This window comes from Miscanthus floridulus, chromosome 11 (genome assembly GCF_019320115.1).
Source record: "Miscanthus floridulus cultivar M001 chromosome 11, ASM1932011v1, whole genome shotgun sequence".
Taxonomy (NCBI): Eukaryota; Viridiplantae; Streptophyta; class Magnoliopsida; order Poales; family Poaceae; genus Miscanthus; species Miscanthus floridulus.
The window spans coordinates 90203803-90275389 of NC_089590.1; the positions used below are offsets into that span (position 1 = coordinate 90203803).

Consider the following 71587-nt stretch of genomic DNA (forward strand, 5'->3'; position numbering starts at 1 on the left):
CTTTCTGCAGTTTAAATTACATTTGTGCATTAAGTTTTAAGGAGTTGAATGAAACCCACTTGCATATATATATATATATCTTTATCCTATGAGTCTTACTAGTATGACAGGATCGTGTAGACTGCTATGCTACAGGACTCCGGTAGAAGTCGAGTGATTGCCTGTCACTCGCGAGATATAGGAAATATGTTACTATATGATTATCACTTGGAATATATAAAATGGTGGAAAGGAAAATGGTGACCAGGCAGGGATGTGGTTTGGGTTTTGATGGGTGTAAGAAGTTGTGTCGCCGTGGAGGCGGGTCATAGCTTGGTTACACCGTTTTTCCTTGTCTGGTCGGTTCAGGACCAATCGTTGCATATGACTCTAGGCAGGTCACAGACTTATTATCCCGAGCACATACTTGTGTATGGGCACTTGGAAGGCTTGTTGCTCTCTTATCGTGGATCCGGCTCTTTTTGGACCGACTGTCAGGGTTTGTTTTTGGTGGAGGAGGTCCTTGCACTGCACTGAGTCTGGGACTCAGGGGCGGGGGCTTGGAGTCCTAGTTTGGATGGGGACCTAGACACCCAGGACAGGAGAGTGACGGGTTGGTCCGGCTTGTGCCTGGGGTTCAAGCGGGGCGTGTGTTTTCGGGGTACCCAGCTGGGGGCATTGATTCGCGAATCGTCGGGCTATCCGGTACGGCTTGTCTGCGATTTAGCATCGTAGTAAGAACTAAAAGATGAAAGATGGACAAAGGAAATCTGATTGCTTACCACCTGCTTGAAAGTAGCACAGGTGCTTACATAGAATGGTTAGTTAATGAACCAATGCGGCTATTAATAAAAATCAAATATAAGGACGCACGCTTAGTAATGCTTCCTGCAAATGCAACCCGCAAACCAGATAGCCATGCATATCCTTGGAGTCTTTTCTTTTCTCCTATCCGGTAAGTCTTGCTGAGTACAATTGAGTACTCAGAGTTTTATTTCCCCCTGTTGCAGGTAACAGGTGGACGCTAAAGCTAACTCTTATGTGTGGATTCCTCCTAGTGGGCTCAGAGAGGATTTCCTTTACGCTGCGATCGTAGTTTTTATTTACAACTCTCACCGAATGCTTTTATAAATGAAAGTTTCATAATCTATTGTCGTAGTCTATATATCAATATTTCATTATGTCATTAATAGATGTTTATTTCTGCTGTAACTCTGTTCACATGTTTCTATTCCGCTGTTCAATTAAATTGTTTATAACTCTGATAACATGATTTTATTCCGTTGTTATATTAATAAATATTATACTTTGATGTTGTATTAAAAGTGATGTAAGAAATGGTTACGAATAATGTAAGCTTTATTCTCTCATTTGTGATCCTGATGGCAAAAATGTGGATTTTTGGGTTCTCCCCTGGGGTGTGCCCGATGGAATCGAGTAATTTAGTGTTCTCACTCGAGTGCTTAGTGTCTAATGAAAGACAAGCACTCCTGTGAGGCATTAAATTAGGCGGTTCTGCCACAGGTGGTATCAGAGCACAAATGAGTAAATAAGGCTTCAAAAACCTTTTCTAAACTAAAATTTGACAACCCATTGTTGCAAAAAAAAGTTGGGACGTTTATATGCGAAGTTATATAATTAGCCCTATTACTATGGTTATATATCCAGGATAGATGGCACTCTGCTGACTTAGATAGGATTGATCAAGTTTCTGTAGGTACACTGACTCGAGCATAGTTCGATAGTATCGACTAGTTACAGGGAGAGAACGATGTGCCAAAACTCTGAGAACGGTTGCCCTATATGTGGCAACAGTGCAAGGACATATAGGCCGTGCATTCATGCATATCCTGATTGTGCATTTTAGTGCCGTATTGCTACTAGATATGCCATCCCTAGGTGTCACGCATGTCGTATTGTGCACGACTTCCTCGTTCCTATTCCCGAAGTAGGTTTGCACTATGGCTTCGTGTTTCACGTTCGCCCATGGTTCACGCCGGTCGTGACCCACGTCTCCCCATACCCCTTTTCTATGCTCTTGTCGGACCCTTGCCCTGCAGTTGTACTAGTCAGTAATGGCATCGCACGTCGCTCACCTCGAACGCGTAGAATTTGGCCGATTCATCGTAGTGATCTCGCGCGGGAACCCTAGTGAACCATGCCAGGACCACTGAACGCTCCGCCTTTATAAGTAGAGCCTGGCTTAGCCATTGGTACCACCACTCGGTGCACTTTAGCTCGCTTAGCTTTTCCTTTTAGCAAGCTTTTCGCTCAGCCTTCCTTGCAACCACCGCCGGTGATGGCAGGAGCCTAGGTTAGTACCTACTACCTGAACGTTGAGGGTTTGCCCAAAATCCTACATGCCACCCTGCAAAAGCTCGGAATCAAAGATCGCCCCGAGTATGAGGGCCGTGAGTATGAGGAACATGGCACCGAGCGATGTGAGGTTACCGTCTACATCGGGAAGAGTGAAGAGTTCCCCGACATCACTGAAGCCTGGAGTGTGACCGCAACTAGGTTTCGCTTCGTCGACACCTACCAGGTTGTGGCCCGCAAAGCTTTGCGGTACCTCTACCAGATCTATGAGGAGCCCATTGCCCGAACCCCCATGCGGTTCTTTCCTCCTTTGGACAAGAATCAGCGGGCATGGAGGGCCCGCATGGAGGCTTTGCAAGGACGGGAGGTGCAAGAGGACAGTCCCACCGTGGTGCACTTGACCACGTACCTGCTCGCTCTGGATGAGCAGTACGACCATCAAGCCTTGGAGCTGAGGGCGTGCCTTCGGAGGAAGCCGAGATCTTCAACCGGATGCTCTAGGTGCAGCTCGCCGAAGCGCATGCCAGCGCTGCAGCTGCTGAGAGCTGAGAGCTGAGAGGCTGCCATGGAGGAAGCTCTAAAAGAGACTAAAGATCAGCATGTTCATCAGCTGCGGGTGGCCTATCTTGTCACCAGGGCCGAATGGAGGACGTTGGCTGCTGAAAGGCAGGATGCCCCGATCTTGGAAGGGATCCCTATCCACTCGCCCGAGAGAAGAAGAACTGGTGTTGCAGCACTGCCCGCACCTCCACCCTCGGAAGTGTCAGAAGAGGAACCCTTGCTTCCTCTCGCTCAGCCGTTGCCCCATGAGGATGTAGACTAGTTGCCTTGGGACGTTGTACCGGTAGTAGTAGTGTTTTTCGTTGTTGTCCTCTGGTAGTGTATTCTTGCCGTTGTTGTTCGTCCATAGTGATTGAACTCGTTCGACCGTAGGTGAATGCTGTGTTGTGAATGGGAGCTGAATGCCTATATGATGTACCTGTATAAGACCGTTGGAACATGCATTTAATTTATTTCGCTGTGTTTATTGCGTTCATCTACCTTAAGTTCGTTAGGTGTGCTTAAGAGTTGGGTGATATCAAGTGAGTTACAAGAGAAGTTGCCATTCCGATACCAGCAGATCAGTCATGATTGGGTGTTATTGGACACTGTATCGACTAATTGTGGATGTCCCAACAGAACACTTGAATCTTTTTAAAACAAATCCGTCATTGGATTTAAATTCCTTGTCCCTTGTTGTGGAGGGAAACCTTTGTTGTTGAATTTTTCCCTTACGATACCCCTTACTCTGTCGTCTATGACCCCACTGCCTTCATGGCATGTAAGTTGGTAGTAGTTGCCTGGTTAATAGCTTACGGTGCTGCGACAAAACCGAGGGCTCCCTGTGGAATAGCTGCCACATGGTGATGCTGCTCGTCATGCGCTGGTATCGAGGTTGTTGACCAAGTACCTTGCCGAGTTACACCGCCGTACCATTTGTTTTAAAAAATTTCTCCTTGGAAATGTTCAGGTGTTCAAACGGGAAATCCACAACGGGGTGATGCAGAAGTGTTCTCTCAAGGTAAACAAGAGATGGTTTGGAGAAAGAAAGGATGACATGATCTGGGTTTACAGAAGAGACGGATGTGGTCAAGGAAGGAAAGCAAAAGAAGAGTAGTAACGGAAGGTTAGCCGTGGATAGTCGTAAAAGTCTGAGTGGACATCTTGTCCAAAGCCCTGTGCTTAGTTGACCACTATGCATGTTGGGTCATTTCGTTGCGTGCCCTGCGAATGCCGTCGGTGTCGGGTCCATTATCGTCCCGTTTTCGTGTGGCCGCGGCATCGTGCAGTGCTCATCGTCTTTGTGCACGGTGCATTGCTCCTTTTCCCCAGCATCCGGTCGGCTCTCGACTCTCCCGCCTCGTCTCTCGTACCGGACCCCTCTTCCCTCTCTTTTCCTTCTTCTTTTGGTGACACGACCACCCGCACGCCTGCCTCGTCGAGCGGACCCCCTCTCCTCTCCTTTATTTTCCCCTCTGCCGCTCACGCAGGAAGCGCACCATGTCCCCGACCTTATCTCCATAGCATGCACCGTCTATGTATCACATCCCCGCCGCATCCACTTCCTGGGTGTTGCGTCTCCCCACCGTTCATCACTATAAAATACCCTTGGTCCTTGCTCTTCTTCTCCATCCCCATTCCCCTCACATCCAGAGTAGAGCTACAAAATCCAGTCGACAGTGTGAAGCTAGGTTTGTCCGTCTGAGGTGATGGTGTAATCGGAGAAGAAGAAAGGATCCGGTTCGTCGAAGAAGTTCAAGTTCCCTTGGTTAGTTGGCCTTAGGATTCACGATGTTTTACTTCTCAGTCGACTGTTTCTGGATTTGTTGGTGCTACGCTATGATTTGGATAATCATTATCTTATTGTTTCTCCATTGTCCTCGTCTATCTCGACTTCTGGATTAAGTCTCGGTTGTATCAAGTTGCTCTTAACCATGTATCCCTAGATCCCTGTGTGGGTTTAGTATTCGAAGTTGTGTAATATTTTGTGTAATCCCTGATCTACGTAATGTGATCGCGTTTCCCCTTTTTTGGTTCCAGTTTCGAATCTCGGGATGAGATTCTTTTTAAGGGGGGTTGGTTGTAACACCCCTAGTGTTACGAGCTTAATTAGCACCGCGATTTAGGCCTAAGTAAAAATTTCGAATCAAGTTTTCTCGGGTTTTGATATAAAACGTACTTGAAGCGATAAGCAAATCCTGTATGACTTAGTTTCATGGACTCAAATACATGCTCAAGTTAAATTACGCCATACATAGGGATATTCAGGACTGTCCAATAACGATGCTATCGAACGATTTGATTTTTAAGATTCGTCATGACGAGTAACTGTGATAATAGAATAAAAATCCGTAGTAAATAGAATGAGATATATATACATATATAGACTCACGGGTCTAGCTTTATATGCATGAATGGTGAGGAGAGTTTCCCAATTGGTGGTGGAAATCTGTCCTCGGTACAAGTTGACCTCGCTCTCCCTCACGCGTCTGTCTTCCGTATCTCCTTGGCTTGGCCTCTGCCTACCCCCTATCTGCTCCTGTCTTCTCCGGTCATGTCTGTCTCTGATTTATTTTGCCACGCCGCGCTATCCCTGAGTAATGAAAGTGCCAACCATCGCGTTGTCTTCTTTCTCTGTTGGCCATGTCGTGACTCACGACACATCGCGCGAATGCCACGCCACTGGCCTTGCCTCGTCCTTTCTTGTCTCCGTTGTCCTCGGGCCTGCGTTGTACATTCCCCTCCCCCTCTGCTTGCGTGTGCTGTCTTCGCAGCTGCAAGGTTCTTCTTCCCCGTGGACGCGTTGGATGCCGTCCTAGCGCTGCTCCTCCCTCCTTTTCCCCCGCTTAGCGCGCGCGCCCCTCGGCTCTACATAGCCGAGCTGGCCGAACCACGACCGCCCGAGCCCCTTGGTCCTGCTACGCGCCCATGGTCCTGTAGCCACCGCGCGGTCCTCTCAGTGTTGCACGAGCACGCTCCTTCGCCTCGCTCCACGCCGGAGCCACCGTGCCGCAGTCCGCGGATGCCGCCGGCACGCTCCAACGCCATGGCCACACCCGCCAGGCCCAAGCACGGCACCCCTCCTTTTCCTTCGCTGTTGCGGTCGCGTGCGACCGCCGCACCCGTCCTGATCCGTGCGGGGCTAGCTGCTCTTTGGCCGCCGTGCCTCCTCCTGTCCCCCCCATGGGCCGGTACTGCAATCACTCCCCTGTGTTGCCCAGCAGCACCCGCCTAAGCACGCGAGTGCGAGTCCCCACGCTCTCGCTCGCTGTGGCCTTGTGCCACCGCGCTGAGCCAGTCTCCCCGTTGTTCTGTCCCGCCGTCGTAGCTCAACGACGCCGCACGTGCCTCCACTTCCGTGCCTCGCACCCTCACCTCGCCATGGCCCGCGCTCCACTTGGGAATGCCGTCGCGCCCGGCTGCGACCGCAGAGCCCCGTCGTAGTCCGCTGCCGCCAGACGCCTCCTCAGCCAACCGCAATGCTCGTGGCTAGACCACCTCGATCCCTGCTGGGGGCAAGTGAGCTGGTCGTAGCTACGTACCTCTCTACGCGGGCGCCCGTGCCGCTCGCCGGTGGGCCTTCTGCCGTCGCCATGACCTTCCTGGTCGGGATTGGTCGCCGACCGGAACTCGTGGCTCCGCTGTGCTCTGTTTTGTGGAGGAGCTGAGGTGAGAAGTCCAAGAAAAACTTTGTACAGGGTCTTATTTGCACAATACGTGACTCTCATAAATAGTGTTTGTGGATCTCCGAGCGAATAGGGAAAAACTCAGGGGCCTCTTCGCATAGTTGTCATCGATGAATCGCGTGGGCCACGCTCGTCCAGCACTAGGCCGGTCTACCTTGGCCGCATGGGCTGGTTGGTGGGCCGTTGCCCGTGCCCCTTGCCCCTAGGCCTGGCACCGCGCTGCTAGGCCATGAGCGTTGTGCCCCGCCTGGGCCGCGTGAGCGCCTGTGGGCCTATCCGGTTATCCGGTCATGGGCAGTGTTTGGGGCTGCCGTTGCTGGGCCACCGCCTGCCCGCCGCTGGGCCTGGCCGAACGGGCCACTAGGCCGGTTGTTGTCTGTTGGCCCTTTTGTTGTAAGCAATTGCTAATTTAGTCTCGGGAATAAAATTGTAAAATCAATATAAAATAGTATAGGGATCCAAAAATTGTGAAACTAGTTTTGTTAAGTCCCTAAAATCGTGATCTACCTGTTAGTATAGTTGGTTCACATAGTGTGATATTATTCTTGGAAGCTATATAATTAATTTAAGATACTTAATGTTGTAAAATATAAACTTGTAGGGATTTTCCGTGGTAAATTGGTAATAGCGTTGGATCAAAAAATTCTACAGTAGATCCCTAGCAATATTAGTTACTCACCATAATTTTGTAGCTCCGGAATAACTAATTGCTAATTATATAATAATGATTAAATCGATAGAATGGGATAAAGAAACAACTTGGGTTATGTAACGAAAAAGTATTATTGGGAAATAACGCCTTATCTGACAACATGTATATGTAGCCTAAGTACGGTCGTCGTTAGAGCTAGCCCGTTAACTCGAGAGGCGTGCGTCGTATTTTACAAGTCACGATTGCAGTTATTTAATTACATCTTTGCATTGCATCGCATGCATATCATATAGGTACGATGATGGGTCAACGGATCGATCGCAGGATGCTTGGGAGTCCGAAGATGACGCAATGGACCTTCTATCCAGTTGATGGTGGATGATCTAAAGATGCAGATACTAACTGTTAATATATCTTATCCAGGCAAGCCCCGGTGTATAACCCCTACTTTCTGTAGTTTAAATTACATTTGTGCATTAAGTTTTAAGGAGTTGAATGAAACCCACTTGCATATATATATATATATATATATATATATCTTTATCCTATGAGTCTTACTAGTATGACAGGATCGTGTAGACTGCTATGCTATAGGACTCCGGTAGAAGTCGAGTGATTGCCTGTCACTCGCGAGATATAGGAAATATGTTACTATATGATTATCACTTGGAATATATAAAATGGTGGAAAGGAAAATGGTGACTAGGCAGGGATGTGGTTTGGGTATTGATGGGTGTAAGAAGTTGTATCGCCGCGGAGGCGGGTCATAGCTTGGTTACACTGTTTTTCCCTGTCTGGTCGGTTAAGGACCGATCGCTGCATATGACTCTGGGCAGGTCACAGACTTATTATCCCGAGCACATACTTGTGTATGGGCGCTTGGAAGGCTTGTTGCTCTCTTATCGCGGATCTGGCTCTTTTCGGACCGACTGTCAGGGTTTGTTTTTGGTGGAGGAGGTCCTTGCACTGCACTGAGTCCGGGACTCAGGGGCGGGGGCTTGGAGTCCTAGTTTGGATGGGGACCTGGACACCCGGGACAGGAGAGTGACGGGTTGGTCCGGCTTGTGCCTGGGGTACAAGCGGGGCGTGTGTTTTCGGGGTACCCAGCTGGGGGCATTGATTCGCGAATCGCCGGGCTATCCGGTACGGCTTGTCTGCGGTTTAGCATCGTAGTAAGAACTAAAAGATGAAAGATGGAAGATGGACAAAGGAAATCTGATTGCTTACCACCTGCTTGAAAGTAGCACAGGTGCTTACATAGAATGGTTAGTTAATGAACCAATGCGGCTATTAATAAAAATCGAATATAAGGACGCACGCTTAGTAATGCTTCCTGCAAATGCAACCCACAAACCAGATAGCCATGCATATCCTTGGAGTCTTTTCTTTTCTCCTGTCGGGTAAGTCTTGCTTAGTACAATTGAGTACTCAGGGTTTTATTTCCCCCTGTTGTAGGTAACAGGTGGACGCTAAAGCTGACTCTTGTGTGTGGATTCCTCCTAGTGGGCTCAGAGATGATTTCCTTTACGCTGCGATCGTAGTTTTTATTTACAACTCTCACCGAATGCTTTTATAAATGAAAGTTTCATAATCTGTTGTCGTAGTCTATATATCAATATTTCATTATGTCATTAATAGATGTTTATTTCTGCTGTAACTCTGTTCACATGTTTCTATTCCGCTGTTCAATTAAATTGTTTATAACTCTGATAACATGATTTCATTCTGCTGTTATATTAATAAATATTATACTCTGATGTTGTATTAAAAGTGATGTAAGAAATGGTTACGAATGATGTAAGCTTTATTCTCTCATTTGTGATCCTGATGGCAAAAATATGGATTTTCGGGTTCTCCCCTGGGGTGTGCCCGACGGAAACGAGTAATTTAGTATTCTCCTCGAGTGCTTAGTGTCTAATGGAAGACAAGCACTCCTGTGAGGCATTAAATTAGGCGGTTCTGCCACAACTTGCTCCGTCCATTTCCTGGTCCTCACCGAGCGGGCGTCCCCTGTCGGTTGGTTCCAGTCAGCTCTGACTACGCTAGTCGGAGAAGAGCTGTAAGCAGGGGTTCGGTGCATCCCCAGTCGGAGACGCGGGTCGGATTTGGAGGCGGTGTTTGGCCAGGCCTTTCGGTCGGAGAGGCAGGCTAGAGTCGGAAGCGAGCGTTGTTCCTTCTTGGTTAGGCCTTTCGGTCGGAGATTGGATCGCCCTTCTGGCCTGTCGTTTAGGTATTTGGGTCGGCCCAGGATTTACGCGACGTTCGCAACGTCGTCTGCTGGGCCGAGCCTTTGCTGAGATACCGGTCCATAAGGGACCCTGGGTTTATGAACCCGACAATAAATTTGTCCAATGGGATTGAATTTGAGGGGCCCTTTGGAACGCATGAAAGATCAAACACGGGAATAGGAGAAACATAGGATTTTCATAGGAATGCATACACAAAACAGAGGATTGAGAAACACAGATAAGGGCATGTTTGGAACAGAGGAATGTAAAACGTAGGAATTGGAGAAAACACAGGAATAGGAAAGGAATAGAGGTGTAAAACAGAGGATTCAAAAATACAGGATTTTTATAGGAATTGGTGTTTGGAACACAGGAATGCTAATAACGTAGGAATTTATTGGTTTACAGTAAGTATAGTTGTGATAAGCATTGATCTCTCTTAAATATACTATAGTTTAGACATCCACCATGACACAAACGTGATAAGCTTTCGGCCAGCCTTAGATTCATCTCGTACTTCGTGAAGGAAACACAAACAAGAGATTGCGGTGGATTTTTGTTTTCCTCCAAAACGTGCGGGTGCAGAAAACTTTCCTATGGAAAGGAACGAAGCAATCCTGTGTTCCAAACGCTGCTACAGGACGCAGAAGTATAGGAAAGCTGATTCCTTTGATATTCCTTTGAAAATCCTATGATCCCTAAGGAGTAAACCGTTTGGATGGAGCACAGGAAAGGAATCGGAAAGATTGATAAATTATTGTAGTCATACAATATTGATCTTCAAATGCTCCACTTGCATGCCACTTTTTAGAGCTTTGCATCAGCGTCAACTGGCACATTTGCCTCGATCCTACGCGAAGGGGTGAGAAAAATGAGGTTCAGGTAGATGTTTCTTTTCCTACGATCTTCCTATGAAATGAGTGGGATAGGAAATTTTCCTTCAGTTTTCCTATGGTCCAATCCTCCATCCAAAGGCATAAACAGTTCTCAATCCTATAGGAAATGAAATCCTCCATCTTTCCTATGAAAAATCCTCCAATCCAAAGGAGGCCTCTGAATGGGCAATGCAGGGAAGTTTGTTCGATCTATTGGACACTTCTTTTTTGTTTCCAGAGAGTTATAAACAAAAGGGCTTGATAAGATTACAACTTACAAATTCTTAATATTCCCTCCTCTTGTTAATTCACGTTTTTCGTAAGGATTTAGCCAATAAATTCAAACTTTGACCGCCAAAAGCTTTCAATGTTCAATTTTAAATCATTATATCATACATACTATGTGTAAATTATATGTCTTCAAAATTACTTTCACAATCTCAGTATAGAATGTTATAAGGGAACAGTAGTATAACAAAATTTGTATAAATGTTCTCGCAAAAAGAAATTCTACAAATGCATTTCTTTTTGCTATTTTTCTAAAAAAATACCGATCAAAATTGAACAAAAAAAAATCCTACAGGAGATAATAAAAGGCAAAGCATGCCAAATTACGTTTGACCGGATTGGAGCCCGTATGTTCCGGATGCATGCATGCATTCCTGTAGTCCTCGAAACCAGTCTAGCTGAACTCGGTTGCCAAGCTCATGCATGCAGCCTAGCTGCTAGTCCTCGTTTCCTAGTGGTTGCATCGGATGTCTAACAGAACAAGATCTGGCCAGAACAATCACGAAAACTTTCCATGCATAGATGGTAGATCTCGGTCGGGTAACTGTTCCCTGATGCCTGCATTATATCATATCATACGTTGATCGTAAGAGCATCTTCAAGAGTTTTCTAAATCCTCTCCTAATCCTTGGTTTTTAGAAAGATTAGAAAAAAAAACATCTCCAACAACTTCTAATACGTCTTCCTAAAATTTACGCACTTGGAAAATCTTTCCCCGTTCCGTCCCCCGTTCCGCGTAACTTTATGCGGACGCGACCTCGTGCGGATACGGCTTCCCGCGCGGCGTCCTTCTTCCAGCGATTTCTTTTGCCGCGAGTCTCTCCTTCCCGCCGCCGCCGTCGCGGAGCCTCGTGAAGTACACGAACGTCTTGCACTCTTGCGCACGTCGCGGAGGCTCGTGAGGTACACCACCACCTTCCGCCCGCCTCCCGGCGGCCATAGGGGCGACAACTTGGCGTCGCGGCCCTTGATTCGCGTCCATTGGATCTTCTCTTGGAACGCGATGATGCGGGCACGGACAAGGTCGGAAAGCTCCGGAATGTCGCCAGTGGCATGTCACATGCATCCGCATCCTCCCGCAGCTGCTGCCTGGGTGTCTCGTTTTCGGCGGCGTGGTTGTTGTAGCTCTTCATCTACTCCACCGACAACGTCGCGTGCCTGCACGAGCCCGAGTGGCTGGCGTTGCCGGCGAGGCCGAGGGTGCCGAGAATAGATACGGTCCTCAGCCGCAGCCGCTGGCGGTCCAAGGAGGGCAGCGGGAAGCTCCGGCACGATACGAAACTATATTCAAGTACCATTCGCTCCTGTGTATATGTGTATATTCAAGTAATGCTCTTGGTGGGCTACACGCCTGCTTGCATGCTCGTGTTTGCATGGCACTATTTGCTGGCGCAAGGTGAAGCTGCTGCTTGCTTGGTGCCGTCTCTGCTTGCCTAGGCGGCAGCAAGCTGCTGGGGTGGCCCGGTGGCGGCGGCAGCGGCTGGGAGTTGGCGGCGGCGGCATGGAGGTTGCGGCGTAAGAAAGGGTTCGGCGCACCCCTTCTAGTCCCGTGACAAAAAAAAAGTTAGAAAAAATTGATGTGGAACTCAAATTTAATTTTTTAAAGTTATTTATTGGAAACAGTTAGAGGTGCTCTTCTTTTTTTCCTTCCAATATGTTTTTAGAAATTTGAAAACTACATGTTTTTTAGAAAAAAAAAAGAAACTCTCGGAGATGCTCTGGCATGCTAGCAGGGAAGTAGCCCCCTCCTGAGTCCTGAGTCCTGATCCTGACAAGCTCTACGAGCAACCCCTCTGCTGCATGTCATGTGACGGCGGCGTGCGTTACTGATCAAATAGACAGAATCCGGGCCAGTCGAGCGATGTGACATTTTGCCTGCTTTCTGACGACAAGATCCCCAAAATGATTCTAAGTTCTTGTTTAGATTGGGTTAGAAATTAGTATTTGGTATCGTAATATTTTCGTTTGTATTTGATAATTATTGTCAATCATGGTCTAACTAGGCTCAAAAGATTCGTCTCGTAATTTACAATCAAACTGTGTAATTAGTTATTTTTTTTATCTACATTTAATACTCCATACATGTATACAAAGATTTGATGCGATGAAGAGAGAGTGAAAAAACTTGCAATCTAAACCAGGCCCAAAGCATATACTACTGTACATTTTACAGCAAGCTGGCCACAAACACTTCGGAGGTCTTTTCGCGTATCATATTTACCGTCACGTAGGATGTTTGGATATTAAGGGGCTGTTTCCTCGTAAACTCCTAAAATTTCTGTCACATCAAATGTTTGATACATATATGGAGTATTAAATATAGACTAATTATAAAACTAATTACATAACTTACGACTAATTTGTGAGACAAATCTTTTAAGCCTAATTAGTCTATGATTTGACAACGTGGTGCTACAGTAAACGTGTTCTAATGACAGATTAATTAGACTTAAAAAATTCATCTCGAAAATTAGTCTCCATCTATGTAATTGGTTTTGTAATTAATCTATATTTAATGCTCCTTATTAGTATCTAAACATTCGATGTGACATGAATTTTAGGAGCGACTAAAGAACCAAACACCCCTTAATAATAGAACTAATTAAAGCCGTGACTAATTCGTGAGACGAATATATTAAGCCTAATTAATCCATTATTAGCATATGTACTGTAGCACCATATTATCAAATCATGGACTAATTAGGCTTAATAGATTCGTCTCATAAATTAATCTTAATCTTTATAATTAGTTTTATAATTAATCTATATTTAATACTTCAAATAGTGTCAAACATGTTTATTGTAGTCGATCTGATATGGACTAAAATTTAGGAGGTGGAACCAGACACCCCCCTCCATCTCCTGCGTGCATAACAAACAAATTTACAGTCATCCGTGCTACTCATTCGGCAACACTTGCACAAGGCTAAGGGCAAAACGATGCAAATGTTATAGTACTTGGCACAGTAAAATCAAATAACGTTTGGGGTTTCAGTTTCACAATGACAGATGCACTTGTGGCAATGCAAGCAGGGCCATGGCCATCAGACACACTTGAATCCGCGGGGCAGCTCCGTCTTGCAGGCGCTAGCCAGGACGCCGACACCGACGTCCCACTCCGTGGGGATGCCGAGCACGGTCTCCTTGACGGTGGTGCAGAAGCAGGCGGCCGCCTCGGCCGCCGCGAGCCCCTGCACGACGTCGCAGCACTTGCTCCCGAGCTGCGCGCCGGCCTGCAGGCCCGCGGCGCCGAGCACGCCGACGCAGGCCCCGAACTTGACCGCGTCCCACGGGCAGCCCAGCTTCCAGTGCAGCACCTTGCGCGACGCCGCCGTCGTCAGCAGCGTAGGCGGCGGCGACGACGACGACGCGGCGGAGACTGAGAGGAGGAGGAGCGCGAGGGTGGCGGCCGCGGCGGCTTGTTGGCGGGTGTTGGCCATTGTTCCTAGCTTTAATTTGCTCGCTCGGCGTTCAAATGGTACGTGTACGTGCCGCGCGAACGTAGACGTAGGACGATGGCCTGACGAGCGCGACGCATTTCGTGCTCTTTTTATAACCTTGGGGGCCGGCCGGTCTCTTCCCATGTATGGCGCGGAGCACGCAGAAAAATGTTTGCCGCGGCGATCTGTTACCGGTAGTAGATCCGTAATTTGTGGCACTATGCAGTGAATCAAGTAGAATATGATGTGTGTTTTAGTTGAAGTACACGACATGATGGGTCTGATATACGGCCATGCATGCATGTGGCATGTCGTCCTCATGCGTAAGACGATGGGCAGTGCAGAGACGGTGACACCACGGCCGGAATGGACGATTGCGAATTTGCACAATCCCGGTGGTCCACGGCTGCGTCGCCGGCCGCGCGCGCCGGACGAGAGCGGAGAGCACGCGCCTGGTGGCAAGAGCTAGCTCATGTGAGGAGGGAGTGGCTTCATCGATGCGGCGAAGCAAGGACAGGGTGGTGACGATGGCGACACACAGCCACACACTGACACACAGGTGCCAGCCTGAGCCTAGCTATCTCGCCGTTGCACGGTTGCAGGTTACTCAAGTCGCTTCAGCGTCCCATCTGCTATGTTTTTTATTGTTCAATCAGCGTATTGACTATGCCATTAGTTACTGCTGCTTAACTGTACTGGTTCTTTTCCCCTAGGGGCGTGGACCTTTCATTGTGTTGTGCAGCGTCCCTTCATCACGTTGAGTCCAAACTAAAACGTCCCTGATATATCTTCTCAAAGACGTTTTGTTATAAAGACCTCGTCTCTAATATGTGCATATCAGTTATCAGAGCCGCGAAATAACATGTTATCCATCTCTAATGTGAGCTAACACGTCACTGATATTGTCCACATAACAATTCACAAATGTAAATATAAACATTTGTTTTTCCTCTGTCACTAATTTTCTGTTCTGTCATGGTGTCGCTCGTGGTGCACCATAGTGGATACAACAATTCATCGCTGCCCAACTCTCGGTTGGGTTTAGGAAACCTTTGCACCGTGGGTGGAGGAGGGATGCGGATTGGAAGGGCGGCGAGGGCATCGAGGCATTGACATATACGGAGCATATATATATACCTAATGGCTCCCCCAACATCACGCTCACGCGCCACCAAATCTAAGCAATCCAAGGCACAATGAAATTAGACAGTAGGACGTAATGAAGCCACGACAATCAGCATGCATCTTTGCATGTTCCCCTGAAGATGGTACAATGATCTTTGTCCATGTTTACAAGAAGGATATCAGTGCCTTAACAACCTTCTCCGGCCTGCAGATGATGTGAGATGCGTAAGGATGTACAGAGTCTAAAGGTTAGTGGATGTACACAGAAACATATAGTAGTTTATAATTCGTGAAACTGTATGTAAATGTGAACTGGCTAAACCCATTAAGCTTCTGAAAACAATTACCAGTCCTCTTGTGGCATATGACCAGCTCCTTCTATCGCCTCTAGTTTTACAACGCTGGGATTAGCTTTCTTGAATTCCTCAGCTATCGACAATGGTAAGTACTTGTCAGATATTCCCCATGCAAGCAGTATTGGTTTTTCCCAACTGCAACAAGATTATCATTTTTCTGTATCAGAACAGGAATACATTGTCACGGGTCCACGTCACTAGTATATATCGTTTGCTTTATTTAGAATGAACTTTCTAATGCTCCTGAGCGCTACTCCTTTTGCACATAATAAATCATAGTCAGCCTATCTTAATTACACTATATGCTCTTCTGCATATAGAATATGGATGCTTACCCGTTGGATGAAAATCCGGCCGAAATTCTACTTAGTACATCTTGGAAATCGATCTTCCTGGCAGCTTCAAGCAAAGCTAAAAGAAAAGGACATACAAGTACCAAGTCAAATTGCAAGACAATTGTAGAAATTTACAGCATTGTGAAAACTAGAAATACTGCAAATAGATTACTGTATTTATTCAGAAAACATTATTTTCGCATATAACATATATAGCAACCTAGTCTAGATTTGCAAGATAGCATTCATTATTCATGGCAATGCATGGAGTCAAGTGAAAAACTAATTAATTCAATATTCGAGGAGAAGTTCCTTTGATGATTGGGACAGTATACCGCAAAATATGTAGTGAAAACCAGTTACTAGGTGAAAACATGAAAACCAATTCAAAAAATGTATTTCGGTCGTTTAATTTTTTTTTGAAACTTGGCACATTCATAGTGCAAATATGTACTCACCAGAAAAAATTGAGATGAAAATTCAAACTAGAAAAAATCATACGAAAATGACAATTTTATGAGGTTCATGTGGACTAAAAGACAAAAACCCATGAATTTTGTCTTTTAGTGTACATGAACTTAAAATTTATCATTTTCGTATGATTTTTTTTTAAATGTGAGTTTGGATTCCAACTTTTGCTGTGAGTACGTATATATTACCATCAATGTGCCTGTTATGACCGGCATCCAGTATACAAGGCGTAGGCCCATTAGTGGCTAGGGGCTGCCGGCCAGGGGGGCCTAGGGGCCTAAAAGCCCATAGTTATTTTATTTATTCCTATTATTATTATTAGAGAGATTATTATTAGAGAGAAGTAAAAATACTTGTAAAGACTTTGAGATGGGATTAAGCAGAAACATAGTTGTTTCCGGCTTCCTGAAGGGAGCCGGGATTTCCTAACCCTAGCCGCCTCGTGCTGTTGTCGCGCCAAGTTTCAAAAAAATTTGAACGACCGAAATACGTTTTTTGAATTAGTTTCCATGTTTCCACCTAGTAGGTGGTTTCCACCACAGTATATCAAATGGAATTGCAGAGGACTATATATATGAAGCGCTGGAAATAAATAACCTGGGAGTATGGACTAACCAAATCCAGGAGCACCACTGGATAGATACGGTAACCTATATACATCAGCCTTTTCCAATTTCAGCATATATCTGCCAAACCAATGTAAGACAATGGAACATTTTAAGCCACTGTGAAAAATGAATAGTATCAAATGCAACATCTGACAGGACTGGCATAGTATTGCATCATATGAATAATGGACAAACTTGATTCTTCTTTCATGGAAGATGCACTACAGCAAGAAGCAAAGAGGCATAATGAGCAGTGTTTCTGCGGCAGAGATCACAGAGATACATACGCGCTACCTGCTTCAATGAAACGCTCAGCCAAAACAGCATTTTGACAAGTAAATTCACCAAACAGTGGCCACCTGCATTGAAAGATACCATAAATTTACATATATAAATAGAATGTTGAATGTATAAATAAATGAAAGACAAACATCAACTGAACATATATGTGAGAAATGATGACTAGAATCAGGGTCACCATGCTCCATCCATCTGTACTCAAATCAAAACTATACATGCAAAGACTTAACACATTAAACCGTGACCTAAATAAATAAGATAATCAACCTTGACCCCAAGAAAAATTTATAGAGTAGCATACTGTAACCATAAACATCGAAAATTGACAACAAAATGGAAGAGTGCAAATGCATATTTTAGTCAAACTTACATGCAAAAGTTCATATGATTATATGCCTATTAACATCACCAACCCACAAGTTTTGAACTCATGTCAACTTGTGGTGCGAAACGAAAGGTTTAGTGGAGCTGGTGTGAAACGAAAGGTTTAGTGTTAGCTCATGTAGTCATGTGGTGTGCTCATTTGCTAGGATGTATTTTCTTCTTCTTTTGTTGGCACTAGTCCTAGTGCTGATGTGGTGTGCTCATTGTTAGCCTGTATTCATATAGGGTGTGATTGGTTTGCTTGCACTAGGTCTTATGCAGGACAACCCAAACTAGTACATAGTGTGTTAGGGTTGATTGTCCTGCTGCACATGCATGCTGCGTTTAGTAAGATTGTCTTTGGTTACTTATATTTTATTGTACGTGGACATTTTTCATGTTCTAGTAGAGGTTGGGTGGGTGAGGAGATTCCATTTTTATGGGCCCTATAAGTTTGTGCAAGACTGAATCTGGTGTACTAGCTAATCAGTGCCCACTAAGAGTAGGAGCCAAAATGAGAAGAAATCACTGACTTTAGCTGCTGAAACAATCCAGGGACTGGAGAAGAAACTGTAAGTGGACTGTTAAGGATTGCTAACTTAAGGACTTTGCTTGAGTTATTCAGTGCCCATGTCAGCCCATAAGAACCAACAAGAAAGCCCTGCAATGAAAAGAAAGAAATAAAATGCTATATGTGAAGTGAAGATTTTTATAGACCTGGATTTTCATGAAAGTTACACATTTGTACCTGGACAACTAAGAAGAAGGGCTCGGTGATATTTAGAGTAACAAGAAGATCATCAAATGCCTTGTGGAATTCGTCCTCTACAAATGATACAATATACATGTGTCATTAGCAAATTCCTTTAGTTTAATACACATTTTCCTGACCTTTAAAGTCGAATCCATATCCAGGTTGTGGCATTTCACTGAACCCAAATCCGATCCAGTCAGGTGCATAGCAGTGGTAGCCAACATCTGCCATCTTTTAATTTCAAAAGATACTTAGGGGATGGGATAATTGATTGAAACAAAAGATGCAATGTGATTAATAATAGTGTTGTAATGAACATGAGAGTTCTTAGTTTTTTATAGAAGTCGATAACTACAGTGCTCAGAAACAAGTACCATATATATTTTGTCTTTGTTGTTTTTTGTTTTAGTAGCGCATAAAAGTGCACACATCTTTTTTTTTTTGCGTAAACAAAACACAAAATACATGTTCATTTATAGCTCCAAACTACTCAGATTGAAAAGGAGATAATCTAAATAGACCAACCACATCAAACTTTTTGCATACGACAATGGAAAATTACTTAAGCATATATATTTCCTAAGTAAAAGAGTTGCAGAAAAAACTGTCAGAATCAGCACCCTATTCATTGCTGAGTAATGCACAGTACCAACAACTGATCATTGCATAGATTGTATTTATTCCAATGGTATAGGGGTTCAGTGAAGCAACCTGAGCCATAACCACGCGGTAGCTAAATGATTGAGTAGGAGCTCCGTGAAGGAACACAATAGTCCCACGTCGTGCATCAGGTGACCCTACAATATATCAACAAGTACATGTGACCAACGATCGCACGAGCCTGAGTTTTGCTTATCCAGGGGTTACACATGAGGATTGTGGTTGCAGCCTTTTGGTTCATTTCATTCAGCAGTAGAACTAGTGGATGAAGTGAAATGCTCTGTTTTTCACTTCTGTTGCAGAAGCTTCAAAGAAGATGAGGGGTTATATGACACTGGACAGTGGACAACAATCAGTATTTTGGACTCCATATATGACCTCAACAATAATCTATTGATCTTGCATGTAACATGCATTCGTGAGTGTAATACAGTACTACTACTTTGATGGCTGGGCACCATGTCAATGTGTATCCAATTGTTTTACATGTTTGTAACGGTCTAACAAGGAACGGAAAGATGAACAGATAGTACAGTACCTGTTTCCCTGACGAACCATCGAAACTCTCCTGCTCTGACATACGAACCGTACTCCCTGCCCTTGTCTTCGATCCTCTGGACGCAACAAGTCGAGTCACTTGTCACTACTAGTCTAATACCCACATATGGTTCCCTGCTCTGTAATCAGAAGACGAAGCAGGCAACAAGGAGACGAAGCGAGGCATGAGACATTACGTAGAGCATCTGGCCGACATTGCCGTCCTCGGCGGGAACCGCGGGGAGCTGGATGGCGCTGCGGCTGGAGGGGTTGTCCGTCACGAACCCGAACGGATTGAACGCCGGGGCGTCGTCTTCTCCCTTCTCCCCCTCCGCCGTGCCGCTCCCGTCGTCCTTGCTGCCCGCCGCGACTGTCGCGTGCCCGCGCCTCGGCCCGCCTCCCCACCGCAGCCTGCTCCGACCCACAGCAGAGCCACCGCCGCCGCTCCTGGAAGAAGCGGCGGGGATGGAAAGGAGGAGGAAGGGCCCGGTGGTGGAGGAGGGACTCGCGCAGGGGCAGGGGCAGCAGCGAGACATGGCGGGCGGCGGCAGCCGGTGTTTGTTCCCTGCGATGGTGGTGCAGTGCAGCGCACTGGTGCTCGGTCCCCGGCGAATGAATTGTGGCCCCGAAGGAAGCGAGGCGATCGGTTGGACAGGTTGGCGTCGAGCCACGTGGCCCGTGGATTGGCGTGGGGCCGCCAGTTCGTTGGTCGTGTGGATGTGGATGTGGCCTGTGGATGCGCGCCTGCGCCACTTTTATTTTTTGCTAAGGAAAAAAGAGAGATGAATATACTCTGCTTGCAGAAGAACCCAACAAGTGGTCTCAGTCTGGAGACAGAGACAGTGATAACTGCCAGCATTCACCAACGAGCGGCGAAAGCAGCGGTGATGACGATTTAAATAAGTATAGGCTCCGTTCGACTTACCCCATATTCAGCTTGTTCGGTTTTTTTAGTCGGAACAGTGTTTTTCTCTTTCAATAATTTAGCCGAAACAGTGTTTTTCAGCCAAGTTTCAGACCAGCGAACGGGGCCATAGTGGAGTTTCATGCGTTCTCTTCCAACCGCCATATTTTTGCATCCCCACTGTATGGGCCTATTCGGCTGTTATTAAAGTCGGCCGATAAGTTCAAACGAACGGGCCTTATATTCGGCGATCCAATGTTCAATTTGATGATTTTGCAGAGCTATGACTAATTATGAACTCCGCTCATCAATTTTGCATTGACTTCGTCCTCCGCTTGACCCAATCCATTTTGTATCCCTTTCTTCGACTTGTCGTCTGGACAACTTGTGTCAACACAAACCAATGAAAACCAAAGAGTGGCATTCAAATTTGAGTTGAAGCATATTTCAATTTGGGCAATGGAAGTGTATACGATCAAATTGCCGATATTGAGAAATGGAAATGAGAAACGAAATAAAGTATATACAATTGGTTGTTCTTAGCATCTTTTACCATGCACATGTGTCCTAACTCATGAACCTCAAGATTCAAGAATGACACCATGACACAATATATATATATATATATATATATATATATATATATATATATATATATATATATATATATATATATATATAGAATATATATATATATATATATATACACTATCCCGTAGCTGGCTAGAAAATAACTTATTCTATAGCCACTTTGAGTTACGATAATTATTATGTTAATTTACGAGATTATAGTAACTTCTTATTAAGTGGTTTACTATAACGTTATGGTAAATATCCACATGTGTTATGGTAACCCAACTATCATAAATATGTATTGATATTATCGTAAATTAGTATATAAAATTATTGTAAATAGAGGTGACTACAGAATAATTTATTTTGTAGCTGGCTACTGAATATACTATTGAATATACTATCCACACACACACACACATATATATATATATATATATATATATATATATATATATATATATATATATATATATATATATATATATATTCCATGATACAATATTATTCTCGGGGAGAAATCCCAAAACTACAGCTAAGCTGTTTTGCCGATTGACATTGGTTCATAAGCATCTGATGGCAATGGTCGCGACGACGGGCACTTGGGGGGCGCATCTCCCCTGCAGGCCGCCCGAGAATCAAAGCAACGCTCAGGCTGATTAGTAGTGCAACAGTAGCACCAGACTAACAATCTTGCTACTGTTACTAACGCTCTCATTCAGGACGTTTGCCAAAGTATGATTGGTTGTAACAGTGTAGTTTCTCATTGTACTCTCAACCTGGTTGGGTGGGCGACCAACATCGCCCCATTGATTCTTAGAGACTGAAAAGAGAGATCTAGATAAGGTTGAGGACGAGTTCCTCGTTGGCTTGTATGGTATATATATAATATAGATCAGCATGATATATGCATCCATATGCAAAAGCTCATTATATTATTCTATGCATGTAAAATTAATTAGCACATCAGTTACACATCTAACTAGTGCATATTATTATCTATTGCCAATACTGCAGTATTCTTCTTTTAGAAAAACTAGTACATACAAACACGCAAGGGTTTCATTTTAGTCACTATTTAAAATATTCTAATCCAACATATAGTAGAAAAGTAATCCATTCATCCCAAATCATAAGATCTTTTGACTTTTATAGGTACATTACTTTTTACTACTATGTATCTACACATGGTGTATATGTAAGTATATTGATGAACTATTAATTCCAAAGAATATGAATTCCATACTAAAAATTGAAGAGCTCAACGTGATTTATAACTTTCTAGTTAATTAGCAAGATTTTTGGAACTGTAAATAGTTTTGCAATTAAAATCCTGTCAATGCTTCTTGGGTCCACCGCGCCGCGCCTGCTCACTCGCCTAGGGTCGCCAGGCCACGGCGCAGAGCCGCCTGCTTGCGGTGTGGCCCCACCCACTCGCACGATCAGGACCGAGCTGGACCAGACGGGCGGCGATTCCACGAACGAAGACTCACAACTGCGCCACTGGACTACCTGCTCGCACGAGGTAGACCGAGCTGGAGCAGACATGCAGCGATTCCCCGAATCGGCGATGATTCCGTGGAGGAATACTCTAATAGGACAACAACGGCTGAGGGCCACAATTATTTTTTTATATAATTTGTTTTAAATCAATGACACGATCAGCGGCATCTCTACATCTGATTGGTACTAGTATACTAGTAAGTAGCATTTTCTAGGTACAGCAGGGCCGTGTTCGGCTGCTAATATAAGCCGAGCTGACTTATTAGTTATGGTATAATTTTTTTTTCTCTTAACAAATCAGTTGTATAAATCAGTATAAGCGGCTTATAGACCTGCTGAACGAGGCCTGTACGAAGCATTGAACGAAGCCAGTACATTTCACGGACGACACACGTCTGTGTAGTGTTTTGTTGTTGAGGTGCGGTGTGGAACGGAAGCTGCCCGTCCGTCCGAGCTAGCCGATCGCGAGAGTGAGGGACACATCTTAGCCCTGGAGGTGGCCGTGCCGAGCCCAGAGACAGAACAGCAGCACGGCAATGGTGGAGGTGAGGACGGACGCCGACAGGGCTAGCAAGGCGGACGCCCTGTACCCTGCTGCAGTCCCCGGGTGGCAGGATGTCGCACGCGCGCACGTCTCTCTCCAAGTACACCTGCACCGCGAGAGTGCACATGCCGGCCGCGTACGTTAGGCACGACAGCACCTGAGCATGAGCATGCAGCAGGCCGATGCATGCATGCATGGTCAGTCACCAATAAGTCATACATATTACTACACCGGGAATAATCGAGCTAGAATATTGGACATGGGTGCTCACAAATTCGCCGACGACGATCGCCGCGGAGGCGCCGCGCCCGGGGAGTGGAGCGTGGAAGAGGGTCACCGCGGCATCGTACACCAGCCTAGCTTGTTGCGCTTCTGATTAGCTGAAAGCCCAGCACGGCCTCGAGAAACCTGGGAAACAGATCGAACGAGGACAATATATACAGAGTCGAGGAGTCAAATAAGTAAAGTATATATATGGATGAATGTTTAAAAGGAACATGAGAATTGGTTACCTGATTGGGGTGTAGTCATCAGCATCCCTCGCTGTACTCACGTGGGCAAGAGACAAGTTGCAAAGCACGAATACGCCAGCCCTGCAAACCAGAAGCGCAGTTGCAACCAAGACCCTGTGCCGTGAAGAAAGCGCTGAAACTTGCCCCGTTCGGCTCGCTAAAATTTGGCTGAAACTGTCTCAAAAACATTGTTCTGACTAAATTGTTGTAAGAGAAAAACACCGTTTCGGTTGAAAAAATAAGCCGAACAAGTCGGTTTCTAGGTAAGCCGAACGGGGCTGCCATGTTTGCACAGATCATGCTGCAAACTCCAGTCTTAGCACCAACGTACGCGCGCACGGTGGTGTACTGCTGTAGATGCTATTGGTGAAATACGAGTGCGCAAGCATGCAGTCCGCTCACCTCATTCTCTGCTGACTGGGGCTCCGATCGTCTTGCTTGTCGAAGAACTGACCACGAAGAACAAACACAAGGAGAGCACCACGGGAAGTTGGCACGCGGAGGAATGGAGATCTATTTATATACAGCCGGTTCGTTTTGGTTGGATTGGCTTATAAGCTATGGCTGAAAGTACTGTTGGCTAGTTTGGTATGAGAGAAAAATATTATTCGTTGGCTGATAAGCCAAGACTTATAAGCCAGATACAGACTGTCGAACGGGCTGATAGATAGAAGACGCCTGCTGCTGCAGGAGTGCGCAGGAAAGGTAGTGTGGGCGTGTCGTTCTTGCTTCGACACGGAGGCTGCCTGCGAGCGTAAAGGTAACTACTGAAACCCTGCTCAGGCAGCCAAGCAACAAGCACAAAAAACTTTTGCCATGCCGTCGTTCCGAGGCTAACCGCGCTGAGTAAGGCAGTGATGCTCGTCTAGAAAGCCATCCCATCTCACCGGTGCATTCATAATAATGGGAAAAGTAAAAGCACACAAGCACAAGCATACGTAAAATTCAAGTGGGGAAGGCACACTTTCATGATGCACAGCTGTATCTCTAAATGGGGTAAGTAAAATTCAAGTGGGGAAGGCAAACTCTCAGGATGCAAAGCTGTATCTCACGGTGGTTGCCAGAACGTACGTAATGTATACAGTCGTTCGCTTGCTCGTATACGATCGTGGATTATAAACTGAAATAGTATTTTTCTCTCACACCAAACTAGCCAACAGTAAATAATCCACGATCGTTTATGACGAAATGAACATGCTGATAGTCTATGATACGCTCTCAAGATCACTAAGATTTTCTCCAATCACAGTGTTCGGCTTCCTGCCAATCAAGACAAGTGTCACTCATCGCTAAGACCCACCACTTGCCTTTCGACTCTTTCAGTCACTAATTAAGGTGTCATCCGCTATGAAGCTTTCCCGTCAAGGAAGGGGTCTCCTCACCCCCGCACATTATGTCACAGCTAGCTACTTCACACACAAACATCAGAGGATCGTCCATATCGCCTGAGAGGCACCAAGCCTCCAAGTATTCCTGCACACCGTACCAAGATTACAATGGCATGCAGCCCAACACTCTTGCTTTCATAAGATACACTACTACTGTAGATATGATGGAGTCGTGAACTCGTGAACATACATCAATAAACTAATTCCAGCCATCGTATCACCATAATTTATGTGTTTTTTTCGAGAACATACCTTATCATGTATTCATGTGTTTCATTAAGAGGATAAAGGATTATACGACACGACTACGAGAGAACCCTCGCTGCGCAGGTTACAACTACCAATGTAGTGGCAAGCGACTTGGAACAAACCAAAGCAGCAAGAAAAAGTGAGGGGAGAGGGATCCTGAACCCAAAGCCCTAACCGACTGAACCTATGAGAAAAAAGAATACAATGGGCCTACAGAGAAGACAACCACGGTGGCGAAGCATTCACCAAGATAAGCCGAAACGAGCATGGAACAACAACAAAGTATCCTTCATAGAAGAGTCCAAAGCAACCTCGATGGCAAAGCATCCGCCAAAGGAGAAGCCAACGCGACAATGGTGGCAAAGCATCCGCCAGAGAATAGACCAACAACGGCCAAGCATCTGCCAAGAATGGTTTCGGCAAATTATCCGCCACGAAAGCCAAACGACCGCAGCAAAGCTTAGGCCAGGAAGGATGACCCAAACAAGCATTGTAGGACAGGTCATTGCGAAGAAGGATGTGAAGCACACACATGCACAATACAAAACTACCTTGAGGACCGATAATGCAACAAGGATGGCAGCGGCAACCATACAGGGTAACAGGAGCAGCCCAGATGGCCTCGGCAACCAGGCCAACAAGGACGACCGCATAGGAGTGTGCAGTCTCCAAGCCTTGTGCACACCGGGATGAGGTGGTCTCCAAAGCAACGCCTCCTGGAAGGAAGTGACATACAAGAGGACACCATCGCTTGTCCGAGGAACCAGACTTGGGTTATCACCCAGATGCAACATGCAACAAAGGCCGATGGATCTTCAATGACTCTCCAAAGAGGTCATGTTATAAGGGCATCCCTAACAAGAATCCAAAAAGCTAGCATAATTTATATTTTATTCTGTATAGATGAGAGAGAAGGCTAAAAACATTCTACTTCTAATAACAAACATTGATAGAACCATTAATTCTGATGAAGATAAAGTTTATACTAAAAAATAAAAGAGCTTAACACGACCTATAACTTTCTAGTTGACAAGTATTTTATCGCAACTATTTATAGTCCCAAAAAATCATTAAAGCTCTCAAATTTTAAGATTTAAATTTTTTTCAAGCAACCTTGTATGTTGATATGGTCTATACCAAACTTGTATTTCTCAATGCAATCTACAAATTTGTAATTGACAAGTTTTTTTTATTTAAAGTCGTGTAGAGGTCTCAAATGTTTGTTTTGAGTTCTTAGATTTTTAGAAGAAACTGGAACCGTTTAAAATTAGATTCTAGGTGCAAATAATAGAGAATTTCAAGGAACGCCCTTGTTTATTTTTAGATCGTGTAGGATTCGAATGGGGAAAAGAATCGAACTTGCGGTTTTGGTACCGCAGACTTCTACTCGCCTTTCTTTCCTCCACCACTAGATTTTTTCCGTCCGTTGCCCCTTCTCTTGGGCTCGCAGCGCCGCCTCCCTGCTCGAGTGGTCGCCAGGGCCGCACGGCGCAGAGCCGCTTGCCCATCTGCTCGCGGTGTGCCCCCACGGGCCCACCCGCTCGCACGTTCAGGACCGGGCTGGACCAGACGCGGCGACGATACCACGAACCTGCCTGCTCGCACGAGGTAGGCCAAGCTGGAGCAGACATGCGGCCATTCCCTGGAGCGGCGATGATTCCGTGGAGGAAGACTCGAACAGGACCTTGCCTGCTTTGCCAAGACATATATGGGCAAGAGCTGGTGCAATTGCTTGGAGCCTTTTCTTTTTTGAAACAATTGCTTGGAGCCCTTTCTACACTTATTTTTTTCCAACCCATATGGATTTGAATAAAAATGAACCGGTTTTCCAACTTAATACATTTTATTAACGGTAGATCAAAAGCGATTGCTATGTTTCCAAAAAGGCTCTTAAGCATCTTCAACTCCCATGAGGCCCTCTACTTTATTTTTTGGTAGTAGAGCAAAAAAAAAAAAAACAGTCACTACTCTTGGTGGCCCTATACTTTTCCTCTCCCACTACCCATATCCGGTTGGTAGCCACCCAAATTCTTCCTTCAGTTGTTTCCTCTCCGCGTGAGCTCGCGACGCCTCCCCTCTGCCCCGCCGGCGTCCCTGTACCAGCATGACGACCCACCACCTTAATACATTTTATTAACTGTAGATCAAAGGCGATTGGTATGTTTCCAAAAAAAGGCTCTTAAGCATCTTCAGCTCCCATGAGGCCCTATACTTTATTTTGGGTAGTAGAGCATAAAAAAACAGCCACTACTCTTGGTGGCCCTCTACTTTTCCTCTCCCACTACCCATATCCGGTTGGTCACCTACTTAGCCACCCAAATTCTTCCTTCGGTGTTTTCCTCTCCGCGTGAGCTCGCGACTGCTCTCGACGCCTCCCAGCTGCCCCACCGGCGTCTCTACACCAGCATGACGGCCCACCGACGGCCCGCCTACCTCAGCGCGGCGAGCCTGCCGCCTCTCCTCCATCCGACACGGACGGACCTCCTGGCTCGGTGCGGCTCCGCCCTGGCACGGCGTGGTGGCCTTGCCCAGCGCGAGCGGACCTCCTCAAATGCATTTGGGTGGCTTTGTTTAGTTCAGGTAGTAGTGTTGCTGGAGAAAACATCATAAAATGGATATTATTAGAATGATAGCTACCCAAACGGATAAATAGGGGGGGGGGGGGCTGCCGGGGCTACAGCTCCCTAGTGAGCATGATTTCTTCATTAGACTACGGTTACTTAGCCTCAAATCATCATTAATCTCTAGTTCTAACCCTAAATCTTCATTATTTAGCCCCCCTTTTCCCATCCTGCATCCGCCACAGATGCCCACGACACTAAAGATGGCACCAGAGGCAGGCTACAATACATGCATGAGCAGAATCTGCAACTACTGCTGCACGAATTGCACCAACGAAGTCAAACATCCCACAAGGATTTCAGGGGACACAGACGAACAGTACTATCCAGTGCCTATGCTCAGAACGGGGTGAATGCGAACAAGGTTTTGAAAGATGAAAGTGTGAGGTTTAATTGAGCTTGGCCCGTTTTATATTCAACTAAATCAATAAAATCCCAATGCTCATCGTATCAAACTGCTAGGTGCAATTATGTTGTAATCCCATATGAAAAACTGGTTAGAGGTTGACTTCTGATTTATATGGATGGTTTATTTGTGCACATGTTGCAAAATTAAGAGATGATGAGGAAGGCGTGTCCACGTGATTTGGGGTAGGTCCACTGCTTTGCTGGCTCGAGAGTGTCCACGTGAAGCCGAGCCGGGAGGGTGAGGCGCGGTGATGGCTTGACGAGCCGAGCCGAGAGAGGGTGGGGAGTGCGGGTGGGGGGGGGGGGGGGGGGGGGAGCACCCTCCAGGCTGGGCGGAACTACTGGTTGGTTCGGTCGGTCAGATTTAATTGGACTCGGCTATCAAATATGGTATTATTTTAGAAATATATTTATAGAGAGAGAACTAATAGCCTGTAGTTGGGTATAAAATAATAAGACCCAACGCTCGTGTGTCCGGACCCAAACCAGCTGCCCGACCGAGTCGCGTCCCACCCTTTCGTCTCAGCTAACCCACTCCATCCGCACAAAGCTCGGCCCTCGGCTCGCTGAAACGACCCAGCGGCTGAGTCCACGTGATTTGGAGCGAGCCATCGTCATGCGCCCCAAATCTCGCCCGTTTCACATTGACCATTTGGGAACTTCATTCGTTCCCAGTCCAGATTCGCCGCCGTAGATCCCCTTTGGCATCTCGGCTCCGAACTCATTGACGGATCCACCACCAAATTTTGGCCTGTTCCAATGTCTGGTCCATCGATCGAGGCCAGTTCGTTCTGCTCCGTAGTCCGTCCTCAGGACTCATCGGTAGGTAAAATTTATTCTGATCTGCAGCATGTTCGTTTCGTCGTAAACGATCGTGGATTATTTATCGCTGACTGGTTTGGTGTGAGAGAAAAATACTGTTTCAGCTTATAATTCACGATCGTATATGATCAAGCGAACAGGTAAAATTTGTTTTATGGGGAATACTGATCTTTTTTTGAGCAAATCGATTTATTTCATCATTATGCGGCCGTATTGACGAGTATCAATTGTTTAGCTGTGGACGGGAGACTACAGCGGAAGTGCCTTGCTTGCCGCAACGACGATTGCTGGACACTGTGCATGCATGTCTTGATTGCCCCCTTCAACAACAAACTAACCTCCGTCGGCGACCACGATCCGCGTACGACGAGCACCTTCAGGTTAGTTTTGGATCCCCGTGTATTCCCCAGAAAACAAATTCTTTTGCAACATGGTTTTGCGTTCAGATTTTTTTTTGTCTCAGTGATCAACTACAGGAATCTTAGCGCTCGATTTCTATCCTGATCAATTGCGTTGTGTTGTGCATCAATCACGATCCTTTATACGTTTCGATTTTTTACGTTTTGAGTAGATCTTGATGAAAATTCCTCGCTGCCTGTGCGCGAGTCTCTGCACACCACACCTGGGCTGCATGCATCTATGACCTATCCCAATTTGCTAGCTGATCTTGCGATTTTTATTACTATTCATCAATCTTGATTAAAAAATTGGTTTTGCCCTCAAGCATCCAACAGATTACTATCCTAACGACGTCAATTCATCAGCAATGCCTGCCGGTTGCTGGGCGTGATTTTCTATTGCCGTGACTCGGCCAACAAGATGCAGGTTGCTGACAAGCCTTCAACTGGTCAATTCATAATTTTATTCCACGTAAATCTCATACATGTTCCTATTAAAGCATCATATTATTTACGATTGTTCTTATTTTTTACGATTTCGGGCAATGAGACTTCTCGACAGTAGCTGGTTACTTTACAGAACAGCAAACAGACATGTCTATTGATCTCAGTCTGACCACTAGTCAGCCACTAGGATGCACGTGTTGGAGTAGTGCCATATAGAGAATGTGCAAGAAAAGCAATGTTCAGTTACCTTTGAGATGACATATGTAGTTTCACAATGTGTGGGACGGCGTGTTGTATTTTTTGTACTGTACCTAGTACTGTCATTTAGAATTCGAGCCAATATTTTACTATGTATTTGCTTGCTTTGTCGCTTTGTATTGTTTATTTAAATTAGTTGGATTAGTAGAATACAAATTTTTTGTAAATATTTCTTAGTGCAGATTCTCGTAAATATTTCTGAGTGCAGATTCTCATAAATACTTATGCAGATTCTCGTAAATATTCTCTCAAGAAAAAAGATTCTCGTAAATATTTTTTAATGAAAAATCTCATAAATATTTCTTAGTGCAGATTCTCGTAAATATTTCTTGGTGTGAATTCTCGTAAATATGTTTTGGTGCGAATTCTCGTAAATTTTACTAGTTATATCATGACAAAAAATGTAATGTAATATATTTCATAAATCAAATATAAAATACGATCTTCTTCCCCATAAATCAAATATGATGGGAACATGCACGTAACTGAAAAATAGAACTACAGACGAGACAAGCATTCTGTCGGTGCAGAAAGTGACCAACACATAAATATTTGTAGTTTTGTTGTACGTTGTGATCAGAAAGTGGTCAACACATAAATATTTATAGTTCTGTTGTACGTTGTGATCGGAGGTGGCCTAACACTCAATAACACAGGGTTTATACTGGTTCAGGCAACGTGCCCTACGTCCAGTTTGAGTCGGTCGGTGACTTTATTCCTGAGCCCAGGTACTCGAAGTTTGCCTTGGGGTTACAAACGGAAGGGAGAAAGATGAGGGTACTAGAGGTCCGGTCGGACTCCGGTCTGAAGGGACGAGAGTGACGGGAGCTCCGCTATGTGCTAAGTGTTTGAGCGTGTGCTCGAGGTTTGAACCTAGTGGTTCTCCTGTCGTGTGTGTTGTTCGAGTTGTTGTGGACCGATCCCTATTAGAAGAGAGTGCATCCCCTTTTATAGATGAAGGGGACGGTCTTACAAGTGAGAGAGAGAGAGTATGTATGCTACTAAGTCTTGTTGCCCACGCCAATGGGTACTAGATAATGGCAGGTGCCTACAATACTGTTTTAATGTCAGATGCACGTGGGAGGTTGCGTCGTCTTCTTCTGGTATGGCAGACATCGGTGCCTGCCATACTGTTGATGCCTAGAGGCATGTAGGGGGTTTTACCATGTTCGTTTGGTACGATAAATGTCGGCGCCCACAACATTATTGATGCCCAGAGGCATGTGGGGGGAGCCTTACCGTGTTTGTCTGGTATGGAAGTTGATGGCACCCTCAATACTGTAGGAAAAATATTGGTGCCTACAACACTGCTTGGGAAGGTCACAGGGTACTGTCCTGCAGGTGTATAGGGTATGGTCCTTTGTATTGTGGTTGACTTGAGTGCCCTGCCTTACTTTCTCCGTCTGTTTCCTAGTCCTTACCGAGCGGGCGTCCCCGATCGGTTGGTCCCAGTCAGCTCTGATTGCGCCAGTCGGAGAGGAGCTGTAAGCAGGGGTTCGGCGCATTCCAGGTCAAAGAAGCGGATCGGAGTCGGAAGTGGTGTTTGGCCAGGCCTTCCGGTCAGAGAGGCCATCCGAAGGTGGGCTAGAATCAGAAGCGAGCACTATTCTTCTTCCGGTCGGAGAGGCGGGCCCGAGTCGGAAGCGGGCGTCGTTCCTCCTCGCCCAGGCCTTCCGGTTGAAGATTTGGATCGCCCTTTCGGCCTGTCGTTTAGGTTTTTAGGCCGGCCTAGAAGTTGCGCGTCATTTGCAATGTTGTCTGCTGGGCCGAGCCTTTGTTGAGAAGTTAGTCCATGAGGGACCCCGGGTTTACGAACCCGACATATTCAGTTAGCAAGAAGGCAAGCATTCAGTAGCGACGAGGCAAGCATTCAGAAGCTGAACATTCAGTAGCGATGAGGCAAGCAGGTGAACAGATTCAATTTTCATATTCCCTCTGAGGCCATGCACGTGCCGCCTGCAAAGCTCACCTCCTCCATTCGGGATGCGCCTTGCTCGCCCTGCCCCGCCGGCACGACCCCGCTCTTAAGGTCATGTTCGCTTTGCTGAAAAGACAGACTGAAAAGTACCGTTGGCTGATTTGTTGTGAGAGAAAAATATTGTTTCTTCGCTGACAAAATACGGCTCATAAGATAAGCGAACAAAGCCTAAGGGTGAGGCCGCCACACTCTTGTCCCTACCGGCGCAGCCCCGCTCCTCCTCGCCGGTGGGGCTCTGCTCCGCCCCGGTGCCGGTGCCCTTCTCGCCCCGCCCTGCCCTGGTGCCGGCGCCGCCTGCTCGCCGCTCGCCCTCCGCGCGTGCGCCGATGAGGACAGAGAAGATGGTGTCGGTGAGGATTTTTGGCATGATTTTTTCCTCGTCCACGCGCAGCTGGATACCGCCGCATAACTCGAGATGACCTCTCCCTACAACGTGAAACCAGCCATCGAGTTCATTTGGGAGCACTATCGAGGACCTAATACTGGGGTACCCAGTGAGATGGAACTAATAACCATTGAACGTTGACACTTCCGGTCAGACAAGAACGCTACTACGCTTCTTGCCCGAACGACGGAAGATTGGTCCCACCTCTGAAAGGTCCTTGTGTGGTTTTGATAATTAAGTGACAACCTAGGTGGACTAATGGTATTTATGTGAGATACATAGGCAATTAGTCCACAGGTACATGTGTGTGAGCAACATATGCCATGAAGGTGAAAATGGCTTAGAGATGTTGCAAAGCTCACACATGTGATGATGAAGGAGCTCATTGCAAATGACATTGAGTCATGTGATCAAGGTGGAGAAGATCAAGACATAACTTGGCTTGATGGACCGGTTGCAAGCGTGAAGGGCAAGTTGGAGGCTTTGGAGCGATGGACCGTGTGGCGGTGAAGCTTAATCAAGACTTGGCATCGATGGACGAAGGCAACGGTGAAAAGCAAGTGAAGTCAAGATCGATGAACCAATATGATCATGTGATGATATGAAGTGGATCATATCATTGTTGATCGTGTTGGTGCATGTGTTGCATCGACATTGGAGGAGATGGAATAAAATCCGCAAGGCAAAGGTATAACCTAGGGCATTTCATTTCACCGGTCATAGGTGTGTAGAGAAGTTTATGACCGGGTTTAGGATAGATGGCCGTACTATCAAGAGGGGCAAACTTGTTTGCATATCGGTCATCTAGTGCCACTCGAGTGATCTAACTTTGCATCATCGCTAGGATTGAGTGGCGTGGCAAGTTGAGTGGCTAATCCTTTGAAAAATGATTTGTGAAAATGCTAACACACATACACATGGTGGTGTCCACTTGGTGGTGTTGGCACATTTACAAAGGAGATGAAGTTGGAGTTGATGTGGATCAACTCGGCAATGGAACAGAGGCGAGAAGGGTTCGAAATTCCACCGATGAAGTGTCCGCCCATAGAGTGCGGATAGTCCGACAGTGCCACCGGTGCCCTATACAAAAAAGACATGGTCTCACAGAGTGGACCGGACGCTAGTCACGTGGTGACCGGACGCTGGGGTCCTGCGTTCGGTCAGTGGTAGCAGTGAGAGCGCAGGCATCGGTCTTCGATCGGACGTTGGCGCTAAAAGTGACCGAACGCTGGTAGGGTGTGTCCGGTTAGGCTGATGTACGGTGATGTAGGCGACACAGAGAAGTTGGAGAAGGACCAGACGCTGATGCTACGTCCGATCGTGATCGACCGGAAGCGCTCGGTCGCTACTAGAACCTTAGTGGAAACGACCGGACGCTGGGGTCCTGTGTCCGGTCACTTTGAGCAGCTACGTCCGGTCATCACTTGACTGTTGAGATCAAGCAACTGAGGTTGAACAGAGGTGACACGTGGCGAGCATCCGTTGACCGGACGCTGAGGTCCAGCATCCGGTCGATATGACCGACGCGTCCGGTAAACCCGAAAAACGCCCAGTGAAGGGGTAACGGCTAGTTTAGCCTATGGGGCTATAAATAGAAGGTGGTCTCGGCCATGGCTATGGCTGAGCACCTCGGAGAACTTTGTGTCCATGATTGAGAGTGCTTGGGAGCCCTCCATCTCACATATGCTTGATAGTGATCATCCGATTGTGTGAGAAAGTGATTCTTGTGCAATTGCATCGTGAGGTTGCATCGAGTGACACTAGGTGATCGAGTTACAAGCCAGTAGTGCTTGTTACTCTTTGAGGTTGCCACCTCCTAGATGGCTTGGTGGTGGTCTCCGTCGAAGCCCGTAAAAAGCTTGTGCGGTGCTCTAGAGAAGAGCTTTGTGAGGGGCATTATGCTCGCCCCACGGGAGCCGCGAAGAGCAACTCTAATTGAGCGTGTCATTGAGCTACCCTCACTTTCAGGGTAGGTTCTTGCGGTGCCTGATGTGTGGGCTTGGCGGGTGATGCCAATTAGCTGTCGAACCACCAAGTGAGCGGTCGACACAATGGAGACTAGCGTGTTGGCAAGCATGTGAACCTCGGGAGAAAAATCATCGTGTCAACCTTGTTCTTCCCGTTGGTTTGCATCCCCGTTACACAAGCTTACGATTACTTTCATATACATTGTGCTTATGTAGTTGCTCTTGTAATTAGTTAGCTTGTGTAGCTCACTAGTTACCTTCTTGCTTGTGTAGCATAGAAATAGCTCCCTTGCGTGGCTAATTTGGTTTGTGTAACCTTGTTAGTCACATTGCTTAGTTTGTGTAGCTAAGTATTTGCGCTCTCTAATTTGGCTTTGGTTTCCTTGTTATTGAGCATTGCTAGTAAGCTTAGTTGGCTTTGTGCTTTTGCTTACTAGCATGTGTAGGAGCTCCCTTGTTGCTTAAAGTACTAGTCGCATAGGTTTGTGTGACCTTGCTTATAGAATTGGTTAGGTGAGCTCTATCTAGCCTGACACCTTTGTTACTTAATTAGTATCTTTGGAAGGTGCTAGAGAACATTAATAGAGGGGTGTAGTCTTGGCTAGACCGATAGTTTTAATTCCGCACTTGTTTCGGTTAGACGACGTGATTAATTTTAGAAAGGACTATTCACCCCCCCTCTAGTCCACCATCTCAACCTTACAACCTCGCCTGACCCTCGAGGGCTAGACTCTGCCCCGCTCGATGGCTAAGGGCTGGCTCTGCCTCGCCCAATGTCTGAGGGCAGGCTCCGCCTCGCTCGACCTCCGAGGGCTAGACTCCGCCTCGCCTGATGGCTAAGGGCAGGCTCCGCCTCGCCCGACGTCCGAGGGCAGGCTCCGCCTTACCCGATGGCTGAGGGCTAGCTCCGCCTTGCCCAACGACTGCACCCTGATCCTTCATAAAGACGAGCATAGGGTACGACAGGACATTCGAGTCAACCGCAGTATTGAGGGCCATGCCCAGTATGCCTGTAGGAAGGCACCGTTAGGATATGATGGGACGGGCGCTTTAAGCCTTTTCCGACCTAACAGTGTTCGAATAGTGTTGTAGGCGCCCACTTTTGTCCCACAGTGTTGTAGGCGCCGCCATCAGCTCTCGGACACGAATACTAACACAAGCATGCAACAACCACTACGATCAAGATAGAATTCACATCACCTATAATGATGGACGTAGGGTCACTTCCCCGTCTACTCTCCGAAGGGTCACAGCTTAGCCCTCTAACATGCCGCACCATCTACCGACGTAGGATGGGACGCACCCACTTGCTGACAGAGGCCAGGGCACGGCCCTCTAAGGATTAGCAAACATGCCATTCCTAACACGGACTGCCATGTTAGCAGGGTAGGCACACGGGAAAAGGAAGACCCGACTCCCCCGAAGGACCTTCTTTACCTTTGGTTTTTTCCTCTTTCTCCCATCTGTAACCCATGGCCCCCCTTGGTCTATAAAAGGGAGGGCAGGGCACCCCACTAAAGAGACTAACTTTTGATCGATCGTTTTCGACAAATAACACACAACACACAGCCATGCAGCAACCGAGCTCTTGGTGTCCTTTCGACCTTTCCATCAGAGACTTGAGACATGTCCCTCTCTCCACCGTTAGTACCCCCTACTATGAACCTTTTTCGGTACTAATAACACGAGCAGCAGTGGACTGGACGTAGGGATATTCTGCCCGAACTAGTATAAACCTTGTGTACTTTAGTACACCATCCGAGCCTAACGCGCAATAATTATAAATTCACTAGCCGGTGTTTGTTCGAAACACCGACAGTTGGCACGCCAGGTAGGGGCCTTTGCGCGTTCCAAATCAGGCCTTGGATGGCTACCCACATAATCAGATGGGTCCCAGGCGCACACGTGCGCTTTGGTGACCTAGACTTCATCATCACGGTGGGGGGAGAGTTGGCGTTGGCTCATGTCGCCATCTAGTCCCTCCCCTCCATCAGCTCCAGCTACAGGAGGCTTGAGCGCCAGCTTGACATTTCCCTTGGACCCTAGCTATCCAAGGAGGACCCACACCGCCTCACCCTCTCTCTAGAACACTCCGCATGGAGCGCCTCGATGACGCTTCCATTCGGTCTTCGCAATGCCACGGTGACCATAAGCCACCTTGTGGCACAACGCGCGATACTGCCTCCCGCGAACAGCGAGTTCATGGGGATGATCGAAAGCATCATGGAATCCCTCCATGGCCTCCTCACGGAGGGCCCAGGGTTGAACTCTAGCTCTGACTCCAGCAGGGGGATCCATCACCCCTCCCAGGAATGTTTTATGGCGGAAACCCCCGAGGGACACTCAAAAGCGTCTTCGAGGAGGAGACTACTCCGGCAGGCAACCTCAGTGGTGGAACCAAAGGGGGGACAATGGCCCCGCCTCATGTAGGGGTGGAGCAGCTGAGAGCCTGAAAGTGGGAGATAGACAAAGCCGGACAACAGCTTGTTCGGGAGTACATGGAGGTCGATTAGGAGATTGAACGGCGCGGAAACGGTGGGCGCGCATGCGCCATGGCCTGTGATGTAAATCGAAGGATCATCGCCGATGATCAAACCCTTCCTCACTTCACTCGGGAAAGCCAGAACATCGCCACCGCAATGGCCTTGCTTCATGGCCTTCTAGAGGCCGCAACGCCCGAGGATCATCGGCCCCCCATGAAATACGCATGCTGCTCGAGCGTGCGACGGCATAGCAGGCGGAAAGCTCGTTGTCCCAGCGACACGAGCTCGATACCAGCTAGCATACGCCCTCGGTGCATCCTGCCAGGGATGCATCAGTCCACCAAGCACCATAAGGCGGTAGGCAGCGCACTATGGCCCTGATACATCAGCGTCTCGGCCGCAACCACAACACACACAACACCATCGACGCCCGCAGGAACACCTACAGCGACCCAAGGGAAGGAGCCTGTCGCGGCTGTCATCCTCGACGTGATGAACACTATGACAGCAGCGAGGATCAAAGCCCGAGCCCTAGCCTGCCAGGGCCTCAGGCCTTCAACCGACACATCCTCAACATTGCGTTCCCACCAAGGTATCGACCACCTACCAATATCCCTAAATACTCTGGGGAGACAAACCCTAGACTTTGGCTTGAAGACTATCGGCTTACCTGTCAAGTCGGTGGTGCGGATATTGATGACTTCATTATCCGCAATCTTCCACTGTTCTTGGCCAATTCAGCACGAGCGTCGTTGGAACACCTGCCATCCAACGTAATCTAGAGTTGGGTGGATCTAAAGGAGATCTTTGTGGGAAACTTCTAGGGCATGTATAAGCGCCCTAGGAACCCATGGGACCTCAAGAACTGCCGTCAGAAGGCCGGTGAGACCCTCCATGGGTACATCTGGTGCTTCTATGCAATGAGCTCCCTAACGTCGCCGACACCAACGTGATAGGAGCCTTCCTGTCTGGGATTACCTGCGAGTCCTTGGTTCATAAGTTGGGACGCAAGGGCCCACGAACCACCAAGGAACTCCTAGACATCGCTACTAGTCACACCTCAGGAGAAGAGGCGGTCGGAGCGATCTTCGATCACCTCGAGGGCAAGGCAAGGCGGGACGTGGGTGCCGGCGAAGGCACCTCTAATCGTTTCACCAAAAGGAAGAACAAGAAGCAATGGCATGAGGACTCGCTCATGGTCGCCGTTGACCGTAAGGGTGGTCGAAAGCCCATGGAGGGCACTCCGAACCACTTCAAAAAATTACTCGAGGGGCCGTGCCTAAACCACGCCTTTCCCATAAAGCATCCACTCAAGGACTACGGCCTCATGCGGAAGTTCTTGTCCAGAAGCTCCAACAAAGGAGAGCAGGGGAAGGGACCTGCCCCCACTACAGATGACGCCGAGAAGGACGACGGCTTTCCAACACCGAACGGCTGCTTTATGATCTTTGGAGGATCGGCGGCCTATGACTCCAAAGGTTGTCAGAAGGTCACGTGTCGTGAGGTCTACATAGCCCAACCGGTCACACCTCCCTTCCTCCTATGGTCGGAGTCCACCATAACCTTCGACTGGACCGACCATCTGGGTACCATCTCGCACCTTGGAAGGTATCCGCTTGTCGTCGACCCGGTCATTGGCCCAAAGCGACTCACCAAAGTACTGATGGACGGAGGTAGCAGCCTCAACATCAAGTACGCCAAGACGCTTGATGAGATGGGCATCGATCGGACGAACCTCCGCCCAACCTGATCGCCTTTTCATAGCATCGTGCCCGGGAAACAGGCCATGCCACTCGGATAGATCGATCTGCCCATTACCTTTGGGGATCAGTTCAATTATAGGACTGAGACCCTCACCTTTGAGGTGGTTGGGTTCCCTGAAACCTTCCATGCCATCCTAGGACGACCATGCTACGCGAAGTTCATGGCCGTCCCCAACTATACATACCTCAAGCTATAGATGTCGGGCCCCTATGGGGTCATCACTGTCTGCACCTCCTTCTAGTGGGCCTACAAGTGCGAGGTCGAGTGCTGTGGCCACGCCACAACAATTGTCGCCTCCGAGGAACTCGCCGCCCTCAAGGAGGAGGTCGCCGAAGAAGCGCCCGATGCGAACAAATCGACCGGGTCATTCGAATCGACAGAGGGCTCCAAGGGGGTCCTCATAGATCCTAGCAGCTCAAGGGTACAATGGTAGGCATTAGTACCATGCTTTCCTCCAAATAGGAAAGCACGCTCATTAACTTCCTCCGCGGTAACAAAGACATCTTTGCATGGAAACCCTCAAATATGCTAGGCATTCCGAGGGAGGTCGTTGAGCATACCTTGAAGATCCATCTAGGCTCCAAGCCAGTGAAGCAACACCTACATCGCTTCAATGAGGAGAAGCGCAGGGCCATCGGTGAAGTGGTAGCAAAACTATCAGCGATCAGATTCATCAGGGAAGTACACCACCCAGAGTGGTTAGCTAATCCCGTTCTCATGCAAAAGAAGAGCAGGAAATGGAGGATGTTCATAGACTATACGGGCCTCAACAAGGCATGTCCAAAGGATCCGTTTTCTTTGCCACGCATAGACCAAATAGTCGACTCTACCTCAGGGTGCGAAACCCTTAGCTTTCTTGATGCCTACTCCGGCTACCATCAAATCGCAATGAAAGAGTCCGACAAGCTTGTGACGTCTTTCATCACCTCTTTGGATCATTCTGCTATGTCTCAATGCCATTTGGTCGTAAGAACATTGGGGCTACGTACCAGCGTTGTATGCTCAAATGCTTTAGGGACCTCATTGGGCGGACCGTTGTGGCCTATGTCGACGACATCGTAGTTAAATTCAAATGGGCTGACCACCTCATTGATGATCTTGAGTAGACCTTTGCAAAACTCTGAGTGAATGGCATCAAACTCAACCCTAAGAAGTGTGTTTTTGGGGTCCCAAGGGGTATGCTACTCGGCTTCATCATCTTTGAGCATGGCATCGAAGCCAACCCATAGAAAATCTCAGCCATCATAAGGATGGGCCCAATTCAGAACATAAAAGGGGTTTAGCGAATCATAGGGTGCCTCATCGCTCTCAGCTGATTCATCTCGCACCTTGGTGAATGAGGTCTCACCCTTTATCGACTCCTGAAGAAAGCCGACAGCTTCGAGTGGACATTCGAGGCCCAGGAAGTGCTTGACATGGTCAAACTACTTCTAACAAGGCCCCCGATCCTAGTTCCTTCAAGCGACGAAGAATCCCTCCTGCTATACATAGTGGCCACCACGCAAGTGGTCAGTGCTGCCCTGGTAGTAGAGCAGGAGGAAGAGGGGCATGCCCTCAAGGTCCAGCACCCTATGTACTTCATCAGCAAGGTACTATCTGACTCCAAAACCCGCTACTCCCAAATCCAGAAGCTCCTTTACACCGTCCTCATCACCAAGAGGAAGTTGCGCCACTACTTCGAGTCGCATCCCATAACGATTGTGACGTCGTTCCCCTTCGGTGTGGTCATCGAGAGCTAGGATGCCACAGGAAGAACTACAAAGTGGGCACTCGAGTTGATGGATCAAGGCATCATGTATGCCTCCCAAACGGCGATCAAGTCCTAGGTGTTGGCGGACTTCATCGCTGAATGGACCGAGGTCCAAACACCACCGGTGGTCGTCGATCAAGAGCACCAGACGATGTACTTTGATGGGTCGCTGATGAAGAAGGGTGTCGGTGCAGGGCTGGTCTTTGTGTCACCCCTCGGGGTTCGCATGAGGTACATGGTTCGTCTCCATTTTCTCTCATCAAATAACATGGCCGAATATAAAGCACTCATCAATGGCCTACACATTGCCATTGAGTTGGGCATCCGATGCCTCGACATCCGAGGCGACTCCCAACTGGTTGTCAACTAAGTCATGAAGGAGTCTAGTTGCCACGATGCCAAGATGGCCGCATACTACCAGGAGGTCCGACGACTAGAGGATAAATTCGACGGCCTCGAACTCAACCACATCCCAAGGCGCCTCAACGAGGCGGTCGACGCACTTGCAAAAGCAGCGTCTGATCAAGAGCCGGTGCCAACGGGCGTCTTCGCCAGTGACCAACATAAGCCCTCGATACGCTATGAAGGGGCAGGATGGGCCGACAATGGCTCATCTGATCCAGCCCCAGGGGCTGACCAACCGATGGCTCCCTCTGGCCCTGAGGTCATGGAGCTTGAAGAGGAACCAGTGATAGAGCCCGACCCTCTAGATGACTAGAGAACACTCTACCTTGACTACCTCCTCTGTGACACGCTGCCAATGGACAAGATGGAGGCTCGACGGTTCACACATCGCGCAAAATCCTTTGTTCTTGTAGAAGGCAAACTCTACAAACAAAGCCACATCGGGATCTTACAGCTCTGTATCCCAGTCGAATAGGGGAAGCTTCTACTGAGCGATATCCACAGTGGGGACTGCGGTCACCACGCTGCACCTAGAACCATGTTTTGGGAATGCATTCCAACATGGCTTCTACTAGCCCACTGTAGTAGCCGACGCCGAGCAAATCGTACACACCTACGAAGGGTGCCAGTACTATGCTCGGCAAACTCACCTCCCAGCCTAGGCACTCTAGATGATCCCCATCATATGACCCTTTGTGGTCTAGGGGCTCGATCTTGTTGGGCCTCTCAAAAAGGTGTCCGAGGGCTACACCCACTTGCTTGTCACCGTAGACAAGTTCACAAAATGGATCGAAGCTCGACCGATCTCTGTCATCAAATCCGAGCAAGCTGTGCTGTTCTTCCTCGACATCATCCATTGCTTCGGAGTATCGAACTCCATCATCATAGACAATGGCACATAGTTCACCGACAAGAAATTCATTCGATTCTGCGATGAACAATACACCCGTCGCGCACCCCCGAACGAACGGGTAGGTCGAGCGCGCAAACGGCATGCTCCTACAGGGCCTCAAGCCCAGGATCTTCAACCGGTTGAACAAGTTTAGCGCACGCTGGGTTGCCAAGCTCCCTACAGTGCTCTAGAGCCAAAGGACAACTCCCAGCCGAGCCACTGGCTACACACCTTTCTTCATGGTCTATGGTTCTGAGGCTGTCCTCTCGATGGACCTCGACTACGGAGCACCAAGAATCAGAGCATACGACAAACAGGGAGCCGAGGCATCCCACAAAGACACCATGGACCAGCTAGATGAAGCTCGCGACATCACCCTCCTCCGTTCAGCTAAGTACCAGCACGCGTTGCGTCGGTACCACAGCCGACGGGTGTGGGACCGAGCCTTCAACATTGGGGACCTGGTTCTCCGCCTCGTACAGAGCAACAAGGACCGTCACAAACTCTCCCTGCCCTAGGAGGGGCCCTATGTTGTCGTGGAAGTACTCCGGCTAGGCGCCTGTAAGTTGAAAACCCTCGACGGCGAGGTCTTCACCAACGCCTGGAACATTGAGCAGCTACGTCGCTTTTACCCTTAAATAAACGCATACTCTTTCTTATCAGTTTTGTCTCCAAAAAATCCCCAATCTTTAGTGACTTCCGACCCCTACAAAGAGCGAGGGGTCGAACCTCACTCGGGGGCTGATATAAGTACGTTTATCTTGCAAACATTCTTTGAGTTTTCCCTCTTTTCTCATAGCGAGTCCTGAGGGCTAGGATTTTGGGAACAAAATCTGAGTATAACTGGTAGGACTACAGGAAACCCATGCCTCGGTGGCTATGGCCTCCTTGCTCACCAGCATGATCAGAATTGGCTCGCCCGCACTCTGAGTTTTCACGACCTTAACTATGGGAAGAGTCGGAAGGCACCAAGCCTCTTTTACAAAAAGAGGGAGGAAAGCCAAAAGGTTGTTTGCCATAATGAAAGTTGAAAACTTATTCATTTTTCGCACAAATTCATCGCTTACAAAGTAATTTCATCATGAAAAGGACTGATGTATTGATAAATACAAAAATTGTTCACTCGAGGGCTCCCCCACAAACTTATTCTATTACAGTTTCTGACTAGTTCTACCATGAGTATTACTACGATAGTCGTGCCATGCTCTCCATCAGCGATATCCTATTGCCCCGCGGGATCCTCAAGGGCACCGTCATCTGCAACATCGAGCACCACATCAGCGACTATGGCACCTCCGCGGGGGCGTCCAGGGACTGCGCAATCATCATCAGCGGCAACCCTGACAATGACACCTCCGCTGGGGCGTCTAGAGACGGCGCCATCATCATCAGTCGCAACCCTAACAATGGCACCTCCACCGGAGCATCTAGGGATTGCGCCATCGTGATCTGCCGCAACCCTAACAATGGCGTCTGCGCGGGGGACATCCCCCACTGAAGAAAGGCCGCCATGAATGATGGCAAAACCGACGATGCTCAGCACCCTCTAGTGCACCTCCTCCTTCGACAGAAGCGGCCCCTTCTCAGCAAAGGCGGCAGACACCATCCTATCTATGTTGGATGACCTCCATCTCGACATCACACTCTAGATTCACGAGCGGATCTATGAGTTTTTCTCTCCCTAGCATTACCCTCTCTCACTTAGGAACCGCTACGATGCACGAACGCATTCGGTGGAAAGGAAGGTGAAGAGGTAGCGGCTCAGAAGCAGGCTAAGGAATGGGGCGAGAACTCCCCTCTCCCTCCCTATTTAAGGAAGAGGCGCAACAGCTGAGGAAAGGCGAAAGGTTGGGACGAAAAACTCTCTTCCTTCCCCTATTCAATGCAGATGGGAAATCAATGCCGATGGGAATCCGAGGGGATGCGCCTGGACCGACGGGACATGCCCTGGTCAATGAGATGTTGCCTGGTCAAACAAGACATTGCATGGGCATGGCCCACCACCACCACACATCGGGAGTGAGAATCAGGGCACACCCGCTTGCAAGCGACTTTCCGCTTCCCCAGGCAGGACCATGGAACGACCCGATGATGGAACCCCCGTCCAGGGGGGGCCAATGGGCCTCCTAGGTCGATCAGATGGCCCAGGTAAAACAACGAATGAACGACCGCAGAAAGATAAGCACCTCTATTACTTACTTTGTGTGTTAATTTCATTACCGAGCGTCCAACCCCTGCAATGGTAGGGGCACAGACATTGCTTGGGGGTTGCCGAGGGTGTCTACTTGTTTAGACATCCTCATCGCCTGACCCCTTCTTATGCTTAAAAAACTAGAGACGCGGGGTGCAGGTGTAGAACTTTGAGTAGAACTGGACGAACCGTTAGACCCTATGCCCCGACGGCTACGGTGTTTTTGTTCACCAGCATAATTGAATTCACAGTTCCTCGTACCCTGAGCTTCTGCATCCTCCTTCTTGAGAGGGGTTCGGAGGGGTCCGCCTATAGAATCTCCTTCAAGGAGAAGCTATAGGTCGCTTAAAGTCAATCGAACAGCTCAAATCACCATCGAGAGATAGAGACGAAAAATCATGATGCCCGTGCAGGTCACGCCGGCCCCATCACTAACATTGGACTCAAAACCCGCATGGACATGTCCGGTAAGAACTTCTTGTCGCTCATACCACCAAGGTAACATTACCGACACCCGAATTCGTTTCAATTAAATCGCACATTAATCCCATCATCTAAACGTTGCAAATGCGATCTTCACATCTCAACACTTTGTGTCGCGCCACGAAGTGGCGCCCGCCTCATTCGATATGAGTGGCAACTGACCAAGGTTTGAAGGCCGGCCCGTAAAGGGCTCGAGGCCGCCTCATGTCAAATAGAGCCAGGGGAGAAAAACCATAATGAGCCCCAGCGGCCTTGCCCGACCCCGCTCAGAAGTGGACAAGGACATCTCGACCTTTCTCGTTCGATTATAACCCCAAGCCAAACCCATAGAATCTCCGTCGAGGAGAGGCCAACGGGCCACTAGAGCCTTCTGAAAGGCTCGGGCATCTACCGGGAGGCGGGTTAAGAAGTAGTGGAATGCCACATGAGGGCTCTGCCGACCCCGTCAGTGAATGATGGACCCGGATTCCACATGAACATACCCGCTAGCGAGCTCATTGAGCACGACACTCGAGCCATCGAGGCAAGTGTCGTCAACTCAGCCCCTTCGGTTGCAAAAACCAAGGATGGGGTGACGCGCGAAACATGACCGACCCCTGTCAGACCCTAAGGGGCTTGGGAGCTCGAGCCGCTCAATTCGAGATCAAGAGACCGAGGTTCGAAGGCTGACCCATGAAGGGTCTAAGACCGCCTCGCATCCAATAAGAGCTAGGGGAGAAAATGCAGATGAGCCTCAGCGGCCTTTGCCCAACCCGCATTGAGGCTGGAAGGGTCATCACAACCTTCTAAGTTCAGTTAAGCCTCTTGCCGAGCCCATAGAGTCCCCATTAAGGGGGAATCTATTGGAAGGCAGGTTAAGGAGCAACGGAACGCCGCTCGAGAGCTTTGCCAACCTTATCGAAAAGTAGCGGGATCGGAATCCATTCAAACATCCCTATTAGCGAGCTCATCAGGCACGTCACTCGAGCCATCGAGGCAAGTGATATCGCCTCAATCCCTCTAGTTGCGAAAAACCATGAACGGGGCGACAGTCACAAAATGAGCTAGCCCTTGACCGAATCCCCACCATGCGCGGGGGCTCAGGGACGGTCGGGCCAGCGATAAGACCAAACGCACGGTCACGGAACCATCACCAAAATCCAAAGTAAGGGGTATGTGCGAATACAGGAGCAAGTTCGATACCCTCATTTTGGTCTCCAGTAACATCCAGCCCCGACAGCCGTAAGGGGTTAGATCTTACCCAGGGGCTGACAAAGGTACAAATACCTCCTCTTTTTTGAAACATTCATTGCATCAGACCTTTTCCTCGCGCTAAAGATTGTCGGCAAGGTTCGTGAGAATAGATAAATGAGCACGCCTAGTAAGACAGCAAAAAACTCACGCCCCGACGGCTATGGTAACTTTGCTCACCAGCATAATCAAAATTTCCCCCTTATACACCTCGGGCCCTATGGTCTTAACAAATGGAAGGGTCGGATCGCATAAACCTTTTTTCTCAATTGCAAAAGGGAAGAAAGTAAGATCAAAACGAACAAAACAAGATTATGAAACAAAACTATTTTCGGACACGAAGCTACCGACACTTGTCCACATATTACAGATAAATGTTTGGCAAACTTATCCAATGAACTACTTCCTCGAAGGGAGAACCATGTCTTTTAGCCTGTTCGCCAGGTTCTGCACAATGGGAGTCACCGCCTTCTCAATCTCATCTAGCTCGGAGTTTTCGTAGCCAGGCGCAAAGCCGAGGCTCATTACCTCCAAGTTGATTTCCCGATCATAGTGAGAGCAGGCAACAGTAAAGGCTTAGGTGATCCTAGCGTGAAAGGCATCCTCCTCAAGTTGGCCCACCCGTGCCGTGATACCCATGGCATGGGCCGCAAGTGAGCTGGTTTCTTCCGGCTGCGCCACCCCTAGGTCATCGAAGACCACCTCGACGGCGACGCATAGGAGATCGTGCTCATCACTCTTAGCCTGAAGAATCCCCCGCACCTCGGCGAGCTCTATGCCTAGCCTGATAGAGATGTTCTCGGCCTCCAGCCTTCACCCGGAGGGAGTTGACCACCTGGTTTGCCTCGTCGCGCTCTCGGATGGTCCGATCGCGCTCCTCACGGACCGAGCCACGCTCTGACTAGAGTCTTTCTGTGGTCTGGCGCAGCTCGTCTCGCTCCCTACGTAGTCGGGCGATCTCCCCGATGTCCTGATTCGCCCTCTGCTGCAGGGCCATGGACCTTTCCTCGACCCTTAGCTTGAGATCCCGCTCCGTCTCTAGCTCAGCCAGGAGGTCGACAGCCCGCTGGCTGGCCTTGACATCCTTTTGGAGCAGCTCGTCCCGCTCCTTTTGGACCCTGGCGGCCGCCTCCTCGTCCCGTGGCACCCTCGCCGATGGATCCTAGAACATCCCATGGACCTCCTCCACGTCTCGACGTGCCTCGGCTTCCCGCTGTTGGGCAACATCAAGCTGGGTGCTCACATCTCCGCGTAGCCAGGCCTCCTCGATGAGGTAGTCCCATTCAGCCTTCTGCTCATGGAGGAACTTGGATTTCCCTTAGCTACGAGCAATAAGAGACTAAAAAGAAGACCAGTATCAAAAATGCGAAAATATAAGAATACATGAAGAAAAGAAGAAAGCGGGAGGGAAGATCAAGCGCATACCCGGCCAGTGGGAACAATGACGTCATGCAGGATGCCCTTGGCCTAGCTCAAGGCATCCATCATGGCCAAGAACCCAATGTCGAGACGCTCCCGCTCCACGCTCTCGGAAGCATCATCGAGCGAGAAGAGAGTCGACGTTGGGACCTGAGGCACCATCCACCAGAGCGGTGGCTCACCCTACGTAGGCAACCCCCTACTGATCCTCTCCACCACCGCCACTACACCCAGTTACCCTTCAGTTGTGCCCTCCTCTATCCAGCCTGCCTCGGGCGTCGCCGCTAGGGCCGCTAGTGGCATGGATTGTGCCGCTCCCTCGGACACCACCACGGCTATGTCCGGCTGCTCCTGACTTGGTGCGATCGCGGGCACCTCCACTTACAATGCCGAGGGCTCGACTTGCGACGCCGCGCTCACCACAGGAGGCGTCACAAGCGCAGGCGGTGGCTCCATCCCCTCCAACATAAGTGGCGGAGTCGCCTCTATCGTTGTCTGCTTGGCGACCATCGAGGGCGCTTCCTCAGCCTCGGCGCTCGCCTGACCCACCGAGGGCATGAGCGCCACCGCTGGCGGCGCCTGACCGACCAATGAGGCCACAACATCGGCTCCGCTCCTGCCCGAAATAGGAGCGATGTCAAGCGACAACACACGTTCCGCCTAAAGAGCGGCACTCTTGTTGGGCGCTAGTGCCAAGGAACGACCCATCGCAAGAGTACAAAAAGTAAAAAGGCATAAGGTCACACCGAAAAACTGAAAAATAGGAAAAATAGAGGAATTGGTGACTTACTCCGGCACCGTTGGGCGGTAGGGACGTTTTGGGGATAAACCCCTAGTTTCCTGCCCCAACTCATTTAGGTGGGACCTCTTCGAGCCTGCCCCCTACTCCCGGGCAGAGGGGCTCGCCTCCCTTGTTTCCGAGGGCATAGCGGCGGAGCCACCCCTCTCTGTCGATACCTCAAGGGTGGCGGCAGATCCACCCGCCCCTATTGGCTAGTGGGGCGTGGCAGTAGAGTTGCCCCTCTCCATCAGCACCTTAGGGGTGGTAGATCTGCCTCCCCCTATCCACCGATCCTCTATCGGCACCCCGGGTGTAGTGGCAGATCCACCGGCTCCCACCGGCCCTAAGGATGGGCTGATGGTTTGGCCCGCCTCTGCCAGCCTCACAGACTCACTTCCCCCACGTGGAACGGGAAGGGTCCCTGCGTGGACAATTGGGTGCCTATCAATGAATCTTCGCCCTCTAGGACATCCCAATCCACATCAGCAACTACCTCATGAAACTCGTCGACGTCGTTGTCGTTGTCGTCACTACTTGTCTCCTCTCCTCGATCCCGTGCTTGCTGCTTCCATAGCATCTTCTTCTTCTTGAGCTCCCTCATCCTCTTATCCCACTCGGCCATGGTATGATTTGCTGCTGCTAGGATCCGGTCCTTCGGTAGCGGAGTTGAGCTATCCCCAAGAACGAGTCTCTTCGGCTAGTCCCATTATCCCAAGGTCAGCATCAAGGGGTCAGAAATTCAAGTGAAAAGAAGGCACGGGAAAGGGGAACTTACGAAATCGATGAACCTCGGTTCTGGGCGCATTGGAGGATGTCCCAACACCAGATATATGAAGTCAAGGACAATGCCGGCAGCGAGCTTGACGGTGGCAGCAATACGCGTGCGAGAGGCTTAGGTGATTGGCGACGGAGGTTGTAGATACAAAGGCTAGGAGGCAAAGTACGAAACCCTGGGGGTGAACCCCATGGTTTTATAGGGGTGACAGATGCGAGAAGAGCAACCATCCGCCTTGATCTCTGAGCCTGCCACAACACACCACTGCGTCATGTCGCGGGATACACGCCCACGATCCCTATCCTTTCCCACCAAAACCGCGCTGGACGGTTCGCCTTCCCAAGCGAACCAGACTCTTTTCCCACAGAGGGGACATGGGTCAAAAAGCTTCTTCTCCTGCCTGCCGCCTCAACGAGGGATGGGCCCACGAGCGACCAGGGCTTAGGTACACGAGCATCAGTGGAGCCTCGATCCGCAGTCGAGCCCTAGCCAGGCTGACCCTAGACAAAATCCCACGAACGGGATACCAGGGTTCCCTTAAAACTATCCAGTTCACAAAAACCGAATCTCACCTTACTCGCGAAGGGTCCGAAATTACCCCCCGGCCGATTCTGCCAGAATCACCCGGGGGCTCGGGGGCTACACCCATCGGGTGCGCTCGTGCGCACCCTCTGGCGAATTGAAATACCCCCCCCGGCCAATTCTACCCGAATCACCCAGGGGGCTCAAGGGCTACACCCGTCGGGTGCGCTCGCGTGCACCCTCTAGCGAATCAAAACACCCCCCGAGCAATTCTGCCCGAATCACCCGGGGGCTCAGGGGCTACTGTCGGAGACCTAATAACGGGGTACCCAGTGAGGTGGAACTAATAACCATCGAACGTTGACACTTTCGGTTAGACAAGAACGCTACTGCGCTTCTTACCTGAACGACAGAAGATTGGTCCCGCCTCGCCCAACCCCCGAGGGCTAGACTCTGCCACGCCTGATAGCTAAGGGCTGGCACCGCCTCGCTCGACGTTCGAGGGCAGGCTTCGCCTCGCCCGACCCCCGAGGGCTAGACTCTGCCTCGCCCGATGGCTAAGGGCAGGCTCCGCCTCGCTCGGCGGTTGAGGGCTAGCCCCGCCTTGCCCAACGTCCGAGGGCAGGCTCCGCCTCACCCGACAACTGAGGGCTAGCTCCGCCTCGCCCAACGACTGCACCCTGATCCCTCATAAAGACGAGCATAGGGTACGACAGGACATTCGAGTCAACCATAGTATCAAGAGCCATGCCCTATACGCCTGTAGGAAGGCACCATCAGGATACGATAGGATGGACGCTTTAAGCCCTTTCCGACCTAACAGTGCCCGGACAGTGTTGTAGGCGCCGACTTTTGTCCCACAGTGTTGTAGGCGCCACCATTAGCCCTCGGACGTGAATACTAACACAAGCATGCGACAACCACTACGATCCAAGACATAATTCACATCACCTATAGTGATGGACGTAGGGTCACTTCCCCGTCTATTCCTCAAAGGGTCACAGCTTGGCCCTCTAACACGCCGCACCATCCACCGGCGTAGGATGGGATGCACCCACTTGCTGACAGAGGCCAGGGCACGGCCCTATAAGGATCAGCAAACATGCCATCCCTAACACGGTCTACCATGTTAGTAGGACAGGCACACGGGAAAAGGAAGACCTGACTCCCCCGAAGGACCTTCTCTACCTTTGGTTTTTTTTCTCTTTCTCCCATCTGTAACCCCTGCTCCCCCTTGGTCTATAAAAGGGAGGGCAGGGCACCCCACTAAAGGGACTGACTTTTGATCGATCGTTTTCGATAGATAACACACAACACACAGCCAAGCAGCAACCGAGCTCTTGGCGTCCTTTCGACCTTTTCATCAGAGACTTGGGACCTGTCCCTCTCTCGACCGTTTGTACCCTCTACTACGAACATTTTTGGTATTAATAACATGAGCAGCAGTGGACTGGACATAGGGACATTCTGCCCAAACCAATATAAACCTTGTGTCCTTTAGTACACCATTCGAGCGTAACGCGCAACAATTATAAATGCACTAGCTGGTGTTTGTTCGAAACACCGACGAGCATGAGCGCTCGCCGTCGTCTCATGACACGCCCATTTATGGTAGCGAATGGGGGGTATTTTTGCAAAACTACCATCCGAAGATGATGGCTAGCACGCGTGTTGTACGTGGCCTCAGGGTGCATATTTAATCCCCAGGAACCCCTCACATAGGGCGACGAACGCCGCAATATGCTGGACCCCATTGGGATTAAGGTGCTGCAACTCCACCTGATAGTAATCCAACAGCCCCCGAAGTAACTTATGAGTAGGTACGGCGAATCCCCGCTCATGGAAGAGAGCAAAGGACACGACGTATCCTTCGAGCGGCGATGGCTCATCCTCATCACCAGGCAGCCGCCACTCCTCGATGGCGGACAATGGGCAAAGGAGGCCACAGCGGATGAGGCCCTCTAGGCGCTGAGGGGTAATGTTGGATCTACACCATGGCTCCATTGAAACAATGGGAAAGGGGGTGGATGCGAGCTCGACGACGGCTGCGATGCAGATGCGAGCTTGATGGCGGCAGCAATACGGGTGCAAGAGGCTCAGGCAATTGGTGATGGAGGTTGTAGATACAAAGGTGAGGAGGCGAAGTACGGAACCCTGGGGGAGAACCCTGTGGTTTTATAGGGGCGACGGATGCGAGAAGAGCAACCATCTGCCTCAATCTCTGAGCCTGCCACGACACACCGCCGCGTCACATCGTGGGATACGCGCCCGCGATCCCTATCCTTTCCCACCAAAATCACGCCGGACGGTTCGCCTTCCCCAGCGGACCGGACTCTTTTCCCACAGAGGGGACACGGGTTAAAAAGCTTCTTCTCTAGCTCACCTGGGCCCAGGAGTCCATGGGCCAGCCCGACAACCTCGACGACTGCCCCAACGAGGGATGGGCCCACGAGCGACCAGGGCTTAGGTACACGAGCATCAGTGGAGCCTTGATCCACAATCGAGCCCCAGCCAGGCTCACCCTAGACAAAATCCCCGCGAATGGGATACCAGGGTTCCCTTAAAACTATCTAGTTGATAAAAACTGAATCTCATAACCTTACCCGCGAAGGGTCCGAAATTACCCCTGGCCGATTCTGCCCAAATCACCCAAGGGCTCGGAGGCTACACCCGTTGGGTGCGCTCGCGCACACCCTCTAGCAAATCAAAATACCCCCTAGCCGATTCTGTCCAAATCACCCGAGGGCTCGGGGGCTACACCCATCGGGTGCGCTCGCATGCACCCTCTAGCGAATCAAAACACCCCCCGGGCGATTCTGCCCGAATCAGTCGGGGGCTCAGGGGCTACTATCGAGGACCTAATACCAGGGTACCTAGTGAGGTGGAACTAATAACCATCGAACGTTGACACTTCCGGTCAGACAAGAACGCTACTGCGCTTCTTACCTGAACGACGAAAGATTGGTCCCGCCTCGCCCGACCCTCGAGGGCTAGACTCCGCCTCGCCCGATGGCTAAGGGCTGGCGCCGCCTCACCCGACGTCCGAGGGCAGCTCTGCTCGCCCGCCGCCCAAGGGCTAGACTTTGCCTCACCCGATGGCTAGGGCAGGCTCAGCCTCGCTCAACGTCCGAGGGCGGGCTCCGCCTCGCCCGGCGGCTGAGGGCTAGCCCCGCCTCACCCAACGTCCGAAGGTAGGCTCCGCCTCGCCCGACGACTGAGGGCTAGCTCCGTCTCGCCCAACGACTGCACCCTGATCCTTCATAAAGACGAGCACAGGGTACGATAGGAGATTCGAGTCAACCACAGTATCGAGGGCCATGCCCTATACGCCCGCAGGAAGGCACCGTCAGGATACGATGGGACGGGCGCTTTAAGCCCTTTCCAACCTAACAGTGCCCGAACAGTATTGTAGGCGCCGACTTTTGTCCCACAGTGTTTGTAGGCGCCACCATCAGCCCTCAGACATGAATACTAACACAAGCATGCGACAACCACTACGATCCAAGACATAATTCACATCACCTATAGTGATGGACGTAGGGTCACTTCCCCGTCTATTCCTCGAAGGGTCATAGCTTGGCCCTCTGACACGCCGCACCATCCGCCGGCGTAGGATGGGACACACCCACTTGCTGACAGAGGCCAGGGCACGGCCCTATAAGGATATGTGAACATGCCATCCCCGACACGGTCTACCATGTTAGCAGGACAGGCACACGGGAAAAGGAAGACCCGACTCCCCCGAAGGACCTTCTCTACCTTTGGTTTTTTTTCTCTTTCTCCTATCTGTAACCCCTGCCCCCCTAGGTCTATAAAATGGGAGGGCGGGACACCCCACTAAAGGGACCGACTTTTGATCGATCGTTTTCGACAGATAACACACAACACACAGCTAAGCAGCAACCGAGCTCTTGCCGTCTTTTAGACCTTTCCATCAGAGACTTGGGACATGTCCCTCTCTCGACTGTTTGTACCCCCTACTACGAACATTTTTCGGTACTAATAACACGAGCAGCAGCGGACTGGACGTAGGGACATTCTGCCCGAACCAGTATAAAACCTTGTGTCCTTTAGTACACCATCCGAGCCTAACGCGCAACAATTATAAATTCACTAGCCGGTGTTTGTTCGAAACACTGACAAGCACGAGCGCTCGCCGTCGTCTCACGACGCGACGGCTTCGCTCTCTGTCCTCATTTACGGTAGCGAATGGGGGGTATTTTGCAAAACTACCATCTAGAGACGACGGCTAGCACGCCCTCTCGACGGAGCACAATAAGAAACAAAATAAAGCACGACTGCCTATTATCAGCATCTTTTACAGTGCACATGGTGGGTCCGGCTGGCTCTTGGACCTCAAGATCCAAAATAATTACTCCATAATACTCCTTAAAAGACAAGACTTTTATTCTTCTTCTTTTTTTACTGAGGAAATACTTTTATTCTTTGAGAGAACGTCAAATCTAGCTGAGCAATGTCGCCTATTGACGTCGATGAACATTTGATAGCAACGGTAACGACGATGGGCATTTGGGGTTGCATTTCCCACACACTTGCCTGCACTCCTCCAAAGATCCAAGGCAGTAGCGCTGATATCCAGTGCAGCAGTAGCACGTCTCGCCATCGATACATGTTTCCTTCTCACAAAAGTAAAGAACAAGCTTCCTATTGTTACCACCACTCTTGTTCGGAACATCTGCCAAAGTATGATTGGTTGCGAAAGTATAGTTTCTTCTTGAACTCTCAACCTGATTCCCTCCCCCACCTACAAATATCACATTATAATATATTTTTTTATCAATATAACAGAGCACAGCAAGCTACTCTTATAAAGGAAATGATGGAAATAAATATAGGAACATATATAGTGCATACAGTGAACAGAGGCTAGGAAGCACCCAAAGAGCAACACCACAAACAACATCACCGTTGCGTTCATCCTGCCAGCGTCCCCCATTGATTCGTAGACGGAAAAGAGCGAGATGAGGTCGAGGACGAGTTTGACCCTCCTTGGCTTGTATGGTATATATACACACACCTACTGTAATTAGTATTTACGTACTGCCAATACCGTAGTATTCTTCTTTTAGAAACTACTAACTTTTGCAAGGGTTTCATTTTGGTTACTAGTTAAAACGTTCCCATATACTTATTATAAAGGTACAGTACAATTAACTAAGGGGTTGTTTGGTTTCTACAGGGCCGCCTAAAATTTCTGTCACATCGAATGTTTGACACATGCATAGAGTATTAAATATAGACTAATTATGAAACTAATTACATAACTTACGACTAATTTACGAGATGAATCTTTTAAGTCTAATTAGTCCATGATTCGACAACGTGGTGCTACAGTAAACATGTGCTAATGACAGGTTGATTAGGCTTAAAAAATCTTCTCGCAAATTAGCCCCCATCTATGTAATTGGTTTTGTAATTAATCTATATTTAATACTCTTTATTAGTATCTAAACATTCGATGTGACATGAATTTTAGGAGCGACTAAAGAACCAAACACGCCCTAATTCCTGCACATTCAAAGCAAGCTATCATGCCGCTGCCATATAACATCAGAATATATTGGTTTTTCAATTGACACTAAAGTAGACTCATAAATAGTTGTTGGCTTATTATTTATTACCTGCTTCATAGTAAGTCATAGCATACTGCCTTATTACCTAAACAGATTTAAGATACATTGTGGGATACACTAATAACAATCCTAAAAATCATGTATAGGAGTTCTTAAATTCTGAAATTAAACTTTGCATACCTCTTGATAACCCTGCAATCAACAATAATTACATAAAAATTCAAGTTCTAATTTGTTTTGAGAGGTAAATATATGAGAATTTGAGGTGTGCTCTAGATTGCATAACAAATTGTCCTATATATAGTAAAAATACAGTCAAAATTTGTCATCGATTATTTTAGTACTTGGTCAACAACCTAAAGAACACTCAATGTTAATAGTCAATGCCTAGAAATTACCATGTTAGCTGAAGAAAATAAAATCAGAGTGCCCATAGATAGGTTGATAATTACCCACCACTGTCATTATATAAAAGATAACCCAAAATGCTCTTGTATCTATTATGTATTTGTCAATATGTCGTTATCAAAGATAATAAAGACAACTATTTTTGTTGCACCTTATAATTCTAGAGTTTGTAGAGTTAAAAAAATTCCACACTATGTTTGATGTAACACCCTCGGTGTTACACTGTAAATCGTTTACTAAAATACTGCATCAGCATCATATTTATGTGTTAATATATGTAATATAGGGTGTAAATCAATTTACGTAACTTAAAACGACCAGCGGAAATGCATAACGAAAGGTTGTTCGCGACTTATGAAATTATCAAGTAAGGATGTTCGCAAATTTTTATTGAACGTATATACGGAATTTTAATAAAGTTAGAAGTACAAACCATGTAGATGACGATGAAATACCTGCAGTCGAATAATGAATTCACTAGCTAACTGGTCTAATAGGTTGGAAATTGAATTTGACGCGGATCCGATTAAGACTTAGTCGATTTCGTAAGTCTGAAAAATGGTTTGACAAAGCTAGGTTTGGTAATTTTTGTAGAAGAATCGGGTTAAGGAGTGGTGTGGTTTTAGGGCTTCTTTTAGTAGCCTAACATGCCCTCTTGAGTATAAAAAAAGTGGTTTGGCGTTTCAATCAATGAATTGGATTTTTGGGACGCTTTAAGAAGCGTGCATGGCATGTTTCCGGCCGGTTTCAGCGACTAGGCGCGGTCACCGTGCCTCGGCACTCGGCGTCGTAGCACTGGCTTGCCCAACGCACGCACACACGCACACCACAGCGCAGGCTCCGCATCGCCGTTGCCGCGCCCAGGCACGTGTTGCACGAGCAGAGCACGCACACTCCCGCGCCACGCATCGCCGCGCTCAGCGGGCCCGATGCCCTGGGCGGTCCGCTGTCGCCAGGCTGCCTGGCTGCCTACCTCGCTGGGTCATTGCCGCTGCCTTGCGTTGCGTCGCGTCCGCCTGCGCCTCTGCGCCACCACCGTCCCATCACCGTGCTGCGCCGCGCTATCACCGTCATGCCACAGCACGCTGTCGTCGCGTCCGCCTGCGCCTCTACGTCGTTGTCGTCACGAATTCGTGCACGTGGGCATGCCGAGGTCACGCGCATGTCGTTTCGCCATTAACAGCACCACGGCCGCGCTGCTTGCGCTACCATCGCCCGCACACGGGTACGCCCCCTCTTGACTGCGTTGGCTCACAGTGCTTGCGCATGTGCTGCCGCCGCGTTCCGCAAAAGCTTGGACAAGCAGCCAGACCCATCCCCTTTTTCCCTCCCTCCTCTGTTGCCCGGGCCAGCCAGGTCGCGCCTTCAATCCGGCATGGATAGGTCATGTCCATTCAATTTGGTGCACCCCAAACTCCGTCTTCAAGCTTGCTAGCCAACCGAGCCCGCACTGTGTCCAATCGCGCCTTGGCAAGCTCCAATTTGGAGCTGGACGTCCGCCGTCGTGCCATTAAAGGCTAAGCTGCCGTTGTCATGGGGCACTACCCACCCTGTCATCCTGAGCCAAGTTGGTTGCACCCCCAGCCCTGCCTCGCAATCCTCCTTGACGTGCGCACCCCACTTGCACTGCTATTGCCTTCTCGACGCCGCTAACACGGTCGTGCCACCACAGTCCGTCGCGGTGCTTGCCATGTGCGCGTGGCCGGACTCACCCGTTCCATCCCCTGTCAGGCCATCACCACATGTAGCTTTGGGGTGAGTTGCGGATGCCCATCCTGTGGTTCTTTCACCTTGGTTGTGCCTTGGCTCACGGGAACATGGGTTGCCGTCATCGCAGGATGTCTGTCGCCGTGGAGGGAGCTCCTGACCGTGTCCCCATTCATCTCTTCATCGCCCACCGCTTCGCGTTTGCATCTAGGTGAGCATTGGCCCCATAGAGAGGGTGGGGAGGGGCTAGGTTGGCCGGCGTGACCGCTCAGTGCCATCGCCGTCGAGCCGGTGCACGCGCGGGTGCCCGAGGATCTAGCCATGGTAAAGATGGATTGTTCCGAGGGCTAGTTTGCTTTTTAACGCTGACTGTAGGAATAGTGCTACGAACCCTGGGGGAAATCACAGGTAGCTCAAGGTCGTTTCACAAAAATACAGGCGTGTGCGGGCCTCCCCGTCGTGGGCCGTTGCCGCGTGGTTGGGCCACGCCCCGTGTGGGCTGCGCCGCAGATCGCACGTGCATGGGCCGCGCGGGTTGAATTCAGTTTCCTTTTTCCAGAGAATTAGTAAATGCTTTTCTAATTTGGTTTTGAGCTAATCTTTGAAAAATTATAGTAAATTTTGTAGGTGTCCAAAAATAGTGAAATAAAATTTGTTAGATTCACAAAAATGTGATCTATCTGTTGATGTAGTTAGTTTACAGTTATCTACGATAATGGTAGACTCATTAATTCATTTAGGAAAGCTTAACATTATTTAGATTAATAATTGTAGGAATTTTTGTGGTAAATTGGTAATAGCTTTAGCCATGAAATTTTTTATAGTAAGTTCATTAGATTATTATGTGCTCACTGTAATTTTTGTAACATAAGAATTGGTTGGTAAATATGGTAGCTAGTACTCCTTGTTTTATCATATAGATAGTAAATCGATATTAAGAATAAAGATGCCGTTAGTTGCTAAGGTGATACATGCAATGTTTCATATCTGTTTAGTGGTAATGATAGGTAGCTTAGTGTCTTGGTCGATAGAGCTAGCTTAGTAGGTCCCATTCGCTGGTCTGAAACTTAGCTGAAACTGGCTGAAAAATATTGTTCCGGCTGAATTGTTGTGAGAGAAAAACATTGTTCCGGCTGAAAAAAAGAAGCCGAATAAGCCGAATATGGGGTAAGTCGAATAGGGCCGTAGTTTGATAGATGCATTCTTATTTTAAGAGTTGTTGTTGCCGTAATACTAAGTGTTGCATCATCATTTTATGCATGGATAACGAGTTGGTAGAGTTCGTGCCTACAGGTGAGCAGGAGTACGAGGAGATCATCGAGGAGTACGAGGAGGAGATTCTCGTACAGGAGGGAGCTCCAGAGCCATCAGTTGCTGACTTTGTTGACACCCATCTGCCCAAGGCAAACCCCGGTGCATAACCTTTATTTTAAATGATCATTGAATATATATATATATATATATATATATATATATATATATATATATATATATATATATATATGTGTGTGTGTGTGTGTGTGTGTGTGTGTGTGTGGTGTGTGATGTGCATTTACGTTACAAGCATTTTATGGAAACTACATGCATAGATATACCTACCTATGAGTCATATTAGCATAGGTCGAGTAGCTGTTATGCTTAGGATTTTCGGTAGCGTGAGTAACCTGTCGTTACTCAAAACAGGTGATTATTATTATCACTCATGATAAAAATGGTGGAAAGAAAAAATGAAGACCGGGCAGGGATATGGTTTAGGTATTGGTGGGTGTAAGAGGTTGTATCTTGTGGCCAATGGGGCATAGCTTAGTTACACTTTTTTCCTGTCTGTGTCGGTTAAGGACCGTCCGTTGTATTGGTTCTAGGCAAGTCACAGACTTATTATTCCGAGCACATACTTGTGTATGGGCACAAAGAAGACTTGTTGCTGTCTTGTCGTGGGTTTTGGCTCTTTCCGGACCGACTGATTGGAGGCGGGAATGGTGGAGGTCTAAGCACCGCAGTGAGTCCGGGGCTTAGGAGCGGGGGCTTGGAGTCCAAGTTTAGACGAGGACCTGGATCTCGTGACAGGAGAGTGATGGGTTGGTCCTGCTTGTGCCTGGGGTACAAGCGGGGTGTGTGTTTTGAGATACCCAGCTGGGCACATTGATTCACGAATCGCCGAGCGATCCGGTACGGCTTGTCTACAATCTAGCACCGTAGTAAGAACTGAAAGATGAAAGATGGTGACGTGGAACTGTTTGTTCAACTCCTGCTTGAAAGTAGAATATGTGATTACATAGAATGGCTAGATAATGAAATAATCATGACTGCTAATAATAAACATACATAAGAATGCACTATTAGTATTACTTCCTGCAAAAAGGATCCCAATAAACCATAAAGCTTATCATACCCTTTGGAGTCGAAAAATTATTCCCACTAGTCAAATAAGTCTTACAAGTATATTGTGTACTCAGGGTTTATTTACCCCTGTTGCAGGTGCAGCTTGAGGAGTAGCCGTTGTGTGAAGGATTCTTCTGGTGGGTACAGACAGATCCTTGTATATTATCGATAGATGTTTCTTTTCATTCCGCTGTTTAATTTCCGCACTCTGAATTTGGTCCTATAATAATGTATTTCTAAGAACTCTGGATGTATGAAATGGACTAAGTAATATAAACTCGTTCTCATTATTGGATCCTGAGGGGAAAATGTGGATTATTCAGGCTCTCCCTTGGGTTGTGCTCGACGGAATCCGCCTGATGTAGCTCGCTCTCGGGGTGCTTAGTGTCTAGTGGAAGACAAGCGCCTCCGTAAGTGCGTTATTTCGGCGGTTCTACCATATTTAATCTAATCCAAAATATAAAAATGGAAACATTGTTCAATAAAAGGGTTAAAAACATAGGGAAAAAGGTTATAATACTCAAGACAAGAGAAATGAGCAAGCTATTCATATTGTGGAAAAGAAATACAAATATCAACTTACAACAACAAACAATGTGGATATTATTCTATCTTTATCCACTAGGAAAACATAGATATGTCGTTAATATAACTAACTAGTGTTGTTGCTCACTCTATAACAACTAAAGAAGGGGATGACTAGCTAGGTATCAGATCAGAGATGTATGCCAAGGATATTACAAAGCATAGTGTTGTTACATTGGGAAACACACCTAAAGCCATCTATATAGATGGAGGGACTAGAGATGAAACAAAAATTTAAAACTATAATCGATTTCTCTGACTGCCAACATCAATTATGGTAACAGAGCCATTAATATGTGGAACAAGACATAGAAATTAATGGTACAATAGCATATGAGAAGCTAAGCCAAGCTTGGACCTTGTAGCTCAAGGTCATGTTATAAGACAAGCAGCAGAACAATACATTGGACAACAAGGAGGTAACAGAGAACTAATTTCTATACTCAATCAACAAACATCAAAACACAAACATTGCTGGCTACACATGGAAATTAAACTCAGTCTCACTCAGACGTGGCTACCAAAGCACAAAACTTTCCTTGGCTTTGCCATGCATATGAAATGACAATATAACTAAAGCAACATTTCTTACACTAGACCTTGTCCAACTTGGTCACCAAGGATACCTCACGGACAACATTATTTCCTCTTCCATGATGTATTGCCTACTTACTTCTTGTAGCCCTTTGAGCCTGAAAGGAAGACGATGGTAGCATCCAAAAGACACGAGGATTTATACCGGTTCAGGCCACAGCCCTATGTCCAGTCTCAGAGATGATCGAGTGTGTGTTCCTCGATTAAATGCTCTGAAGTTCTTACAATGGGGCGGTGCAAGAATGATGGAAGAGGTAGGAGAGCTAGAGCTAGGAGACAGACTGCCCGAAGGAAAGCTTCAGGAGCCCTTCTATGGTAGAAGAATGAGTAAATGAGAGTCGGATTCCCAAGATGGGTGCCCTAGCTGCCCTTATATAGAGTTCGGGGTCAGGGCATGTACAAAGAAGAAGGTTCTCCTGACCAAAGGGTCATGAGCCTGAGGGAGGACTTAGCTAACTTGGCTTGCAAGCTATGCCGTCTTATGGTGCACGTCTGGGCGTGGTTGTCATCATTGTCCTGTGGCCACGTCGCGGTATGGTGTCACGTGGTGCTACTGTGCCGGCCGTGCCGGCACTATAGGCATGGTGGTGGCTCGCCAGATGTCCTGTGCGATATGGTCTCCGCAGTGGTCTTCGTCATCGCCTCCTAATTTCCTAGGGCGTCGTACAAGAGTTGGTAGCCTCCCCCGGGTCGTCGGTCACCCTGTTGGCTTGAGGAGCTGAGTGTCACGTTTCCGATCGTTGGTGTTGTGGCTTCCGTCGGTCTGGGTGGCTTCTAAATCAAGGCCTTCGCCATGGATCACATCCTATAGTGGGTAGAATCGTACTTGCATCTCGTCGGGCCGTATCTGGCCGGTGGGCACAGTACCGGCCGTCATCGCTTTGGGCGGTGTTGTCTTTGTCTGAGCTACATGGCGCAGGGGTGGCGTCTGACCGGACCGAGGTGACCGCTATCCCCTCGGTCCTTGCGGGGTCAGTGCAGCGTACCTACTCTTGTCAGAGCGGGCACGTTTGGCTGTGCTTGATCTCTCCCCCATTTCTCCCAGGGGTCGGAACGGCGGAGAGGTCGTGAGTCTCTTGCGCGTCGTGTGGCTAAGGCAGAAGGAGGGGTCACGACCGACCCTAGCTTTGGCGCCAGTCCTGTTCTGCTCGGCTTAGCTGGGCCTCGGTCATTCGGGCCTTTGCTGGCTAATGTGTCGTGGGCCGCTCGACCTGATAATTAATCGGTGCCTTAAGACACCCGAGGTTATAACCCCGACACAACTTATGTAATTAGTTTTATAATTAGCTCATGTCTAGCCCTTTTAATTGAAATTTAAACATATGATGTGACAGAAACTAGAGTTTAATCCCGAGAGTCAAACATCCCCTTAATGCTCGCAGTTGAACAGACCACCCATGACCTGTCTGTCAATAAATTTGTCATGGTAGGATCTTGAGTTCTTGACGATGTATGACAGTTAAGATAGGCTATGGTCCTGTTCGTTTATCTTATAATCCGTCTTTTTCAGTTTATTTTTTCAGCTGAAACAGTATTTTTCTCTCACAACAAATCAGTCGTAACAGTGTTTTGGTTTGTTTTTTTAGCGAAGTGAACAGGACCTATATATCTTCTGTTGCATTAGTGTAATTATGAGCCCACGTTTTGCTTTCGAGTGCTTTGATGGAGCCTCTGTGCTGTATGAGACACCAAACACGCTGCAATGTGAATTCAGGAGAAGACGGGGAGAAAAGATTTGCGTCAACCGTGTGTTGTGGCCTTGTGGCCTTCTACTTCTAAAGTTCTAAAAGTGGCGCCTTTTTGACAAAAGCGTAGGTTGAGAATTAGTACACTCCAAACCTGCCACATGATGTTCTGGTATGGCCAATTTGTGCCCTGAATCCCTCACCTGATAGTGACAGTATGGCACTAATGCCAAAAGACCGTGACTAATTAATCCACTAGATCTAGTTCCTTCAAAAAAAAAAAAGTTTTCACCCAACATATGCAGAGCAGAGACAAAGGCACTTGAAGATGGGGAGTACGGAGTAGTAGCAGTAGTAACTATCTCCGTAATATATATCAGGTAATCAACGAATGAAACCGAATGAGACACAAGGGTCGACCACAAATTCCATGGCCAGAGGAATCTGATCCAGAAGCACGACGGGGCGCACACAGCTTTCGGACGGTAACGCTAACGCCACCGCAAGATCTTGTCCCGCTCCTCGGCTCGTGCAGTGCTGCGGCCGTGTTGCCATCGGAGGGTCGGTGACGCGGCCCAACCGTTTCCGAAGCCGGTGCCCCACGGGCGCGTTGTCTGCCACCGTCACGTTCACGTGGGGGCCACCTATTCCCGACCCCACAGGCAGTCTCACATCGATAACAATCTCTCTGTGCCGGGACCGGGAGTCTGTCCTTTCTGCTCTGTGGTTACTAAAACCCATCGAGCACCACTTCCCATCTGCTCGTGTCAGTCAGTTCCTCGGGTGTGCTGTGAGTGGCGGCAGCGGCGGCGCGCAGGAGCAGCGGAGTGGCCAAGGCGATGGCGCCGAGGGACCCCAAGGAGGACGGCTTCGGCGTGGGCGGCGGCGGCTGCGAGGCGGATCCGGAGGCTGACATCGAGGCCCCGCTGCTGGTCTCCTCCGGCTCGTCCTTCCTCCTGGACCCGGCGCTCGAGGACGGCGGCGGCGACGAGGAGCAGCGCCGGCGCCGGCGGCGGTTCCTCCACGGCAGCCACACGCACTCCAACACCACCTCCCAGGTCGCGCTCGTCGGCGCCGACGTCTGCCCCATCGAGAGCCTCGACTACGAGTAGGCCCGCCCCCAATCCGCCGCGAATCGCTCGCTCGCTTGGACTTGCTTGACCCAGTTGACCGATGCGACATGCTTGTGCTGCGCGCCCGCGCCCCGTGCAGGCTGATCGAGAACGACGTGTTCAAGCAGGACTGGAGGGCGCGGGGGCGGGGCCACATCCTGCGCTACGTGGCGCTCAAGTGGGCCCTCTGCTTCCTCGTCGGGGCCCTCTCGGCGGCCGCCGGCTTCGTCGCCAACCTCGGCGTCGAGAATGTCGCCGGCGCCAAGTTCGTCGTCACCTCCAACCTCATGTTGGACGGCAGGTAATAGGCGCCACTAGCTGAGAGGTTCCTAGCATTCAGTCGATTGGGATTCGGGCGAGGGTACGAGCTTCCGATGCTGATTCACAAGCTAATTTGATCAGACATGGGTCGGCGTTTGCGGTGTTCCTGGCGTCCAACTTTGCGCTCACGATGTTAGCCGCGGTGATGACGGTGTATGTGGCGCCTGCGGCTGCCGGATCGGGAATTCCGGAGGTGAAGGCCTACTTGAACGGTGTTGACGCCCCCAACATATTCTCACTCAAAACTCTGATAGTCAAGGTACTAGTTCCTGTCTCTTTCATCTCTACCAAAGTTCAAAGTGGCATTGATATTTTGGTGTGACACGATGTATGAGCATGACACCTGGCTCTGTGCATAATATGAATTAATGAACTGGTTGATCCAATTTTTTGGTCTGTCATTTGAGAGTAGCACTGTGGCAGAGATATTTGTAGCCTGCTTGCACGACAGTTTTCAGGTTCAGCTGTAGTTATGTGTTTTCTTGAACTTTCATAGAGTTCAAGTGAAATTCAAGATCATTTTAGAGATTGTTTACATAAGTTGAAGCTGTGAACCATGAGAATGATTGCTTCAGTGGTTCTGGACATGTTAGGAAACTATGGCATAGTATTGACTATTGAGTCATTCATAGAAGAGCTGGAATACCACACTCTGCGAGGGCATCCATATCTGTTTGTTCTCTAAATCTTTTGATTATTCAACTTGGAGCCACTCTGACTGATATGACTAAGTTCATATCTGGTGCATTTTTTGTAAAAAATTGTAAAGTCACACTGTGCCCAGCGTTCATTACTATAGTTTATGATAGTTTCTGAGGGAAAATAGTGAAGTTCTGATATGATAGCTTAATTCTAGAACACTTCTGCTGCATTTAAGTAAGGTGTATTTGGAACATGAACATTCCTTTAATCTGCTTGACTCCTTTAACCATATTGATGAAAAGTATGATTGATCTTATAGAACATTTCTGGCTACATAATCTCTTATCTGCCATGGAGAGAAGTGCTAAACTGTACAAAGGTGTACACATATACCTTTGCTCCTAATTAGATTACTATGATCTAGTAACTCTATTTTGATGGCAAATGGTGAGGAGCACTGAGAATGCATCCTATTTTAAGTTTGCCTAGATTGGGTCTTAGTTTGCGCCCCCCCCCCCCCCCCCCCCCCCCCCCCCCCCCCACCCACCCACCACCACACACACACGCACCAAAAAAAAAAAGGTTTCCAGTTCAACTTGTTTTTGGTACTTGGTAACATAGTGTATCCATCCTCTTATGTTAAATGTCTGAATTAATATTTGATATGTGCTGGTTTTGAGCAGGTTGTGGGATGCATTGCGGCAGTATCATCATCACTGCATGTGGGAAAAGCTGGGCCATTGGTACACACAGGCGCATGCATTGCATCAATACTTGGGCAAGGCGGGTCACGTAAATATCATATGACATGTAGGTGGCTCAGGTACTTCAAGAATGATAGGGATCGGAGGGACCTTGTTACTTGTGGTTCTGCTGCTGGTATTGCTGCTGCTTTCCGGGCGCCGGTTGGTGGAGTCCTTTTCGCGCTTGAAACAGTATCTTCATGGTAAATTCTTTGAAAATGTGTTTCATGATGTATTTATGTAACTTCTGTTTATTACTATTGCGGAGCGAAGATGAGTGTGAAGGCTGCAATCACATATGATCCATGACTTGGATCATTGTTAAGTACCTACACGATGTGTTGATAAAAAAAAAATTCCCTATTGTCTGAGAAGATGGCAAACCGTGTTTTTCAAAAGAAAAATAAGCGATAAAAACAGACTCTATACTTCAATGGGCCTCCTATTCAACATCACTGCTTTCCTATTGTTAATGATTTTTTGAGTTACTTTTACATGAAACAAGAAGGGTGACATAAGGAGTGTTCCACCCAGTGGAAAATTCGACTAACGCAAATGTTTCTTATCATCTGCCACCTCTTTCAATCAGAAAATAGTAATTGAAATTTGTTCAAGCACGGGTAGTATACAAGTATTGATCCGCAGAAGGGTATGTTGCACTAGATTTGCTCCTTATGCATATCCCTTCATAGGTATGGCGTCTTTCATGGACGAACTTTTTTGTACAACTTACAGACATTGAAATATATTTTCTTTTATTTGCAGGTGGAGGAGTGCTCTACTATGGCGAGCCTTTTTCACAACAGCAATGGTCGCTGTTGTGCTTAGGGCATTGATAGACTTCTGTCGAAGTGGCAAGTGTGGCTTATTTGGGAAAGGTGGCCTTATAATGTTTGATGTGACAGCAGATTATGTCACCTACCATTTGATTGATTTACCTCCAGTAATCACTTTAGGGGTTTTTGGAGGAATACTGGGGAGTTTGTACAACTTTTTCCTGGACAAGGTTCTCCGTCTCTACAACCTTATCAACGAGTATGTACCAATGTTGCCTCAGTTTAAACTATCCCAACTTGTGCGGTTTAAACTGAACACCATACATGCTCTATTTTATTGCAGTTTCAATAACCTAACAATGTCACCTTTACTGTTGTATTATATCAGTTTTGAAAACCAATACATATAGCTTCTCATAAAGATCGCATTGTGCATCTACTGAATCGTTTGTAGTCAAAATGCTCAAGTATTTGTGGCATCTTGCCTAAAGTCTTTTATTTATTTTCAGGAAAGGAAAAACTTACAAACTGCTCCTGGCTGCAACAGTCACTGTTTGTACATCATGTTGTCTCTTTGGCTTGCCATGGATTGCTGCTTGCAAACCTTGTCCAACTGACACTGGAGAAGCTTGTCCATCAATAGGCCGTTCTGGTAATTTCAAGAAATTCCAATGTGCAATGGATGAATACAATGATTTGGCTAGCCTGTTCTTCAACACAAACGATGACACTATTAGAAACCTCTACAGTGCTGGCACTGATGATGAATTCCACATTTCTTCCATCCTTGTGTTCTTTGTTGCATCATATTTTTTGGGTATCTTCAGCTATGGCCTTGCTTTACCATCTGGCCTTTTTGTGCCAGTTATTTTAACTGGTGCAGCTTATGGCCGTCTGGTAGGCATGTTGATTGGGTCACAGTCAACTTTAGATCATGGTCTTTTTGCAGTTCTTGGCTCTGCTGCTCTATTAGGAGGATCAATGAGGATGACTGTTTCCGTTTGTGTTATCATCCTAGAACTGACTAATAATCTGCGTATGCTTCCTTTGGTAATGCTTGTCCTTCTCATATCAAAGGTGGTGGCAGATGCTTTCAATGCAAACGTCTACGATTTGCTTGTTAGATTGAAAGGGTTTCCACATCTTGAAGGATATGCTGAACCATACATGAGGCAATTGACAGTCAGTGATGTTGTAACTGGTCCTCTACAGACATTCAATGGCATAGAGAAGGTTGGCCATATAGTTCATGTCTTGAAGACAACTGGTCATAATGGTTTCCCTGTGGTTGATGAGCCACCATTTTCAGATACTCCTACATTGTATGGTCTAATTCTCCGAGACCACCTGCTTGTTCTGTTGAGGAAGAAGGACTTCATACGTAGTTGCACAGCTTCTACCCGGAATGCTTCAAACCATTTCTCACATGCTGAGTTTGCTAAACGTGGATCAGGAAAACATGACAGGATTGAGGACATTGAATTATGTCCAGAAGAACTGGAAATGTTTGTAGATTTGCATCCATTCACAAACACATCTCCATATACTGTCCTTGAGACTATGTCTTTGGCTAAGGCTCTTATACTTTTCCGTGAAGTTGGATTGAGACATCTTTTGGTTCTACCAAAATCTTCTAAGGTTAGCGATTATTTTAGGCTTTGGTTACTTTATTGTTGCTATGTGTATTTCCTTCATACTTGTCTGGACAAGTCTTAGCTCCTTGGTTACAACTTTGGGCCCCCAAGTTAATCATAATAATTACTTTAGATTAACTATGTTGTGAAACGGAACGGATCACCCCAGTTGCATTTGTATTTCTTACCAATGCCATTTTCTTTATATTATAGTACATAAGTCCGATTAGAAATGACAAATACTTCTGATAGTTGTCACTGATAACATTTTGGCTGTTAATTTCATTAAATGCAGAGGGCGCCTGTTGTCGGCATACTAACGAGGCACGATTTCATGCCTGAACATATATTGGGCCTTCATCCTTTCCTCTTTAAGAGCAGATGGAAGAAGGTGCGACTTGGCAAGGTGAAAGTCACCAACATATTTTGAAGCTTGCTGGTGACTGATGATTTGGGGAGGTCACAGAAGGATCATCCAATCGCCATTGTATTGTTTTACTCCAAAAAATCTCATCTAGCAGAATCATGTATTTTGCAGAGAATAACTCAACCTGAATACTAGTATACCTTACTTCAGGAAAATAATTTCGTTGTAAATGCTAACAAGAGGATGGAACATGGCTTTTGGCTTCTAAATGCTAACAAGTTCTTTTCCCACGAAGAAGAGGAATATGTCACTGTAAATTCATCATGAATACTTTAGCTAACCTTTGACAACAAATGCTATTTGTAGGGTCTATAGGTGCATCCATTGTTAGGCCCATCAGTGCAAAAGTAACTTCAGTTCCATCATTCATTCTTATAGGCTACTATTCAAAACAGTTGCTCATATCCCTGCATATGGTGTGATAAATACAATGTATTTCCTCAGCTTTGTTTCATAGCTTCCTTTTGCAATATTGCTTACATTGTGTTACTGTTAGAGGAGTCAAGGGCCTATTGGGCCTTAGCCCATTAGGGTTAATTAGTCGTTTGCTTAGGGGCCAAGTCAGACCTCTCTATATAATGAGAGGGGATGTATCAATCTAGAATCAAGCAAGAGATTAGAAGGAAATCCCTTCTCTCTCTTGCCGGCCGTGGGCGAAGCCCCGCGGCCGGCCTCCCCCTGCGCCCCTAGCCCTAGCTGCCGCCACCACCACGTGAACAGTACCCGCGGTACTGTAGCGCGCGGGTACTGTAGCGCGTAAGCCGCCGTCGCTCCCCTCAGCTCTCTCTCCTCTCAATCCTAGCAACCACATCACATCTGGTATCAGAGATCTCTGGTTCGATCATGTGGTTCGATCATGTCCACCCGTCGTCCTCCGCCGTGGGCGTCATGACGAACGAGCAGTTGACGGCGGCTGTCCTTGACCTCGGCAAGATGGTGGCCGGGATTCATGGGTTCCTGCTGGGGCAGCAGCCGAACCTGTCGCCGACGTCCCAGCAGCAGCTGCTGCCGTCGCCGCCACCGCTTCCGGCTTGGATCGCCGGTTTGCAGCCAGTCGTCCCTACAGCAGCAGCCTTGCAGCTCACGGAGAGGAAGGCGATTGCGCGGGCAAGTGCCTGCCAGGTGTTTGCGGCGGCAGGCTGCGGCGCGTGGCCTCCTAGCGCGCCGGCGGCTTCAGAAGATGCGTTCACCTATGCACGAGGCGACCTTGGCGGCGGTCGACCTCAGCATAGGGGAGCGCGACCTAGCATGGTCGATTGACCTCGCCTGGTCGGACGGCCTCCAGCAACCGCGCCAACCTGCTGTTGTCTTCAGGCGCAAGCATGGTGTTTTTTCCGTGGGCGGCGAACTCCAACTCTGCGGCACCGGCGATATGGGAGCAGCTTTCCTCCTTGTCACCGGCGGGAACACACTGCCTAGCGCCATCGCATTCCACCACCGTCCGCCACGAGCACGTCTCCGCTGGTTGCTGTTGCCACTAATTCTAGGTGGCCATACCCGTGCACCCCTCTCGTTCCGATGGTCTCCATGGGATCCAGGTGGCTACACACGTGCTGGTCCAGCAAGCGGAGGGTGCCCGCCGTATCTTCAAGAGTCAAAAATAAAGAGTCGTAGTCTTCTTCAGGTCAATAAAATAAGCCGAGATGTAAAAGACTTATTTTTAGGTGTTAGGTTTGTGTCTAGTAGAGGCATCGTTAGTGTCATCGTTAGATTGCAGCTCGAGGACGAGCTGCATGTCCAGGTGGGGTGTAGTGTTAGAGGAGTCAAGGGCCTATTGGGCCTTAGCCCATTAGGGTTAATTAGTCGTTTGCTTAGGGGCCAAGTCAGACCTCTCTATATAATGAGAGGGGATGTATCAATCTAGAATCAAGCAAGAGATTAGAAGGAAATCCCTTCTCTCTCTTGCCGGCCGTGGGCGAAGCCCCGCGGCCGGCCTCCCCCTGCGCCCCTAGCCCTAGCTGCCGCCACCACCACGTGAACAGTACCCGCGGCACTGTAGCGCGCGGGTACTGTAGCGCGTAAGCCGCCGTCGCTCCCCTCAGCTCTCTCTCCTCTCAATCCTAGCAACCACATCACAGTTACACCAATGGCTGAAAGCCTGAAACTGATGGTTCAGCTTCTGAGTTGTATTCATTGGATATAAATGCTAATGGTCAAGACTCCAGACCATCTATAAAATTAGGAGATCCTTTTTTATGGAAAGGAAGGAAGGAGGTTAATGATGACTGTTGTTTGGTAGCATGGGAAAATGTGGCTTGGCCAATTGACCTTGGAGGACTGGAGGTCTTGGGATCGCCAATTTACAAATTATGGACTGGGTGTCTGGGTATTAGGGCAGTCCCAATGAAAGAAACTAGTAGTTTCTATAACATAGGATATCGCACCAAAAAAGTACTCCTTTCCAACCCATGGTTTCTATGAGTAATAACTAATTTCTCTTTCTCTCTCCCAACTCTATCTTTTCCTCCAATGGGAGTGCGACACGAACTCCCTAGAAACTGGTGGTTTCTCCCCAATGGCGATTTCATGGTTTCTTGGTGCATTGGGTCAAGAGTAGACCTGGTTTCTTCGTGAAGAAACCATTTCTATGATTTTTGCTCTCTTTCTTCATTAATTACGTTGCCATGTCAGCATTTTGCCTACGTGGCAAGTCATTTAATGAGGATAGAAACCATCATCAATGCACCATTGGGACTGCCCTTACAGGTGGGATATGATGGCTCTGGTTGGGTCTGTAGGTCTTGGGATCGCCAATTTACAACCAATGAAGACCGACGACGCTTTGGACTTGTGACATTCCAATGCTTGTCATTTCACTCAAGTTGCAAGTGGCATGGACACTTTGTTCTGGTATAAGCTCGCTGGTTACATAGTTGCTTTGTGGTTGCTCTTGCACCGACCGGCAGTGGTGGCTTGCGTGCCAAAGAGATATATCAATAATACTCTGGACAGTGACGCAAGCCCTTGGTGACCGTACATGGGTGGGGAGATATTCTTTTTTTTTTTTTTTTGAAACAGAGCTCATTTCATTACTCCTCCGTCACAGCCAAATCGCTGGACAACAAACCCTCAAGAGGCTGAGGTACAGAGTCCCAAGTGGTGCTCTCACCACCAGGCAGGTTACAACCCAAGGAAGCTAGTTCATGAGCTAACTTATTACAATTTCGTGAGCAAATACTAATAACACAAGAGGAAAATTCCATCGCCATCAGGTGCTTGATTTCAGTGATGACGCCACCCATCGACGATAGCCGATACTCATCGCCTTCTAAGGCCATCTTCACCATCGATGCATCTGTTTCAAGAATGACCTGAGCCATGCCCATTTGCGCTGCCATCTTCAGACCTTCCACACATCCCAGTAATTCAGCATGAAACGTGTTCTGGAGAAAGGCCTCACTGCCCGCTCCAGCTCTGCAAAATGCACCTTGATTATCCCTTATAACAGAGCCCCAGCCTCCTGTGCCAAACGTTGGGAAATAAGCGCCGTCGGAATTGATTTTCAGCACTCCATGCTCAGGACTGATCCAGCGCTTCTTCTGACCAGAATCCGACAACAGCTTTGATCGCTCCGGCCGTTTCAGTTTGTCAGCTCGGGCTGCAACAATGTAAGCCACCTCCCGGCCTGCTCTCCTCCTTCCTTCCTCCCTCCATCTATTTCTTTCCTTCCACCACAACCAAAGCAATGTCACGACAGTAGACTGCTGCTGCGGTTGCAGTTTAAAGATTTTCTCCATCATCTCCACAGCTGAACAAGCTGTCAACAGTTCAGAGCGTACATCTTCTAAATTCAATTCCCTCCAAATTTCCCT

At 48.2% G+C, this 71587-nt stretch overlaps 3 protein-coding genes and 1 pseudogene across 4 annotated transcripts; 2 read left to right on the forward strand and 2 right to left on the reverse strand.

Moving 5' to 3' along the window:
- Window positions 1–13436: 13436 nt before the first annotated feature.
- Window positions 13437–14071, reverse strand: LOC136491211 (putative lipid-binding protein AIR1). Its single transcript, XM_066487450.1, has one exon. The coding sequence runs from the start codon at window positions 14002–14004 to the stop codon at window positions 13609–13611; it is 396 nt and encodes a 131-aa protein (XP_066343547.1). The 5' UTR covers window positions 14005–14071; the 3' UTR covers window positions 13437–13608.
- Window positions 14072–14869: 798 nt separating this feature from the next.
- LOC136492579 (uncharacterized) lies at window positions 14870–20148 on the reverse strand. 2 transcript variants are annotated; one of them, XR_010768127.1, is made up of 11 exons: window positions 19711–20148; window positions 19515–19590; window positions 19028–19113; window positions 18454–18547; window positions 18311–18387; window positions 18096–18223; window positions 17187–17258; window positions 16907–16977; window positions 15821–15896; window positions 15477–15642; window positions 14870–15334 (listed from the first exon to the last, which is right to left on the reverse strand). XR_010768127.1 is itself a non-coding variant. In XM_066488551.1 (11 exons), exons 1-11 carry the CDS (start codon window positions 20047–20049, stop codon window positions 15295–15297), a joined length of 1203 nt encoding a protein of 400 aa, XP_066344648.1. In that variant the 5' UTR covers window positions 20050–20148; the 3' UTR covers window positions 14870–15294. The 2 variants fall into 2 exon arrangements, 1 of the variants encoding a protein (XP_066344648.1); XM_066488551.1 differs by having other exon boundaries at window positions 15477–15620.
- A 2881-nt stretch (window positions 20149–23029) lies between these two features.
- On the forward strand, window positions 23030–58251 carry LOC136492428 (uncharacterized; annotated as a pseudogene).
- A 4626-nt stretch (window positions 58252–62877) lies between these two features.
- LOC136493845 (putative chloride channel-like protein CLC-g) lies at window positions 62878–68211 on the forward strand. Its single transcript, XM_066489979.1, has 7 exons — window positions 62878–63228; window positions 63333–63533; window positions 63635–63812; window positions 64879–65141; window positions 65704–65973; window positions 66224–67352; window positions 67644–68211. Exons 1-7 carry the CDS (start codon window positions 62960–62962, stop codon window positions 67776–67778), a joined length of 2445 nt encoding a protein of 814 aa, XP_066346076.1. The 5' UTR covers window positions 62878–62959; the 3' UTR covers window positions 67779–68211.
- The last annotated feature ends 3376 nt before the right edge of the window (window positions 68212–71587 follow it).

What these genes read in the sequence shown, in the direction of transcription:
- LOC136491211 (XM_066487450.1), bottom strand. Translation starts at nt 14,004, where the DNA reads ATGGCCAACACCCGCCAACAAGCCGCCGCGGCCGCCACCCTCGCGCTC.
- LOC136492579 (XM_066488551.1), bottom strand. Translation starts at nt 20,049, where the DNA reads ATGTCTCGCTGCTGCCCCTGCCCCTGCGCGAGTCCCTCCTCCACCACC. An exon ending in TTCATTGAAGCAGGTAGCGC is followed by an intron (nt 16,978 to 17,186) that starts GTATGTATCTCT and finishes TTGGTTTGGCAG; the next exon opens with ATATATGCTGAAATTGGAAA. An exon ending in GCCGGATTTTCATCCAACGG is followed by an intron (nt 15,621 to 15,820) that starts GTAAGCATCCAT and finishes ATCTTGTTGCAG; the next exon opens with TTGGGAAAAACCAATACTGC.
- LOC136493845 (XM_066489979.1), top strand. Translation starts at nt 62,960, where the DNA reads ATGGCGCCGAGGGACCCCAAGGAGGACGGCTTCGGCGTGGGCGGCGGC. An exon ending in TCAAAACTCTGATAGTCAAG is followed by an intron (nt 63,813 to 64,878) that starts GTACTAGTTCCT and finishes GGTTTTGAGCAG; the next exon opens with GTTGTGGGATGCATTGCGGC. An exon ending in TTCTACCAAAATCTTCTAAG is followed by an intron (nt 67,353 to 67,643) that starts GTTAGCGATTAT and finishes CATTAAATGCAG; the next exon opens with AGGGCGCCTGTTGTCGGCAT.